This window comes from Triticum aestivum, chromosome 3B (assembly GCF_018294505.1).
Source record: "Triticum aestivum cultivar Chinese Spring chromosome 3B, IWGSC CS RefSeq v2.1, whole genome shotgun sequence".
NCBI lineage: Eukaryota > Viridiplantae > Streptophyta > Magnoliopsida > Poales > Poaceae > Triticum > Triticum aestivum.
Window position 1 is genome coordinate 314,775,939 of NC_057801.1, and position 72,089 is coordinate 314,848,027.

General features: G+C 41.6%; 2 long non-coding RNA genes across 4 annotated transcripts; both read right to left on the bottom strand.

The window, feature by feature from the left end:
- Positions 1 to 2,407: 2,407 nt before the first annotated feature.
- On the bottom strand, positions 2,408 to 5,302 carry LOC123069794 (uncharacterized). Its single transcript, XR_006432982.1, has 3 exons — positions 4,820 to 5,302; positions 4,660 to 4,721; positions 2,408 to 4,004 (listed from the first exon to the last, which is right to left on the bottom strand). It is a non-coding gene; the product is annotated as an uncharacterized lncRNA (long non-coding RNA).
- Positions 5,303 to 48,639: 43,337 nt separating this feature from the next.
- On the bottom strand, positions 48,640 to 52,181 carry LOC123069795 (uncharacterized). Of its 3 annotated transcripts, none has more exons than XR_006432984.1 (6): positions 51,650 to 52,181; positions 51,476 to 51,582; positions 51,276 to 51,403; positions 50,686 to 50,758; positions 50,463 to 50,595; positions 48,640 to 49,100 (listed from the first exon to the last, which is right to left on the bottom strand). It is a non-coding gene; the product is annotated as an uncharacterized lncRNA (long non-coding RNA). The 3 variants fall into 3 exon arrangements; XR_006432985.1 differs by having other exon boundaries at positions 51,476 to 51,574; positions 51,650 to 52,180; XR_006432983.1 differs by having other exon boundaries at positions 51,476 to 52,179.
- Between the last annotated feature and the right edge of the window lie 19,908 nt (positions 52,182 to 72,089).

Consider the following 72,089-nt stretch of genomic DNA (forward strand, 5'->3'; position numbering starts at 1 on the left):
CACGCTAGTGCGACTTCCTCATGTCATGACTTACCAATTTATGATGAATATGATGATGAGCATGTTGAGTTGCCTAGTTGTGATGCTATGCTCCATAGGATATCATGTGAAAATTCTTTTGGTCACATCATGTTCGACAACCCATTAAACTTGTCATATGCTATGAGTGAGATCTCTCATATTGTTTCATCGCAAACTCAAACATAGTAACTATGCATGCCCCATTAAAATAAATCCTATTCGCACTTATGGCATAGATGACAAGGTCATGGTTATTGGAATGTGCTTCTCTTGTGATGATATTGCCATGCTCCCTTTACATGATTTGCGCAATTCATCTAGTATGCCATGCCATGATCACATAGAACCAAATATGCTTTGTTTTGGATGTTGTCAATATTCTCCATGTGATGTTTCTACAAATGCTCATGAGGAGACCCCCATAGTTTCCTCATACATATTAGGAGATTTTGATGCATTCCAAACTTTGCATGATTCCCATGATTGCGTGCACCATATGCATTCCATGAATAACAATGCTCTACATATTTCTTGTGATGCATTACACAATTTGAGTCTCCATTATGCTATACATAACAACAAATCATGATGGATGACATGTTTCTATATCATGCATCTCAGTTATTTGAGCATTGGCTATTTTGTGCTAATCAACACATACATGTGCGCATCATGATGGATGATGTGTACATATACCATGCACACACAATTTTCTCTTTGTCTCTATTTTGTATAGGTACTCATGTATACTCGTCAACCTCTCAATCCCAAGAGTTGACGAAACGAGCTCTTGAGAGCAATGATGCATTGGGATCCCGTGGACTATCCTTACCATCGTTCTCTTCGCGCAACGACTACGCGCTTCAATTCTACTTGGCTCTCACACGGCTATGGCCTATTTACCACTTGTCACCTTATGCCCATACTATTGTGTTCACTTTGCATTTTATGCCTACTAGTTGACCCGTTGCGCCAAATGGCGCAAAGACCCGCTAAACTCATGTTCGTGATGAAAATAGTTACATAGGTAAGGACAGACGATGTATATACTCTTTGTAGTTTGCTAGTAGAAAGTCATATCTGAAATTAAACTAAACCTACGTTTAGTCGGTTTAGCCGTGGCCCGCTGAATCCATATGGGCCTTGAAGAGAAAACATGGTTTAGTTGATTTGGTTGTGGGAAAGCACATATGGTAAGAAATTTAATCCCTTTTAATAAAATAAATTGTGTCTTACTGTCTACGATGAGATGTACATACACATTTCAATTGGGTAGTACAGACTCTCATTCAAAACCATGCTACGCTGAAAATGCGTGTATTTTCAGGCAATCTTGGCAATCTTTTGTTTGAGCTAAGAATTTAGATCACTATGTAAAAACAATACATAGAATATAAGTATACCTACCACCATGTATAAAACCATTTAAGAAGCCCCCTTTTTAAAAAATTAGTGTTTCTATTAAAAAAATGTGTTTGAAAAAAAGACTATTTATGTGCCACTTAGACTTATATCTATTTGAAAGTGGTCATATGGAACTCAGTCCGGCCCATTAAGCGTTTTCTTCGCCTGACCTGCTTGGAGCAGAATATGAAGCGGATGGGCATCGAATGGCGCCACTGGCATAGTGTCCCATTTCAAACCAAGTGTAACTGAAAATAAATGCTTGGCAATTTGACAATACCAATGATCCCTTTAATAATGAAAATTGAAGGTTCAAACTGTGCAATAGAGTTTTCAAAATGAGACCATAAATTCTCTCTATACAATTTTCTGTGTTAGCTCGAGTTAAAAAGGCGTTTAGATATATATGCAATGGGCACATTTTAACCAACGTGTTAAAAAAGTTTTCCATGCTAGTTTAACTTCTGTGGCTTTTAGTGGATGGCCAACACAAGATCCCATTTCAAACCAACATTTCAATCAACGTGTCAAGTTTTTTCATACGGGCTTAACTGTTGTGGCTTTTATTGGATGGCCAGTGCAAGGTCCTATGTGGGGCTATAGCTTTCAGCTTTTACATTTCTTCTACAAAAAGACATATACATTCACATAATCATGAAAATGTATGTTGATCAACAAATCTGCATGACGTCATACTTGTCACTCTTGTAACTGAATACCTGTTTGAATGGTTATCCTGCAACATACTAACACATGTAGTCTATCAAGCATATGTGATTGACATTCTCGTTATCAAGTAACATGGTTGAGCTCATGTAACTATGATACATTGTCATCGACAGTGTGAATATTACATGAGTAACTACAACATTTTTTTATAAGGATGGGCAACAGCAACCTTGATACCCTGTTAATGTTCATCTCATTCTTCCAAAAAAAACATCTCATTCCTCGCTGCTCTGCTCATACCTTGATAATATGGATGCACCAAAGAAATAAGCACTTTGTGCATATATAAATATAGTAGACATGAAGGAAAATATGGAAGTCAACACGAAGAAGGTAGGCTACAATCTTACGTGAACCATTAACCTGCAAGGCACTGAAGATAAACTAAACATAATGACTTGACCCCAATGATGCTAGCTTATGGTAGTCATAGCCTAGCTGATAGACAATGAAAGTGATCAGAAGACCAACAACAATTTTGAGTCCAGAAGAGGGTATTTCTTACTATTAGAAAGGTATTTCTTATAATTACAGATAACACTATCATTTCTAAGTTCCATGGACCATAGAAGCTCTGATAAGCAATGCTTTTATTAGAAAGATGCACTCACATATATTTTTCTAAAATCCCAAATGGGTTGATCCATTCCAGGTAAATATAAAATTCATACCCAAAAAACCCAAAACATAGATGGGGACAGTCTTTAAGGCAAAGCAAGTATTTGACTACTTCACACGGAAGCTTTAAACATTCCACTTTTCTGGAGTAAACATGGCGATGGCACACGATGGCAAGGGAACAAATTGGAAGTTTAACAGCTCTATGTGATTTGAGTACAGTTCAAACAGAACCTATACATAGGTAGCCATATGGAGTTTTAAAGCAAGATAGAGGCCACCCCAGGCGGAACTATGAATAGTGACAAAGGAACATCAAAGTGACACTAAAGAGAGAAAATAGCGAAGATGTAGGAAGCATGTGCAAATATAAAAAAATCGATGGCTTCTGAAACACCGGTCAAGAAGCATCAAAATCGGTACTACGAATAACCTATAGGGATTTGTTAGGACCTCCGGTATAGAACATTAATCTATTATTTCAAAAACAAGAGGGTAATATACTTTAAGAAAATCAATAGTGAGACCATGCGGGCACAGATTAAAAAAGGGTAATATATTATGTGGGACAAAAAATGAAAAACTCAAAGACAAAGTTGCATAATTAGCACAAACAATATTTGGGTTTAATCCAAGTAATGAAGTTAGCGTTATAGAAATGCTAGATTTTTTGCACTTCCCTTCCGGTTGTTATTAGATGGGCATACTCTTAGATAGAACTAGCCACTACAATACAGGTTTCCCACAACATCAACTCATTTAAGGCCTTTCAATAATATAGCTATTTTCATATTAACCAAATCACATCTGATCTGGAGATAATAAACCTTAGTGGAAATTCCACCAAAAAATCATTGGAATATATACTGCGAGTTTTCAGTTAACATGATATTGGTACAAAAAAGAATGTATTTAGAGAAACATAACTAAGCAAGCACACTGCACACATATCTTTAGAGCATCGGACAAAGAAGCTGGATTGATGCATGTACCAAAAGCTATGTATCAGCTAGAAACAAAAAGGGTGGAAATACATAGTAATTACATGAATATTATAACTTTGATGCATCCCACTGTCAAACGTACCATCCTGTCATAATTGCCAATCTAGGAATACGTCCTGATCTTTTCGAGGTGCTTCTCTAACCACATGCCTGTAGACTTGCCTATCTGACACCTCTTCAATGTTGACAGGAGTTGTATTCATAATATCATCATCCACAACGTCTTTCCTGAAGGACAAATTAAGTGCAGTCATGTTTGGTATCTGTTAAGAAAAGGTAAATATATCCTACCGCAAGATACCACCACATTGCTTTTGTTTTCGTTGCTATCATACTCATGTGACAGCAATATAGAACATCATCAGAATGTTTACAGTATATATACTGAATTAATATATGTATGGCTCTTTCAAACCAAAGATCCCTAGGTAGCTGCTTTATCACAATATGCTGAACTGTTATCTTTTCAATTCAAGTGTTCAACGGGAAACTTACTACTTATTGTGGAGTTCCCATCTCTACTTAGTAGAAAATAATTCCCTTGAAAAAGGCGGGGAATCCATAAAGCAAAGAGGAATTCATTTATAGATTCGGAATTAACCAATGAACTAAAAATCAACAGTGGCTGTACATGAGCACTAAATTGGCAGCCTGCACACTTGTGTTTCTCTAAATTTTATTTCTATTATTCTGAATACAGAAACAACTACGGATTTAGCTTCGCCTATAAAAAAGACGATTCTAGACCCCATGGAACAAAAGGTAACCATGGTAAACAGATTCTGATGACGTTCTTAGGAAAGAACGACAACAAAATTAACACTGTCAGCACAAGACAATTCATCGAACATCTTATAGGCAAGCACAAGGAGAGACATCAAACCTTCAATGCGAAAGGGAGAATGCTCCGATGACGTACGAAGGAAAGACGGCAACAAAATTAACCTACAAATGAAGGGGGCGAAGCCAAGAACTCAAGATATTAGACGGCTATAAGAAACAAAACTGTAAAGAGCAATGGCAGAAAACGGATGGGGGCGAACCTCAACCAGCTATACCCATCCATCGGAAAAGCATCATTGCAAAAAACCTGAGAAAAGAGCGTAGGCCACTTCCTTCTCTCGGCCATCCATGGCTCGGGGCACAAAATCTGGGAGTGAATCCCCCGTCCATCCCCTTCCCCGTTGTTCCCCTACCTCCCTTCCTCCTCTCCACCACTCATGGCTTTCCACCACCAGTCATGGGAGACGAGGCCAGGACAGGAGAGAGGATAAGCAGTAGCGGCGGCCGACGAGGGACGGAGGATGGATGCGGTCCCAGACTCGCCACGGCCTTCTGTGCCCGCCCCAACTCGGGAGGTTCGTGCGGCGGTGGCTGGCGAAAGAAGGAGGAGGCAGCGGACCGGGGCTGTGGTGACGATGGAGGGAAGAGGAAGAGAAAAAGAGTTGAGGCGGCGGTGCTGTGGTTGTGGTGATCTAGGAAGGAGCAGCAACGGAAAGATGAAAGGAGGAAAGGGAAGTGCGCGGTCTCTCTCCACACCGGTCAACAAATGCAGCTCGGGAACAGACCCACTAGTGCGGCGAAGGCACGTGTACCAAGAGACCGACTGAACCCACCGTACATCGACCCACGGGAGAGAGCCGGCCTGCACAGAGTAAAATCACTATTCTGACCCTTTCAACGAAGTTTGTCACAAGATGAACTCGATGTGAAAGTATTTCACGATCTGACCCTTTTAGCAACGCCACAGCCTCCGGCGTTTCTGCTCAACATAGAAACGCCGATGTAGCTAGCGTTTCTGATCAAGAAGAAACGCCGAGGCAGCTAGCGTTGCGGACCAGGTAAGAAACGCCAAGGGCGCTGGTGGTGCTGCCCATCATTGAAACGCCAATGGACCATGGCGTTGCTACCCTCTTTGATCATAATTAATTAGCCTTATTAGTTAAGCTGTTCATCCACATTTCACATGCACATGGAAAAGGGAAGCAACGCCATGGACCCTTGGCGTTTCAATGATGTTCAGCAACGCCAGCGCCTTTGGCGTTTCTTACCTGGTCCGCAATGCTAGCTGCCTCGGCGTTTCTTCTTGGTCAGAAACGCTAGCTACCTCAGCGTTTCTATGTTGGGCGGAAACGCCGCGGGCTGTGGCGTTGCTAAAAGGGTCAGATCGTGAAATACTTTCACGTTGAGTTCATTTTGTGACAAAGTTTGTTGAAAGGGTCAGAATAGTGAAAAAGCCCGCCTGCACAAGACATAGATGAGCACGCCCTCCAAGGACGCGCAGGCTCGGCGCACGCCTCGCATGGGGGGGCATGGCGTGGTGCTCGCACGTCTCCCCACGACGCACGACGCGGGCAGCGTGTGAGGAATGACGCGACCGAAGTAGTTGACCCGAGGAAATCGCCATGAGATGCCCAGGCAGCGCTGCCGCTACAACTGACGGGTGGGACCAGCAGCAGTATGGGGCCACCTGTCATCGCAAAAGCGGGAGTGTGAACCAGTCGGGGTGCACATGCGCCTTTCCACCCTGCGCTGGCCCTCCAGGACGCACGACACACCGCGGCCCCTCCGTGACGCACGCCACATGACCTTCCCGTCCAACCCATCCCGTGAGGAGTCTAGCTACGGCAGTCGACGAGCGGGGCCAGTAGCAGCACGGGACCATATGTCATCGCGTGTAGAGCGTCCAAAGCGGGTGCGCATGCGTCATCAAACCACCCTCCGTGGCTTCCCAAGATGCACGACGCGAGTAGCGGGTCCCAGGATGCATGTCGCGAGCAGCGGATCGAACGCGCGACGCGCGAGGACAGGCTCGTTCTCACCCGCCAGCGTTTCACCCAACCAATAGTGCGGCCACAAGAGCCCACCAGTCATGGACGTGGAAAAATTCAACCACGGGATGAAAGCTGTAGTCAACGAGCAGACAGCATAGAACGGCTAAATGGACACGGTTGACCAAAAAGAGCTCGATCGAAGGGCCAACGAAAAGCGAAATCGAGCGACCCCCTGGGAGGCCCCGGCCACCTTATATGTTTAAATTACTATGCTTTTGCCATGCAATTGTGACCCTTGCTTGCATCTACCCATGATTCATCATTATGCTACTCCTATGTGTATTTGCATGCTTGGTGGAGATCCTTGTTGCTATTGCCATGTTTACCATGTGCTCCATGCTATTGTTGATTCTTGTGTTGGGAGAGTCATGATGTTTCATTACTATCTACATAGGACTTCTTGCCAATACATTGACGATACTTTCCTCATATCTTGCTTTCATGCTTGTGCTATGTCATGTGAATTATTCATGCCCACTATTTGCACACATGACACGATTGCCATGATTACCTCTAGTACGTTGCATATTTGCACTACTAGCTTGCTTGACTTGATCACTATGATTGTTTGCTTTGTCACATCACCCATGTTCCACTCTTACTCGCTTTCTTGGGTTGATGACATATATGTTGATGCCTCTCACTTGATTTTTCATGATCATTGTCTCTTGTCTCCATTAGTTGCATCTTCATATAACCTTATTGAGTGCCAACTTTCTATGCTTATTGATCTTGGAGACTTGGACACTTTACTTGTGATGCATGCTTTTTTGATTGAGCCTCTTGTATTTGGTTGTTCTTGCATCATATGCCTCCATACTATGAAATGCTCCCTTGTACTTCCTTATGATGAGCATGGTGCATACACTTGTTGGGTATATTACCACACGAATGATAGGTTTTGCACTTCCGCTAACCTCATTTGTTTTTCCGAGTGTTTTCCATGTTCTTTCATTTTGAAGGATTCACAAGGCATTACTGTCACGAGACATATTGGGTATGTGAAGGCATACATAATGTGCAACTCCAACATGTTCGGGAACATTCATGAGGTGAACTCCTTCCCTTTGAGCCATCCTCAAGTACGCATATTGGATGGGTCACTCTTTCATTATTGTTTCCTTCTTGTTGTCTACATGATACATCTCACGAACGGAGGAGCGACATTGGAGATTTGCTCTATGGACCTTCACATTGAGGAGCGCTCGCACTTATTGGATGCACCTTCGGAACTCCACTCATGCCATGACATCGAGCTTTGGTACATCAACACTCCTTTGAATTTTTGTACCACAACCTCCATATTTGTTGATGTGCTCACACATGTCATGCCCGATGGACATATCATAGTCACCGCAAGTTTGCACCCCATGCATGGATTGACTCACATAATGATTGCCTTGTTGCATCTTGTATTCCCATGTCATCCACGATATATGAGCTTGTGCATTTCCTTAGCAAACTTGTTGTGATCTGCCTTGATGGCATATTCATACATCATGATCATATTTGCCACCATCAATTGCATGATAACATACACATATTGAGCACCCATTGCCATGTTCATGCTCTTGATAAACCATCACTCTATGACATCATTTTGCACAATGATAGAATTTGTAGCTTTGTGCACCATGACAACTACCACAACTTTGTGTGCATGACAAATGAATTTGCTCTTATGAATGCTTTACATATCATTTTACATCTTTTGGATAAGCATCATGTGTCTTGCGACGCACAATCTTGCCGCACGGACTCATACTTACTTGATGGACACTTTGTGTGGCTAACCATTGTATTTCCGAGTGTCGTTTGTGTTTGCTCTTTTTGCATGTATACCACTCCGGCGACACCTTGGAGTACTTGGATTGCACAATGTCTTCAACTCCATCCAACTACAAGTCTGTCCACGACAACCGTTTCCATGGTGATGAGGATCACGATCCGAGGTCGGATATTTTCCAAGGGGGGGGGGGATGATGCAGAGCATCCCACGTTCATCCCCATGTACACTCTGACTACTCTCCAAGCCCCAAGAGGACATATGACGAGACCTTGAACATACGCCATTGGACACAAGGTGAACTCACTCCTCTTCGAACCGTCACTTTCCACATGTGAGACATGGCTACTACCTCATGCAAGGACCTTGCATATACCCAGGTACATCTGAGATGACCATGGAGAATCAAAGGACCAAGGCCAAGCATGGAAGAGGAGAAGCAGGAAGAAGAATGGAGCAAGACAGGACTTGCCCGGATCATCCGGACCCCCAGTCGGACAATCCGGACCAAGCCTGGACGATCCGGACCCCCTCCTGGACGATCTCTGTAATGTGCCCGAAGACACCCGAAGCCTTCTCGGCGATGTCGGATCATCTAGACGGCCACCTGGATCATCTGGGACCCCATCCGGATCATCCGGACCATGCCTGCGTGCGTGACTTGGGCCGAGGCCCGTGTACCCCTTCGCCCCTCACTTACCCCTTCGTGGCTTAGACTATATATACTCCTCCCCCTCCTCCATTTGAGGGCTAGCATTGTGATAGCTCATATTTGAGATAGAGCTTTGCTCATCCATACGGATCTCCTCCTCGTGAGAGACCGCTGCCTCTTCAGAGAAGATCCATCTTGGATTCAAGACCCCATTCAAGGGATGACCCTCAAGGCCTCCTCACAGAGATGAACTAGCTACTTGTATCTTCCTTTATTGGATTTGAATCGTGTATCTCTTTGTGTTTCGAGGATCTAGCACATGTGTGACCGGATCTTGTTGGTTTGAGTGATTCTCTCGTGTTTCCCCTCGTGATTTCTCCTCGTGTTCTTCGTGTTCTTCGTAGGACTCCCTCCAATCGTGAAAGATCGGGCATCTAGGGTTCTACCCTACATCAGACACTATGCCAAGTTTCATTATTTTCTGGTGAGTTTTGGATTTACGGAGATTTAAAACCCGAGATTCGCAATGTTTGTGGAAGAGCCAGGACGCCGAGACGGTTGAATTCATCCCCATTCCTTCCATGGGACCTAAACATGCACCCAAGGACACATATGTTTTTTCTAGCCATTTTGGTGCACTCGAGCATATATTTGTTGTCCAGATTTGAATTATGGACATTAAATGCCTAGAAAACTCAACTAATGAATAAAAAAGGTCAAATGAACCCTGAATAATTTCAAAGTTCAACGCGAATCTTCCATTGTTCCATGTTGCGTGTAGAAGAAAATACAAGGCTAGAAGAGGGAGCGGTTATCGTTTCGCCCACTAGGGGACACGTTTCCCTATCAAAACCACGAGGGTTCTTGCAACAGGCTCCGGTTTGTAAGAGGTTTGTAATAAAGCTTGGCTGAAATTGGACATGTTTTTACCATGACATATATGTGCCATGACGTGACACCATGCCAACTTTCATGACTTTCTGGTGAGTTTTGGATTTATGGGGATTTAAAAACCGAGATTCCAAATGTTTGAGGACGAGCAAGGACACCGGTACGGTTGTAATTCATTCACATTCCTTGCATGGGACCTAAACATGCACCCAAAGACACATGTATGACTTTTCTAGCCATTTTGGTGAACTAGAGCATGTATTTGTAGTTCAGATTTGAATTATGGACATTAAATGCCAAGGAAACTCAGTTAATGTATAAAAAGGCCAAACGAGCCCCTCCGACAGAGTGCCGAAAAGGGCCTCTAGATTGGATCTAATAGTTTTGGAACTTGCGGCGGCTGGAATTGTGTTCCCAGAGCTCCCCCAGGGTTTCTGGAATATTTAGGTATTTATAGAGCCGAGAGGTGGTGGAGGAGACCTCCATGGGCCCCACCACCCATTAGGGTGCACGAGGGGCCTCTAGCGCTCAAGTGGGTGGTGGGCCCCATGGGCCTCCCCTCTGGTGCTTCCTTGGCTCCCAAGTTGTCTTCAGGTCCAAAAAAATCTCAAAAAGTTTCGCTGCGTTTGGACTCCGTTTGACATGGATATTCTGCAAAGTAAAAAACAAGCAAAAAACAGCAACTGACACTTGGCACCATGTCAATAGGTTAGTCCCAAAAAATGATATAAATTTGCTATAAAATGAAGGTAAAACATCCAAGAATGATAATATAATAGCATGGAACGATAAAAAGTTATAGATATGTTGGAGATGTATCATATTCCAAAGGAAAACGGAGTCGGGAAAGCTCATGAGGGGCCCACGAGCCACCAGGGCGTGCCTAGGGGGGTGGGCACGCCCTGGTGCCTCGTGTGCACCTCGTGGGTCCCCTCGACTGTTTCTTATTTTTGTATTGTTTTATAATATTTGATAACTGACAGAAAGTATTTTTTATGGAAATTTTGGAGTCGGGTTACTTACCTTATCACATACCTATCCTTTTCAGGGTTCTGGAGAATTCTGGAAGGTCTCTCTTATGTGTTCCTCCGGTGTCATAGTTTGAATAATGTTAGTTTCGACATAAATAGGTATACCTGAGATATAATGCTAATTCTTCGTCCATTGACCACCCTCGCATTAGTGCCTTCGGAATTATTAATCTTAATAGCTCCAGAACGATAGACTTCTTCGATGATATACGGTCCTTCCCATTTAGAGAGAACTTTTCCTGCAAAGAATCTTAAACGAGAATTGTACAATAGAACATACTCACCCACTTTGAATTCCCGTGTTTGAATTCTTTTATCATGCCATATTTTAACTTTTTCTTTAAACAACTTGGCATTTTCATAAGATGGGGTTCTCCATTCATCTAACGAGCTAATATCAAATAACCTCTTTTCACCGGCAAATTTAAAATCATAGTTGAGTTCTTTAATTGCCCGATATGCTTTCTATTCTAACTTAAGAGGAATGGCATGTTGTTCCATAAACCATTTTATACGGAGACATGTCCATAGGATTTTTGTAAGCAGTTCTATAAGCCCACAATGCATCATCAAGTTTCTTAGACCAATTCTTCCAAGATCTATTGGTGGTCTTTTGCAAAATTTGCTTTATTTCTCTATTGCTCAACTCAACTTGACCACCACTAGATTGAGGATGCCAAGGAGATGCAATTCTATGGTTGACATCATATTCAGTGAGTAGTTTTCGGAATCTACCATGAATAAAATGTGAACCACCATCGGTCATTAAATATCTAGGGACTTCTTTCACGACCCGGATTTGGTAAAATCCAAGTCTCTGTACTTACTGTGCTATCCCTCGATCATAGCTAGCACACACAGTAACAAGAATGAATATCAGTAAAACATACATCATTTTACTACAATGGTACATCCAGAATTAAACAAATACATACCATTGGCACCGCTCAATGCTGGCACATAATACATCGGAATAATACGTAGTCGCTAAGTTAGGGCTCCATCAACGCCACCGAGCTCGTTGAGTGTAGACCATAACCCCATCGTCTCTTAATCTGTTGAGATCCGCACATGACAGGTGCAGGTGAGTACGTGGAATGTACTCGCAAGTTGCAAAGGATAATTTAACAGAATATATATATGCAGGGTAGTATTGGTGGAGGTTCCCTTTGCATAAAGCCAATTTTCTCCTATACTAAATTTTTGTAAACTTCTTTTGAGATAGAAATAGTTTTTAGTATAAAAGGTAGGAATGAGACACATGGATATGCGCACCAGTGCTCATTCTCCAAATTTTGGTAAAACATAAATATGGTTGAAGTGAAACACATTCACTGTGCTCATTCCTCAACTTTCCCTTCCCTTAAAACAGACTTTTAGAAAAGAGAGGGGAGATTCTTGTTCAGTCCAAGTCTCCAGTTGCTCAAAATTGCCCGTAACCTAGGGCACGGCTAATCGATTAGGTTTAAACCTCTGCAGAGGTCGTACACGTTTCCCACATGACACAACCAACCCCGTTTACTGTTACACACTTGGATGTACGATTAAGAGGAGATTGTGACGAAGCCTTTCCGTAACAACCCCCTATACCTGACCAAGCCACCCGCAACTTAGGCAATGAAAGCCCCTCTCCAATGGCGGTCCTGAGGTAAGGGTTTCCCATTAGTACTAAGCTAAGCCAGAGCCCATAGTAGCATGTGGGTGTGCTGGAAGCTACATCAAACTGTACTTGGAAGATCGCATTCCCTTGGATGGCAGTCCCCACCAAAAACCTTTCTGCAAGACCCCAGTCGGCCGCATTCACTAAAAGACCCCGATGGGCGCAATCACTTGTAGACGCTCCCGTCAAGGCCATTCCGTCCAGGGAGTAGAAGATAAAATAATATATAGTTTTGTTTTTCAATAGTTTTCACAAAACGTTGCCCCAAAAGAGGGCAAGTTTATTTGTTCAAAACTTGCTTGATTTTCATCCCACCCATTTGTGCAAGCGCGGCCAAACATGGTGGTGAGTCTTTATGGCTCTAGATAAAAAAATAATGCTTTGCAAAAACTTTTATAAAACATGCATAGTGTTAAAATTTAAGGAGATATGCATCATATGAAAATATAGGTCGAAGTATGATCAATTTGCAACTTGCCTGAGTTCTCGAAGAGGAAATATTCTACTCTGGGTTGTCTCTCCTTCTCGTTATGATATATCTAATGATAAAAGTAAAATACTTCAACACACAACAAAATCCAAATACTGATCCAAATAAAGATTAAAATAAAATACAAGTTATATGACTGCTAATGTTACAATGACAATTAGTATTAGGTCATAGTTGGGGTTGAGATAGTAAAGTTTCGAGGATCAAATTTGTATAAAGAAATTATTTAGAACAAGTGGGCTCATGGTCCACTTTATGTTACTTCTAGAAATCACAAGTGGTTAGGGTTTGACCCCAAGGTTCCAAGTCCATGGTTGGAATGTTTGAGAAGCCCATCTAAAGGTGTCATATAATGATTCCCTACATGAGTTTCAAACTAGTGGATCAAGTACCAAAGTGAGTTATAGAAATTCACTAGGTACGTGTTTTTTAAGAGAGTTAAATCCTAAGTTGTGAACCTAAAGAAGTAATGAACATGTCGAAAAGTGTAACATAAAGATTCTAATATGATCAAATGAACCTGAGATCCAAGTTCGTAGAAGGAAATAATTTGACTGAATTGTGGAATAATTGATATGACAATTTCGGTTGAATTCCTAGTTTCAAGTCAAAAGAGTGACAAAAATTGAATGGGAAAATGTGACAAGTGTTCCAACAGATAGATATGATTCCGAAAACCAATTTTTACATAATAAACTTTTTCATATGAATTATAGATTAAAAGATATGGCAAAAATATTCAATTTGCCATTTAAATCAAAACTAAATTTTAGATTGCCCAAAAGTGAAATTTTATAATTTTATAAAAAAGTACAGGTTTCAATGAATCGTGCGATATCTTATTTTTCGAAATCGGACATACGGTTTGGGAGATACGAATTTCCAAAGTTTGGATATTTTTCTGAAAAAAGAATTACGTGATTTAGGGAGAGCTCACCGGAGTTGGTCGCCGGAGTTGGGGAAGAAGGTCGCCGGAGTAGAAGCTCCCTGACATCAAGTAGAAGGAGGACGGTGAAGAGGTCGACGAGGGAAGTCCGTTGGGCAATGTCCCGGGCTCGTCCTCGTCCCGTGGCGGTGTGGAGCGGCCGCCAGAGCTGCAGAATTCCGACGAGCAATTGATCGAGATGGGGAGGGAGATAGCTCCCGAAAGGAGAGGGCTTCGGACGATGGCTGAGAGGGGCTCGCGGGGTGCTTTTTATAGGGCTCGGGGAGGTCAGTATTCGAGCAGAAGATGGAGTTTAATGGTGGCTGTTCCGCTCCCTTGTAATGGCCACTATGGGAGTATCCAAGGCGCACTGAGGGACGGGAGGGGTCGAGGGAGGCAAGGTGGTTTCGTTCAGGTGGTCAGTGGGTGCGGGGAATGGGAGAGGACGGAAGGAAGAGGTACAGGCATCCATGAAGTTCTCCTTCTGTACGTGTACGTGATCGTCAGGTGGAAGAAGACCGTGAGGAAGGCTGGGCCTCGCTCTTGTTATTTTGGTGGGCTCAGCCCAGTAAACTAGGACCAGTTTTTTTTTAATTTGGGATTTTGGTGATTAAAAAGTTTAACTAAAATAATTGTGAAAATGTTGATAATTACGAGAATAATATTTGTACGGCTATTATATAGTTTTACCCTAGCAATAATTTTTATTATTCATATAATTAGTTTAAATGATCTATGGACCCATTTTATTCTATTCAAATATAAATTTTTAGGCCATGTCACTAATACTGTTTTGTTTTAAGCAATTAACCATCAAATTAAAACATGAAAATGATAATCGTGCTAAATTAAATATTTCCATTTTTTTGGAGAAGTCACATTATCTCCTCTCATTGAGTTTATTAAGTAATTTGGAAATATTTAAATGGCACTAAAACTCCGATTAAGATCCAAGTTCAGATGGAACTAAAAATTCAAAGAACTTCACATAAAATATTCTTCCATCACATTTTGAGAAAGTCATTTTATTCTCACTCCATTTTTATTTGTGGTTTCAAATATTTTGTAGCTGTCCAAAAGAAAAGCAATTGGATGAAATATTTGAAACAAGAATCAAAAGGTTTTAATTTCCCATGAAAATCAAAGCAATTCACTCAATAATATCTTATTATTAACATTCTAAAATTTGAAAATTTTGGGGATGTTACAAACTACCACCCTTAAAAGAAATATCGTCCTCGAGATTTGCATAGGCTAGCAAGAAATAGGATAGGGTTTGGGTTTCTTGGGTTACTTCCCCGGGGTTTGGTCATAACATATATAGGTTTGCAGTTTATCCTTTTTCCTCTAGTCTTGAGAGAATGTTTTCAGCATGCCTATATTCGAGGCTTTTGTCACCATTCTGGATCTTTGATGATTTCTTGTGTGACCCAATTATCATTCTAGGGTGTTTGGGGTGCTACCACCCTTAAGAACAAACTTGAGGGGATTTCCACAATTTCTTCATTCCTTGTTGGTTCTTCATAAAGATTCTATGTTCTGAACCGAGCTTTCCCTCAAAAGAAAGTCTTTCTCAAAATCCATAAAAAAACTACCTATTGAAACTCTCATGGCAGTCGATAGCTTCTGATGCAATTCTTTGAAGATCTTCGTATTTATTTCTCACCGTTCAGTCTACATTAGGCATAGTTGCCTACCTATAAGGGTAATACATCTTACCATTCTATGGTTATAGGCTTGTCGCAACGACACTCTACTAGAGTTTCAAGTCTCTCTGACTTACCAATCAACATATGAAAGCATATAATAAGAGTCTCCGGTATGGGGGCCAATCCATCCCGTACTCAAATCATTTCCTCATATGCAGATAAGTAAATCGCGTGTTCTAACACTCGGTCTTTCTCACTCCTCCTTAAGACGTCTTCACCTACAACACTAATAAAGCGCTTTTGGGTGACTTTGTTCCTACACATGTTGTGTTATAACTTACATGCGAGAAATAGCGTAACTTTTGTGCGCCAAAGTTGCATTCTCCTTACGAATAGATTCCTTATTACATCCTTTAACCACTCGTACAACTTCGAGTTCAAAATAGCTTATTACAAGTGCCGCCATCCACATGGATTGGTATGGTCAAGCACGTAAACCCAACATTATTCCTTACTCCTTCGTAAGAAGTTTAGTCCAGCTGAAAATGTGCGATGTAGTCCTTGAATTCATTAATCCTATGCTCCTTCACGGCGGCCATGAACTTCATGTCCATCAGCTCAGCATATACTTCCCGCAAGTACTCTTGGGCATGACGGAGTCTGGCTTCAAGGATTTCCCCAATCTGACGTATGGCTTCCATGGCAGCTTCACGAACAGAGTCGAAGAAGGTGGTTCGAGGTACTCGGGAAATGAAAAAGTATTGCCCAGTAGTCTTTGGACAAACTCCTTTTTCACGGAAGAGGTGTACTTTCACGTACCAAAGTTCCACTCCATTTTCAATGAAAGGATAACCCTTGTAGATAGCATCTCCTTTAAGGTGAATATGTCCCATCATATCCTTCAGGATCTTTGGAAAATCATGGTCACTAGTCAAAGTCATGATCATTTCTGGACCCTTGTGGAATGACTCGTAAAGGGTTGCCATCAGCAGGTGAAAAGGAAGGGTAGAGTTCAAAACAACAAGGCATGTATCTCCTTCGAAGAAATGTGGTTGTTTCCATGAGGAAACGTTTAGTGGTTGGTTCGTCCATGGTTCAAGGTTTTGGTCTAGGTGAGATAGAGCTTAGGAAGGAAAAGAGATGTACACACACACACACGCCACAATCAACAACCAACTCATATCTCAATGTTCTTAGCGTTTATAATAGGCTCGTTTACTATGGTTTCGTCCTGAAGTCTTCAATCCTTCAGTTATTGGAAGTCTTCAGTGTGTGATGCTTCACCCGTTTGAAGGTATCCTGTTAATCATCCGTAACTTGCACCTCTCAAGGTTCAATAAATAATACCAACCTATGGAGTTCTTATCCTAATAACACAAAATCTTAAAATCATACAATTCAAATGACAACAACATCAAATCAATGGCAAAGAACTCCAATAAACTCCAAATTCACTCATAGATTTCAAACAAACAATTCCTATGGTACCTTCATCCACATGAGTTGGCATGGTCGGGCACACTAATCGCACTCTTTCATTTATTTCACAACTCTCATGGTGGGCTTGGATTCAAGTAGGATATTCCTTGGTAGTGGTAATCTTTAGCTTCTTCATATCCAACTTAGTCTTGAGTGTCCTGAGTTCTTCTTCAACCTCTTGGATGTACACTCCAGTACCGAAGACTCCTTCGCTTAGCATCAATTCCATGTAGTAACCTTTAGGATCTTGAAAATCCATACCAAATATCATTGTCAAAGTCACTGGAGTCTTGGAGATTGGTCATCTAAGTTTTTTGAGAGCAGACGAGAGCTTAGTAAAGAAAAGAAGAGGATACGAGAATACTTGTCAGTGCTATTGAAAATATAAGTTGTTCCTATCAAGGTTTTCCTATTTCTTAACCATTTTCTAGGGTCACGTCCTACAGTCAACGTATGCTCTGATATCATTTAGTCACGACCCGGATTTGGTAAAATCCAAGTCTCTGTGCTTACTGTGCTATCCCTGGATCATAGCTAATACACACAGTAACAAGAATGAATATCAGTAAAACACACATCATTTTACTACAACGGTACATCCATAATTAAACAAACACATACCATTGGCACAGCTCAATGCTGGCACATAATACAGCGGAATAATACATAGTCGCTAAGTTAGGGCTCCATCAACGCCACTGGGCTCGTTGAGTGTAGACCATAACCGTATTGTCTCTTAATCTGTTGAGATCTGCACATGACAGGTGCAGGTGAGTACGTGGATGTACTCGCAAGTTGCAAAGGAAAATTTAACAGAATATATATATGCAGGGTAGTATTGGTGGAGGTTCCCTTTGCACAAAGCCAATTTTCTCCTATACTAAAATTTTTGTGAACTTATTTTGAGATAAAAATAGTTTTTAGTATAGAAGGTAGGAGTGAGACACATGGATATGTGCACCAGTGCTCATTCTCCAAATTTTGGTAAAACATAAATATGGTTGAAGTGAAACACATTCACTGTGCTCATTCCTCAACTTTCCCTTCCCTTAAAACAGACTTTTAGAAAAGAGAGGGGAGATTCTTCTTCAGTCCAAGTCTTCAGTTGCTCAAAATTGCCCGTAACTGGTGGCACGGCTAATCAATTAGGTTTAACCCTCTACAGAGGTTGTACACGTTCCCCACATGACACAACCAACCCCGTTTACCGTTACACACTTGGGTGTACGACTAGGAGGAGATTGTGATGAAGCCTTTCCGTAACAGCCCCCTATACCTAACCAAGCCGCCCGCAACTTAGGCAATGAGAGCCCCTCTCCGATGGCGGTCCTGAGGTAAGGGTTTCCCATTAGTACTAAGCTAAGCTAGAGCCCATAGTAGCATGTGGCTGTATTGGAACCTACATCAAACTGTACTTGCAAGATCTCATTCCCCTGGATGGCAGTCCCCACCAAGAACCTGTGTGCAAGACCCCAGTCGGGCGCATTCACTTCAAGACCCCGATGGGCGCAATCACTTGTAGACGCTCCCGTCAATACCATTCCGTCCAGGGAGTAGAAGTAAAATAATATATAGTTTTGTTTTTCAATAGTTTTCACAAAACGTTGCCCCAAAAGAGGGCAAGTTTATTTGTTCAAAACTTGCTTGATTTTCAACCCACCCATTTGTGCAAGCGCGGCCAAGCATGGTGGTGCGTCTTTATGGCTCTAGATAAAAAATAATACTTTGCAAAAACTTTTATAAAACATGCATAGTGTTAAAATTTATAGAGATATGCATCATATGAAAATATAGGTCGAAGTATGATCAATTTACAACTTGCCTGAGTTCTCGAAGAGGAAATATTCTACTCTGAGTTGTCTCTCCTTCTCGTTATGATATATCTAACGATAAAAGTAAAATACTTCAACACACAACAAAATCCAAATACTGTTCCAAATAAAGATTCAAATAAAATACAAGTTATATGACTGCCAATGTTACAATGACAATTAGTATCAGGTCATAGTTGGGGTTGAGATAGTAAAGTTTCGAGGATCAAATTTGTATAAAGAAATTATTTAGAACAAGTGGGCTCATGGTCCACTTTATGTTGCTTCTAGAAATCACAAGTGGTTAGGGTTTGACCCCAAGATTCCAAGTCCATGGTTGGAATGTTTGAGAAGCCCATCTAAAGGTGTCATATAATGATTCCCTACATGAGTTTCAAACTAGTGGATCAAGTACCAAAGTGAGTTATAGAAATTCACTAGGTACGTGTTTTTTAAGAGAGTTAAATCCTAAGTTGTGAACCTAAAGAAGTAATGAACATGTCGAAAAGTGTAACATAAAGATTCTAATATGATCAAATGAACCTGAGATCCAAGTTCGTAGAAGGAAATAATTTGACTGAATTGTGGAATAATTGATATGACAATTTCGGTTGAATTCCTAGTTTCAAGTCAAAAGAGTGACTAAAATTGAATGGGAAAATGTGACAAGTGCTCCAACAGATAGATATGGTTCCGACAACAAATTTTTACATAAGAAACTTTTTCATATGAATTATGGACTAAAAGATATGGCAAAAATATTCAATTTACCATTTAAATCAACTAAATTTTAGATTACCCAAAAGTGATATTTTATAATTTCATAAAAAAGTACATGTTTCAGCGAATGGGGGCATATCTTATTTGTCGAAATCGGACATAAGGTTTGGGAGATACGAATTTCCAAAGTTTGGATATTTTTCTGAAAAAAGAATTACGTGATTTAGGGAGAGCTCACCGGAGTTGGTCGCCGGAGTTGGGGAAGAAGGTCGCCAGAGTAGAAGCTCCCTGACGTCAAGTAGAAGGAGGACGGCGAAGAGGTCGACGAGGGAAGTCCGTTGGGCAATGTCCCGGGCTCGTCCTCGTCCCGTGGCGGTGTGGAGCGGCCACCGGAGCTGCAGAATTCCGACGAGCAATTGATCGGGATGGGGAGGGAGATAGCTCCCGAAAGGAGAGGGCTTCGGATGAGGGCTGAGAGGGGCTCGCGGGGTGCTTTTTATAGGGCTCAGGGAGGTCAGTATTCGAGCAGAAGATGGAGTTTAATGGTGGTTGTTCCGCTGCCTCGTAATGGCCACTATGGGAGTATCCAGGGCGCACTGAGGGATGGGAGGGGTCGAGGGAGGCGAGGTGGTTTCGTTCAGGTGGTCAGTGGGTGCGGGGAATGGGAGAGGACGGAAGGAAGAGGTACAGGCATCCATGATAGGGCTGGAAGAAAAGCTCGAAGCTCGCGTGCTAAACAAGTAGCTCGTGACTCGGCTCGAATCGACTCGAACTCGAAGAATAACGAGTCGAGTTGAGCTTTAGTTTAAGATTGTTTATAGACCAAGTTAAACGAGCCAATCTCACGAGTACTCGTGTAACTCGTTAGGCTCGATACATTAGATCAGTCAATCCCAATACAAAGAAAGATCAGCCATTAAACAACCTACATCCCAGGCGCACAACCCAAGGCCCAAGCGTTGAATGACTAGCCTCCTAGGAGACTCATGCGTTACAAGGAAATTACAATTGTATAGTGATATATATGTTTAATATATACATAATCATTTTTATCATATTTGAGGGCTTTATGTTTATATCTTTAATGAGCCTAACAAGCTAAACGAGCCAGCTCGCGAGTTATACAAGTCGAGCCAATCTTGGGTTTGAGCTCGTTATAGTAACGAGTCAAGTCGAGCTAGCTCGTTAACGAAACGAGCTCTAGCGAGTCGAGCCGAGCTAGCTCGACTCGGCTCGAATTCCAGCCCTAATCCATGAAGTTCTCCTTCTGTACGTGTACGTGATCGTCAGGTGGAAGAAGACCGTGAGGAAGGCTGGGCCTCGCTCTTGTTATTTTGGTGGGCTCAACCTAGTAAACTATGACCAGTTTTTTTTAATTTAGGATTTTGGTGATTAAAAAGTTTAACTAAAATAATTGTGAAACTGTTGATAATTACGAGAATAATATTTGTACGGCTATTATATAGTTTTACCCTAGCAATATTTTTTATTATTCATATAATTAGTTTAAATGCTCTATGGACCCATTTTATTCTATTCAAATATAAATTTTTAGGCCATGTCACTAATATAGTTTTGTTTTAAGCAATTAACCATCAAATTAAAACGTGAAAATGATAATCGTGCTAAATTAAATATTTCCATTTTTTTTGGACAAGTCACATTATCTCCTCTCATTGAGTTTATTTAGTAATTTGGAAATAATTAATTGGCACTAAAACTCCAATTAAGATCCAAGTTCAGATGGAACTAAAAATTCAAAGAACTTCACATAAAATATTCTTCCATCACATTTTGAGAAAGTCATTTTATTCTCACTCCATTTTTATTTGTGGTTTCAAAATATTTCGTAGGTGTCCGAAAGAAAAGTAATTGGATGAAATATTTGAAACAAGAATCAAAAGGTTTTAATTTCCCATGAAAATCATAGCAATTCACTCAATAATATCTTATTATTAACATTCCAAAATTTGGAAAATTTTGGGATGTTACAACTTCAAACCTCGAGAAAATAACTTCTTTAAGCATTTTAATAGAAGTGTTATGATCAGCACTACTAGTTGGAATAGCTTATACCCACTTAGTAACATAATCAACAACAACTAAAATATGTATATACCCATTAGAGGAAGGAAAATGTCCCATATAATCAAATCCCAAACATCAATGGTTCAATAACAAGTGAATGATTCATAGGCATTTCCTGACGTCTACCAATATTACCAATTGTTTGACATTCATCACAAGATAAGACAAACTTACAAGCATCCTTGAAAAGAGTAGGCCAACAAAATCCAGATTGTAATACCTTATGTGCGGTTCTATCTCTAGCATGGTGTCCTCCACCAGCCTCGGAATGACACTTCCGTAGGACTTGTTCTTGTTCATACACAGGTATACAACGTCTAGTAATACCATATACTCCTTCTTTATAAAGATGTGGGTCATCCCAAAAGTAATGTCTTAAATCAAATAAGAACCTTTTATTTTATTGGTCTGTGAAACTCTATGGCATAAATTTAGCAACGATGTAATTAGCATAGTCTGCATACCAGGGAGTATTATGAGAAGTGTTTAAAAAAACAATTGTTCATCAGGAAAACTGTCATAATAGGCAGTAGGCCAGCAAGAATAATTTCCAATCTGGATAGATTATCACCTACGGGATTCTCAGCCCCTTCCTATCAATAATATGCAAATCAAATTTTCGTAACAAAAGAACGCACCTAATGAGCCTAGGTTTAGCATCTTTCTTTTCCATAAGGTATTTAATAGCAGCATGATTGGTGTGAACAATTACTTTAGAATCAACTATGTAAGATCTGAATTTATTACATGCAAACACAACTGTTAAATATTCTTTCTCAATAGTAGCATAATTTCTTCGGGCACTGTCTAGAGTTTTACTAGCATAATGGATAACATTTAATTTTTTATCAACTCTTTGTCCTAGAACAGCACCAACAACATAATCACTAGCATCACACATAATTTCAAAAGGCAAGTTCCAATTAGGTGGTTGAACATTAGGTGCAGAAGTTAAGGCTTTCTTAAGTGTTTCAAAGGCTTCTATAAAATCATCATCAAAAACAAATGGAACATCTTTTCCCAAGAGATTAGTAAGAGGCCTAGAAATATTATAGAAGTCTTAAAGAAACCTTCTATAGAAACTAGCATGACCAAGAAAACTTATTATACCTTTAATATCTTTAGGACACGGCATTTTCTCAATTGCATCAACTTTTAGCTTTGTCTACTTCAATACCTCTTTCAGAGATTTTATGACCTAAGACAATACCTTCATTCACAATAAAGTGGCACTTCTCCCAATTCATGACAATATTAGTTTCTTCGCATCTCTGCAAAACTCGATCAAGGTTACTTAAGGAATCATCAACAGGAGTCCATAAACGGAGAAATCATCCATGAAAAACTCAATAATATTTTCACAAAAATCAGAGAATATAACAGTTATTCATCTTTGACAGGTAGCAGGTCCATTACACAAACCAAAAGGCATACGTCTATAAGCATAAGTTCCAAACAGACAAGTAAAAGTAGTTTTCTCTTAATCTTCCGGCGATGTAGGTATTTCAGAGAAACTAGAATATCCATGAAGAAGGCAAAAGTGTGTGTGCTTAGATATTCTTTCTAACATTTGATATATAAAAGGCAAGGGGTAATGATCTTTTCTAGTATCTTTGTTTATTTTTCTAAAATGAATTACCATCCTATTAGCAGTTACAATTCTTTGTGGAATGAATTCATTTTTATCATTAGGAACAACGGTAATGCCTCCTTTCTTAGGAACACAATGAACGGGACTTACCCACCTACTATCAGCTATGGGATAAATTATAACTGCTTCCAGAAGCTTTAATATTTCAGTTCTTACCACACCCTTCATCTTAGGATTTAATCGTCGTTAGTGATCAACAACTGGTTTAGCATCAGGTTCCATATTAATCTTATGCTGACATAGAGTGGGACTAATGCCCTTAAGATCATCAAGATTATATCCAATAGCGTCACGGTGCTTCATCGGAGTCTTTAGTAATATCTTTTATCCATGCTCTCAGAGGTTAGCACTAATTATAACTGGATATATCTTCTTTTAATCAAGATAAGCATATTTCAATGTATCAAGCAATTGTTTTATTTCAAAGACAGGATCACCTTTGGGTGGAGGAGGAGCTCCAACAGTTTCAACCAACAAATTATGTTTAAGGAGAGGTGGTTGATCAAAGAACATATTATCTATTTCGTTTCTTTCATTCATGTGCATATCATTTTCATGGTCTTGCAAATATTGTTCTAACGGATCGATAGGAGGTACGACAATAGAAGCAAGACCAATAATTTCATATTTAGGAAATTCTTTATCATGAGGTTGTCTACGAAATTTAGAGAATTAAACTTATGAGATACATCACCAAAGTTAACACTGACAGTTTCTTTAGTGCAATCAATCTTAGCGTTAACGGTGTTCAAGAAAGGTCTACTAAATATAATGGAACAAAAATCATCTTGTGGAGAACCAAGGACTAGAAAACCAGCAGGTTATTTTATTTTTCCACACAAGACTTCAACATCTCTAACAATCACAAGTGGTGAAATAGTATCTCTATTCACCAGCTTAATAGTAACATCAATGTCTTTTATCTCAACAGGTGCAATATCATTCATAATTTCTTGATATATGGTAAATGGGATAGCACTCACACTATCACCCAAATCACATAAGCCATAGTAACAATGATCTCCTATTTTAGTTGAGATAACAACATGCGAACAATAGGTTTATTCTTATCTTTAGTATCAGGCTTAGCAATTCTAGCGGCTTCACCACAAAAGTAAATAACATGCCCATCGATATTATCGACCAAGAGATCTTTAACCATAGCACCATTAGGTTCAACTTTAATTTGTTCAGAGGGTCTAGGTGCTCTAATATTACTTTTGTTAACCACGGTTGAAACTTTAGCATGTTCCTTTATCCTAACAGGAAAAGGTGGTTTCTCAATATAAGTGATAGGCACAACTGGATCAACATCGTAAATGATAGTTTCATCTCTAACTATAGCAGGTTCCAATCTTTTGTTTAATAGGGGGGTGATACTTAAACCACTTCTCCTTAGGGAGATCAACATGAGTAGCAAATGATTCACAAAAGGAAGCTACTATCTTAGAGTCAAGTCCATATTTAGTGCTAAACTTATGACATGCATTAGTATCCAAAAAAGATTTAACACAATCAAACTCTCAAGTATTATAATTGACTCATTACCTTCTTCGATTTCCTAATATTTAGAGTTGCGTTTAGTTCTTTCTAGAAGATCCCATCTGAATTCGATACTTTTCTTCATAAAGGAACCAGTTGAAGAAGAACTGAACATGGTTTGATCATTATTAGAAAGTCGAGCATAAAAAATCCGTAAGATAATTTCTCTTGAGAGCTCATGATTGGGGCATGTGTACATCATGTACTTAAGCCTCCCCAATATTGAGTGATACTTTCTCCTTCACAAGGCAAAAAATTATATATATAATTTCGATCATGATGAATCAGATGCATAGGATAAAACTTTTGATGAAATTCCAATCTCAATCGGTCCAATCCCATGTTCCAATATAATCACATAGCCTATACCATTTCAATGCCTTTCCCTTAAAATATAAAGGGAAAACCTTATTCTTAACTTCATATCTGGGTAGACCTGCAAGCTCAAATAATCCAAAAGCTTCATCCACATAGATTAGATGCATATCAGGATGCATTGTTCCATCTCCTGCATAAGGATTAGCTAGTAGTTTCTCTATCATACCGGAAGGAATATCATAATAAATATTTTCAGTAGGTGCAGTAGGTTGAGGAGCAACTCTTTGTGCTTTCGGTCGAGGTGAATATATCCCAAACAAACCCCTCAAAGGATTGTTTTCCATAGTAAGAAGTGATAGTAAATTTCAGCATGTAATATAAATGTTTCCTTACCAAGTTCCACTCACCAAAGGCGCTTCACTCCCTAGCAATAGTGCCAAAAAAGTTTCTTGATGACCCAAAAGTATAGGGGATCAATAGTGGTCCTTTAGATAAGTAAGGGAGTTGAACCCAACGAGGAGCAGAAGGAAATGACAAGCGGTTTCAGCAAGGTATTTTCTGCAAGCACTAAAATTATCGGTGACGAGTAGTTTGATACCAAGATAATTTGTAACAAGTGGCAATAGCAATAGTAACTAAGGTGCAACAAGGTATCCCAATCCTTTTTGTAGCAAAGAACAGACCGGAACGGTCTCTTATAATAAGAAAAACATTGTTGAGGACACACGGGAATTTCATCTAGTCAATTTCATCATGTTAGTTTGATTCACGTTCGCTACTTTGATAATTTCATATATGGGTGGACCATTGCTTGGGTGCTGTTCTTACTTAAACAAAACCTCCTACTTATGATCAACCCCTCACAACTATGAAAGAAGAATTAAGATAAATCTAACCATAGCATGAAACATATGGATCCAAATCAACCCCTTACAGAATAGCTCATAAACTAGGATTTAAGCTTCTGTCATTGTAGCAACCCATTATATAATAAATACTCCACAATGCATTCCCTTAGGCCAAAATATGGTGAAGTGTCATGTAGTCGATGTTCACATGACACCACTAAGGGAAACAACAACATACATATCATTAAAATATCGACCGAATACAAAATTCACATGATTACTTATTACATGACTTCTCCCAGGTCCTCGAGAACAAAAGTAACTACTCACAAATCATATTCATGTCCAAGATAAGAGGGGTATTGAATAGCATAATGGATCTGAACATATAATCTTCCGCCTAATAAACCAACTAGCATCAACTACAAAATGTAATCAACACTACTAGCAACCCACACGTACCAATCTGAGGTTTTGATACAAAGATTGAATATAAGAGATGGACTAGGGTTTGAGATGAGATGGTGCTAGTGAAGATGTTGATGAAGATTGGTCCTCCCACGACGAGAGGGTTGTTGGTGATGACGATGGCTTCGATTTTCCCTTCCCAGAGGGAAGTATCCCCGACGAAATCGCTCCGCCGTAGAGAAGAAGTGCTCCTACCCAAGTTCCACCTCGAGACGGTGGAGCTCCATCCCGAAAGTACTATCCTTATTTTTTTTCTAGGGCAAATGGGCTTATATATCAGAAGATGGTCACCAGAAGCTGGTCAGGGGCCCTACCAGCCACCAGGGCGCGCCTAGGGGGGTGGGCATGCCCTGGTGCCTTTTGGGCACTTGGGTTGCCCCCTCTGGTATTTCTTTCTTCCAGTATTTTTTATTTATTCCAAAATAATTCTTCATGAAATTCATCTCATTTGGAGATGTGTAGAATAGGTATCTCTGACATAGCTTTTTCAGGTCCAGAATTCTAACTGCCAGCAATCTCCCTCTTCATGTAAATCTTGCAAATTAAGAGATAAAAGGCATTAGAATTGCTCCAACAAGTGTTATATTGATTACAACCACTATAAATAACAGTAGGAAACGATGATGCAAAATGGGCGTATAAGACCACAATCTGCATATGCTCCTGGACTACCTCCCAAGCTCCACGTCGGTGCCTCATTGCGGAAGGACCCGAAGCTTCTTTATTTAGCACTACTATCACCACAGCCAAAGCCAAGATGATGAATAACCTAAAATCCTAAGGTACTAGAGCCTAAAACCTAAAGCTACACGATCCACACGCGTGGATCCAGTGACCTATTAGAAATATGCCCTAGAGGCACTAATATTGTATTATGATATTTCCATTTTCATAACTAAGAGTTTATATTTCATGCTATAACTGCCATGATCTTAGAATATGCGATCCAGTGGAAAACTCATATGCATGTGTGGAATGATAAACTGTAAATTATAGGATCCCGGTCTTGCCTCTAAGACTGGTTAAAGTGTTGTTCGTGATCATCTTTTCCAGATCTTAGGATATCGTTAAGTGTAACGATAATCCTAACACGACATTGAGTGTATGACATTATAAGAACGGTCATATTGAATCGACCCAATCTTGTTTGTTATACTTTGAGATAATATCGTCTGAGATCAATTATTATAACACAGAGTATTAAGATGTGTTTTAGTTCCTTAGACCATGCGAGTATCGTAGTCACTTCCTATTGTATGGTGAACTTTGGGGTTGCTCAAACGTCCTCAGTAACATGGTGATCATAAGGATAACTTACAGGTTCATCAAAAAGCTTGAGAAGGGACTAGATAGTTCAAGAGTGCGATTTTCTCCTCCGATGTTGGAGATATATTCTTAGGGCCCTCTCATTGCGATGACATCCGTCATTGTCTGCCCAGACATAGGTGACTATGTCACATGGATGCCGGACCACTTCAACGAGAAAGAAGAGCAAAAATCGGCAACGAGATCAATGGTATAGTGAGCATGTGCATGACTCAGGAGAATACCAATGCACCTCAGGTTTTGTAAAGTATCACAAAGCAAAGGGAACATCACATGATAACTGAAGGTCCACTCGAATGTCATTCAAGTAATGATAGGGATCGATATGGACATCCATGGTTTCGCTATCGGTCATTGAACGAATGGTTTTCGTTCATGTATATGATTTACCAACCTATGGGGTCACACGCTTAAGGTAATCACAATCTGCTGGGTTTTAGTAGGAAAAGATTATTGAGGATTTATTTGTGGAGTTGTTTCATTAATATTCAGAATAGTTTCGAGAGGAACCATAAGCGTTTCGGGGTCACCGGAAGGGTTCCATAGTTTATCTGGTAATACCAGGTATTCCTGATAATTAATATATAGGTGGAAAATGTTTTCAGTGATGTTAAATTACATATAAAAGACTCTAGTAGTTGTTAGAGGGCTTTTATATTTATTAAATATCAACAGGCCTTAAAAGGCCTAGTGGTGGAAGGCAACTTGCGCCACAAGGGCCCAAGTGGAGGTGGTGCACCCCCCCTTTCCTAAGGGGGGGGCGAATTGGACTAGAGGGGAGTTGGACTCCCCCCCTTGGCCGGTGCCCCAAGGAGGGACTTTCCCTCCTTGGTGGTGTCCCTCCTATCCCCCTCTAACCTATATATACTTGAGGTATTGGCACTATTTTCTACACAAGTTTTGGAGCCTCCTCTAGTTCATCTAGTTCTAGTTCTAGTTGGTCTTTATTGACTAATAACAGCTAGACCTAGTTCCTCTAATCATCATAATTAGAATCCCGGTGTGGTTCTAATCTCCTCCATCTAATTCTCCAATGATAATTAGCTCTGGATGGCGAAGCACTGCCTGATCATGAAGATCGTACACATGCAACCAATTAGAGAGGTCATGCTTTCGGTGTTCTGTTTGAGGGATCGTTGAAGGGCAGTTTGCGGGATCATCATCAATGGTTTGAGGGACCTGAAGTATGATCTACACCGACACATCTACTTTCACTGCACTCTACAGTCAGTAACGATCATTCATCCAAACCCTATATGCATCTTCATAGTGTTCCTGGGTGATCATAGGGCGATTTTGTTTTCTTTTCTACCACATTTCCAATAGTGGCATCATGAGTGCTTCTTTGAGTAGATGCAGGTTTTGATTTAGATCGCATGTGGATGTGAGGGTTTGATGTTCTTGCTATGCTTCCCTCAAGTGTTTCTTCGGTTCAGTTCATTGATGACACGATGTCACTTTTACAAGGTTCCAACAATCTTTCGGCTTGATGATTTCCTAAGAATTCCTTGGGCTTCATCATAGTCAAGAATAGTGAATTGTCGCGTACACAAGAGGGCGATGAAGATGAACGATATTCTAGGCGGCCACGTGTATCTGACGAAGTGAGCCGAAACATGAGATTTGTTCTCATAAGTGAAAAGAATGAGTATGTGCTGGATCAACCCCTAGGTGATCCTCCTACAAAGATGCACCAAAAGAAGTTGCAAATGCTTTCACTACTTGTAGTGATGACTATGAGTCAGTCCAGTGCCTCATGCTAACTTGCATGGATCCTGAAATACAAGAACATTTTGAATATTATACCACTCAATTCATTATTGGGTCTCTGGAAGTTCTATACAAGAAGCAGGCAATGACCAAATATTTTAAACAACCAAGGCCTTGATTGAATGTAGGATGGCAGAGGGTTCCTCAATGGGTGAGTGCTACTTATGAGCTGCATTGGGATTTTCCCTGAAGAGGAAGGTTGAAGCAATATAGTAGTGGATAAGTATTTCCCTCAGTGAGAACCAAGGTTATCGAACCAACAGAAGAACCACACGAATCCCAGTGAATAGTACCTGCACGCACAAGAGCAAATACTTGCACCCAACATGGGCAAGAGGGTATTAAATCCCCTTGAACTTGTTACCTGCAAGGATCAAATCTAGTAGTGGTGGATATATAAATTGAAAAGTAAAATAAAAGTAAATAAATTGCAGCAAGGTATTTTTGGTTTTTATAATATGATAAAAGTACACCTCGGGGCCATAGTTTTCACTAGAGGTTTTTCTCTCGAATAAATAACATGCAATGGGTAGACAAATTACTGTTGGGAAATTGATAGAAAAGCATATAGTTATGATGTTATTAATGGCAATTATCATGTACATATGCATTACGTCCATGATAAGTAGACCGACTCCTGCATGCATCTACTACCATTTCTCCACTTCGATAATGCTTATATGCTTGCCTCTCTGCGTATTCAGTTCATGACAAACAGAGTAATGCATGAAGTATGATGACATAATGTAGACAGAATAAAACCAAGCAATATGATTGAACCCTGTTGTTTTACCCTTAATGGCATCAAAACAAATATGTGCCTACTACTTCTTGAGCTAGCGTTGATTTTTCCCTTTAAGAGGAAACAGTGATGCAGTAGAGTAGAGATAAGTATTTCCCTCAGTTAAAAACCAAGGTATCAATCCAGTAGGAGGAACACACAAGACCCCAATAGATGCACTTGCACAAACTAACAAACACTTGCACACAACGCAAAAAGGGGGTTGTCAATCCCTTCAGGGTCACTAGCAAGGGTGATATGTGATAGAGATTGATATAAAAGATAAGTAAAAGCGTAAAATAAATTAAAGATAAATAAATTGTAGCAAGGTATTTTTGGGTTTTTGGTTTTATAGATATGAAAATAATATGATAAAAATAGACCCATGGGCCATAGGTTTCACCAGAGGCTTCTCTCTTGAAAGAAACATATGATGGGTAAAGAAATTACTGTTGAGCAATTGATAGAAAAGCGCATAGTTATGACGATATCTAAGGCAATGATCATGAATAGAAACATCACGTCCATGACAAGTAGACCAACTTCTGCCTGCATCTACTACTATTACCCCACACATTGACCGTTATCCAGCATGCATATAGTGAATTAAGTTAACAAGAATGGAGTAATGCCTTAAGCAAGATGACATGATGTAGAGGGATAGATCCAAGCAATATGGTAAAAAAAACCATCTTTTTATCCTTAATGGCAACAATACAAAAACGTGCGTTGCTACCCCTACTGTAATTGGGTGAGGACATCGCAAGATTGAACCCATCACAAAGCACCTCTCCGATTTCAAGAAAGATCAATCTAGTTGGCCACAATAGATGAGAGAGAAATACGAAGCTATATTAATCATGCATAAAAGAGTTCTGAGAAGACTCAAATAATATTCATAGATAATCTGGTTATAAATCCACAATTCACCGGATATCAAGGAGAACATTGTACCGCAAAAGAAGATTACATCGAATAGATCTCCCAGAATATCAAGGAGAACATTGTAATTAAGATCAAAGAGAGAAAATAGGTTGCCTAGCTACTAGCTATGGATTTGTAGGTCTTTGGTAAACTACTCACACATCTCCGGAAGGGCAGCAAGGTTGATGTAGAGGCCCTCCATGATCGAATCGCCCTTCAGCGTAGTGCCAGAAAAGGCCCCAAGATGGGATCTCACGAGAACAGAAGCTTGCGGTGGCGGAAAAGTATTTTTGGTGCGCCCCCTCGTATATGGGGAATGTTTGGGTATTTATGGAGCTGGAATTAGGGTTAGGGGAGTCCCAAGGGGCCCACAAGCCTGGGGGCGCGCCCTCCCTAGGGCGTGCCTCTAGGGCTTGTGGCCCTCTCATGGCTCCTCTGGCCTCCTCCCGAAGCTTCGTGGTTGTCTTCCGGGCCAACAAAAATCCTCAAAAAGTTTTGTTCCATTTGGACTCATTTGGTATTGATGTTTTGTAAAGGACAAAACCAAGGAAAAAACATCAACTGGCACTGGGCACTAGGTTAATAGGTTAATTCCAAGAAATGATAGAAAATAGCATATTAATGCATATAAAACATCCAAGATGGATAATATAATAGCATGGAACAATAAAAAAATAGACGTATCAAGCATCCCCAAGCTTACTTCTTGCTCGTCCTCAAGTAGGTAAATGATAGAAACAAAAGTTTTGATGTGGAATGCTACCTAACATGTTAACAAGTGATCTTTCTTATTGCGGTATGAATATTCAGACCCATAAGATTCAAAACAAAAGTTTAATATTGACATAAAAAATAATACTTCAAGCAGACTAATAAAGCAATCGTGGCCTTTCAAAATATCATGTCTAAAGAAATTTATCCCTACAAAATCATATAGTCTTGTCGTTTTCTATCTTCATCACACAAAGTATTTATCATGCACAACCCTAATGACAAGCCAAGCCATTGTTTCATACTTTTAATGTTCTAAAGCTTTTTCAACTTTCACGCAATACATTAGCATCAGCCATGGATATAGCACTATGGGTCGAATAGAAGGTGGTAGTAGACAAAAATGAGAAAGAAATACTCACACCAACTAGGAATATTAATAGGCTATGGAGATGCCCATCAATTGATATTGGTGCAAGTGAGTAGGGATTGCCATGAAATGGATGCACTAGAGCTATAAGTGTATGAAAGCTCAAAAGAAAACTAAGTGGTTGTGCATCCAAATCGCTTGCTCGCGAAGACCTAGGGCAATTGGAGGAAGCCCATCATTGGAATATGCAATTCTATAATGAAAATTTCTCACTAGTAATATATGAAAGTGACAACATAGGAGACCCTCTATCATGAAGAACATGGTTCTATTTTGAAGCACAAGTGTGAAAAAAGGATAGTAATATTGTCCCTTCTCTCGTTTTCTCTCATTTTTTTATTTTTTTCTTTCTTTCTTTTTGGGCTCTATGGCCTCTTTTTTTATTTTGGGCTCTTTGGCCTCTTTTTATTGTAAGTTTGGAGTCTCATCCCGACTTGTGAGGGAATCATAGCCTCCATCATCCTTTCCTCACATGGGACAATGCTCTAATAATAATGATCATCACACTTTTATTTACTTACAACTCAAGAATTACAACTTGATACTTGAACAAGGATATGACTCTATATGAATACCTCCGGTGGTGTACCGGGATGTGCAATGATCTAGTGTGACATGTATGAAAAGTATGAATGGTGGACAAGCCACAAATACTATGTCAACTATATGATCATGCAAAGTAATATGGCAATGATGGTATGTGTCATAATAAACAGAACGATGGAAGTTGCATGCCAATATATCTCAGAATGGCTATGGAAATGCCATAATAGGTAGATATGGTGGCTGTTTTGAGGAAAGGTATAAGGTGGTTTAATGCACCGGCGAAAGTTCGACGGTACTAGAGTGGCTAGCAAAGGTGGAAAGGTGATAGTGCGTATAATCCATGGACTCAACATTAATCATAAAGAACTCACATATTTATTGCAAAAATTTATTAGCCCTGAAACAAAGTACTAATACACATGCTCCTACGGGATAGATTGGTAGGAAAATACCATGGCTCATCCCCAACCGCCACTCATAAGGAAGACAATCAAAAATAAATCATGCTCCAACTTCATCGCATAACTAGAGACCATACGTGCATGCTTAGGGAATCACAAACCTTGACACAAATATTTCTATTAACCCACAATTACCAACTAGCATGACTCTAATATCACCATTCTTTATATCTAAAAACATTTGCAAGGAATCAAACTTCTCATGTATTCAATGATCTTCATGAAAGTTTTTATTATATCCCTCTTGAATACCCATCATATTAGGATCAAATTCATAACCTAAAAATTGCCATACTATTTTTAAGACTCTCAAAATAAATTCGAATATCGTGAAGCACATAGAGTATTCTAATAAATTCACGATTAATGTGTGTCCCTCCCAAAAGGTGTGTACAGCAAGGATGATTGCGGTAAACTAAAAATCAAAGACTCATATAATACAAGATGCTCCAAGCAAAACACATATCGTGTGGTGAATAAAAATATAGCCTTTTTACCGATGGATTGAAGACAAAAGATGGGATGCCATCTGGGGTATCCCCAAGCTTAGATGGTTGATTGTCCTTGAATATTACCTTGGGGTGCCTTCGGCATACCCAAGCTTAGGCTCTTGCTACTCCTTATTCCGTAATCCATCAAAATTTTACTCAAAACCTGAAAACTTCACAACACAAAACTCAATAGAAAACTGTGAGATCCATTAGTGAAACAAAGCAAATAACCACTTTTAGGTACTATTGTAAACAAATTCCAATTTTATATTGGTGTTATATCTACTGTATTATAACTTCTCCATGGTTCATACCCCCCCCCCCCCCGATACTACCCATGGATTTATCAAAATAAGCAAACAACACAATGAAAACAGAATCTGTCAAAAACAGAACAACCTGTAGTAATCTGGACTTTAGCCAAACTTCTGTGACTCTAAAAATTCTTAAAAATTAGGACAACGTAGGAAATTTGTATATCAATATTGTGTAAAACTTTTGAAGAATTTATCACTGTTCCAGCATATCAGATCAACTCTGTTACTTGGTGCAAAGTTTCTGTTTTCTCACAGAATCAAATCAACTATCACCCAAATCATCCCAAAGGACTTACTTGGCACAAACACTAACTAAAACACTAAAACACAATTATTACAGAAGTAATATTGCATATATCATAAAAACATAAAATATTGGGCTGTCTCCCAACAAGTGCTTTCCTTTAAAGCCTTTTAGCTAGGCGTTGATAATTTTAATGATGCTCACATGAAAGACGAAAAATTGAAGCACAAAAAGATCATCATATAGCACGTGAAAACCAAGTTTAAGTCTAACATACTTCCTATGCATAGGCATTTTATAGGGAAAAGATTTATCAAGGCAAGGAAAAACTAGCATATGCAAGGAAGAAGGAATAAACAATAGCAATCTCAACATAACGAGAGGTAATTTGGTAACATGAAAATTTCTACAACCATATTTTCCTATCTCATAATAATTACATGAAATATCATAATCAAATTCAACAATATAGCTATCATATAAAATTTTCTCTTCATGATCCACATGCATAAAAGTTTTATAATCTTCCAAGATAGTGGGATTAACATCAACAAAAGTCATGACCTCTTCAAACCCACTTTTATCAAAAAATTCATAAGATTGAACACCCTCCAAATATGTAGGTTTATTTTTAGCTAAATTTGACACTTTTACAAACCCAATTTCAATATTATCGCAAACAAATTCATCATGAATCTTAAATAAATATTCAAGATCATAAGAAGCATTATCACCCCAATCGTGATGATTGCAATAAGTAGTGGACATAGCAAAATTAGCATCCCCAAGCTTGGGGTTTTGCATATTATTAGCACAATTGACATTAATTTGTAATAACATCATTGCAATCATGATTTTCATTCAATGAGCTATCATGAATCACTTTATAAATTTCATTGTAATTTTCAAATTCACGAATTTCAAGCAAAATTTCATAAAGACAATCTAGTGCACTCAACTCACTAGGAATTGGTTCATCATAATTGGATCTTTTAAAAATATTAGCAAGTGGATGAGGATCCATAAACCTTTTGCTTTCTGATTTGGAATAAACATACAATTATACCAAGCGAACGAGCAAACAAACCAAGTAAGACATAAAGGCAAATAGAAAGGGCAAATAAAAAGGCAAATATTTTCGGGTTTTTTTCTGAAAATGTTTTAGAAGTGGGGGAGAGGAAAACGAGAGACAAATGGTTAATAAAGTAAATGCAGGAAATGAGAGTTTATGATGGGTACTTGGTAGGCTTGACGTAGAACCTCCCCGGCAAAGGCGACAAAAATTCTTCCTATTACCTTTTGAGCTTGCGTTGATTTTCCCTTGAAGAGGAAAGGGTGATGCATCAAAGTAGAGATACATATTTCCCTCAGTTAAGAACCGCGGTATCAATCCAGTAGGAGGAACACACAAGTCCCCAATAGATGCACCTGCACAAACTAACAAACATTTGGACACAACACGAAAAAGGGGTTGTCAATCCCTTCATGGTCACTAGCATGGGTGAGATCTGATAGAGATTGATATAAAAGAGAAGTGAAAGTGTAAAATAAAGTAAAGATATATAAATTGCAGCAAGATATTTTTGGGTTTTTGGTTTTATATATCTGACAATAATATGATAAAAATAGACCCGGGGGCCATATGTTTCACTAGAGGCTTCTCTCTTGAAAGAAACATATGATGGGTAAACAAATTGCTGTTGAGGAATTGATAGAAAAGTGCATAGTTATGACCATATCTAAGGCAATAATCATGAATATAAGCATCACATCCGTGACAAGTAGACTGAAATGGTTCTGCATCTACTACTATTACTCCACACATCGACCACTATCCAACATGCATCTGGTGAATTAAGTTAACAAGAACGGAGTAACGCCTTAAGCAAGATGACATGATGTAGAGGGATAGATCCAAGCAATATGGTAAAACCCCCATCTTTTTATCCTTAATGGCAATAGTACAAATACGTGCCTCGCTACCCCTATTGTCACTAGGTGAGGACACCACAAGATTGAACCCATCACAAAGCACCTCTCCCATTGCAAGAACGATCAATCTAGTTGGCTAAACCAAATCAATAGATCAGAGAGAAAGACAAATATATATTAATCATGCATAAAAGAGTTCAGAGAAGACTCAAATAATATTCATAGATAATTCGATCACAAATCCACAATTCATCGGATCTCAACAAACGCACCGCAAAAGAAGATTACATCGAATAGATCTCCAAGAACATCGAGGAGAACATTGTATTTAAGATCAAAGATAGAAAAGAAGCCATCTAGCTACTAGCTACGGACCCCTAGGTCTGTGGTAAACTACTCACACATCATCGGTGTAACATCCCAATTTTCAATTCGGATGTTATACATAGATCATCATATGCATTTCATATTTTGTTGCATTTTGGTTGTGATCTGCAAAATTTTAAGCAACTCAAGGACCCACAGAGAGAGTTGGAGGTTTCATTTAATTATCAGATTTGAATTTATTTCAAATTTGAAAAGAGGATCAATTTGACTTTCAATAGTTTCTCTCCAATTATTTCCAACAATAAAAATAATGAGTGAAGATAAAATGACTTCTTCAGAATAGAGGAGAAATATTGGAGAAGAAATTTTGAAATAAAATTATTATTTTATTTGAATTTTATTTGCATTTTATTTGAATTAGAGAAAAACATGAATTTTTAAAAATTGCACTTAGTCGAGAAAAATGTTCATCTTGTCCCAAGTATGAGGTTTGGATGGTGAAAATTGTTTCTGGAATTTTTTGATTTTTATTTATATTTATTAGGATTTTCTTCGTGGAAATCGTTTAAGAAAAACTTCCTGGGCCGGCCTAGCCGAGCCAGGCCAGGCCCTGCCTCGCGCCGTGCTACGTCTTGAGCTTGCATTGGTTTTCCTTGAAGAGGAAAGGGTGATGCAGCAATAGTAGCGTAAATATTTCCCTCAATTTTTGAGAACCAAGGTATCAATCTAGTAGGAGGCTACTCAAAAGTCCCACGCACCTACACAAACAAACAAACAACTCACAACCAACGCAATAAAGGGGTTGTCAATCCCTTCACGGCCACTTGCGAAAGTGAGATCTGATAGAGATAGTATGATAAAATAAATATATTTTTGGTATTTTATGATATAGATTGGAACAGTAAAGATGCAAATAAAAGTAGATTGAAAGCTTATATGTTAAAAGATAGACCCGGGGGCCATAGGTTTCACTAGTGGCTTCTCTCAAGATAGCATAAGTATTACGGTGGGTGAACAAATTATTGTCGAGCAATTGATAGAAAAGCGAATAATTATGAGATTATCTAGGCATGATCATGTATATAGGCATCACGTCTGCAACAAGTAGACTGACTCCTGCCTGCATCTACTACTATTACTCCACACATCGACCGCTATCCAGCATGCATCTAGAGTATTAAGTTCATAAGAACAGAGTAACACATTAAGAAAGATGACATGATGTAGAGGGATAAACTCATGCAATATGATATAAACCCCATCTTTTTATCCTCGATGGCAACAATACAATACGTGCCTTGCTACCCCTATTGTCACTGGGTAAGGTCACTGCAAGATTGAACCCAAAGCTAAGCACTTCTCCCATTGCAAGAAAGATCAATCTAGTAGGCCAAACCAAACTGATAATTCGAAGAGACTTGCAAAGATAACTCAATCATACATAAAAGAATTCAGAGGAGATTCAAATATTTCTCATAGATAAACTTGATCATAAACCCACAATTCATCGGATCTCGACAAACACACCGCAAAAAGAGTTACATCGACTAGATATCCAAGAAGATCGAGGAGAACATGGTATTGAGATCCAAAAAGAGAGAAGAAGCCATCTAGCTAATAACTATGGACCCGAAGGTCTATGGTAAACTACTCACAACTCATCACAGGGGCTATGGTGTTGATGTAGAAGCCCTCCATGGTCGATTCCTCCTCCGGCGGAGCGCCGGCGAAGGCGACAAGATGGGATCTCGCGGATACAGAAGGTTACGACGATGGAAATTGTTTTTCATTGGCTCCCTGGATGTTTTCGGGGTACGTGGGTATATATAGGAGGAAGAAGTAGGTCGGTGGCCGCCCGAGGGGCCCACGAGATAGGGGGGCCCGCCCTGTAGGGGTGGGCGTGCCCTCCACTCTCGTGGTCGCCTCGGCTGCTTCTTGACTTGCACTCCAAGTCATCTGGATCACGTTAGTTCCAAAAATCACGCTCCCGAAGGTTTCATTCCGTTTGGACTCCGTTTGATATTCCTTTTCTTCGAAATACTGAAATAGGCAAAAAAAACAGCAATACTGGCTGGGCCTCCGGTTGGTAGGTTAGTCCCAAAAATGATATAAATGTGTAAAATAAAGCCCATAAACATCCAAAAGGGGTAATATAATACCATGGAACAATCAAAAGTTACAGATACGTTGGAGATGTATCAAGCATCCCCAAGCTTAATTCCTGGTCGTCCTCGAGTAGGTAAATGATAAAAACAGAATTTTTGATGTGGAATGCTACCTAGCATAATTCTCAATGTAATTTTCTTTATTGTGGCATGAATGTTTAGATCCAAATGATTCAAAATAAAAGTTCATATTGACATAAGAAATAGTAATACTTCAAGCATACTAATCAAAGCAATCATGTCTTCTCAAAATAACATGGCTAAAGAAAGTTCATCCCTACAAAATCATATAGTTAGGCTATGCTTCATTTTTGTCACACAAAAATGTTCCCAAATTCTACACCCTCAATGACAAGCCAAGCAATTGTTTCGTACTTAAATAAACTCAAACTTTTTCAACCTTCATTCAATACATGAGCGTGAGCCATGGATATAGCACTATGGGTGGAATAGAATATGATGATGGGGATTGTGTGGGGAAGACAAAAAAATAGAAAGTCTCATATTGACGAGGATAATCAACGGGCTATGGAGATGCCCATCAATTGATGTCAACATGAGGAGTAGGGATTGTCATGCAACGGATGCACTAGACCTATAAATGTATGCAGGCTCAACAAAAGAAAACTAGTGGGTGTGCATCCAACTTGCTTGCTCACAAAGACCTAGGGAATTTTGAGGAAGCCCATCGTAGGAATATACAAGCCAAGTTCTATAATGAAAAATTCCCACTAGTATATGAAAGTGACAACATATGAGACTCACTATATGAAGAACATGGTGCTACTTTCAAGCACAAGTGTGGAAAAGAGATAGTAACATTGCCCCCTTTTTATTTTATTTTATTTCCTTTTTCTTTTTTTGGCCTTTCTTTTTTTTGGCCTTTCTTTTTTTTGTTTTATTTTCTTTGGGGACAATGCTCTAATAATGATGATCATCACACTTTTATTAATTTACAACACATGAATTACAACTCAAAACTAGAACAAGATATGACTCTATATGAATGCCTCCGGCGGTGTACCGGGATGGGCAATGAATCAAGAGTGACATGTATGAAAAATTATGCAAGGTGTCCTTGCCACAAATACGATGTCAACTACATGATCATGCAATGGCAATATGACAATAGTAATGCGTGTCATGATGATAAACGGAATGGTGGAAAGTTGCATGGAAATATATCTCAGAATGGCTATGGAAATGCCATAATAGGTAGGTATGGTGGCTGTTTTGAGGAAGATATAATGAGGTTTATGTGTGATAGAGCGTATCATGTCACATGGTTTGGATGCACCGGCGAAGTTTGCACAAACTCTCAAGGTGAGAAAGGGAAATGCACGGTATCGAAGAGGCTAGCAATGATGGAAAGGTAAAAGTGCGTATAATCCATGGACTCAACATTAGTCAAAAGAACTCATATACTTATTGCAAAAATCTACAAGTCATCAAAAACCAAGCACTACGCGCATGCTCCTAGGGGATAGATTGGTAGGAAAAGACCATCGCTCGTCCCCGACCGCCACTCATAAGGATGCACAATCCAAGGACACTTCATGTTTCAAATTTGTTACACAACTTTAACCATACGTGCATGCTACGGGACTTGCTAACTTCAACACAAGCATTCTTTAAATTCATAATCACCCAACTAGCATGACTTTAATATCACTACATCCATATCTCAAAACAATTATCAAGTATCAAATTGATCATAGCATCCAATTCACTTCCTATGATAGTTTTTATTATACCCAACTTGGATGCCTACCATTCTAGGACCAATTTTATAACCATAGCAAATACCATGCTGTTCTAAGAGACTCTCAAAATAATATAAGTGAAGCATGAGAGACTAGCAATTTCTACAAAATTAAGCCACCGCCGTGCTCTAAAAGATATAAGTGAAGTACTAGAGCAAAACTATCTAGCTCAAAAGATATAAGTGAAGCACATAGAGTATTCTAATAAATTCCAATCAAGTGGTCTTCTCCCAAAAGGTGTGTACAGCAAGGATGATTGTGGAAAACTAAAAATCAAATACTAATATCATACACGACGCTCCAAGCAAAACACATATCATGTGGCGAATAAAAATATAGCTCCAAGTAAAGTTACCAATGAACGAAGACGAAAGAGGGGATGCCTTCCGGGGGCATCCCCAAGCTTAGGCTTTTGGCTATTCTTGAATATCTTGGGGTGCCATGGTCATCCCAAGCTTAGGCTCTTTCCACTCCTTATTCCATAGTCCATCAAATCTTTACCCAACACTTGAAAACTTCACAACACAAAACTCAACAGGAAATCTCATAAGCTCCGTTAGTGAAAGAAAGCAAAACCACCACATAAGGTACTGTAATGAACTCATTCTTTATTTATATTGGTGTTAAACCTACTGTATTCCAAGTTCTCTATGGTTCATACCACTTAATACTAGCCATAGATGCATCAAAATAAGCAAACAACACACGAAAAACAGAATCTGTCAAAAACAGAACAGTCTGTAGCAATCTGTAACCCACGAATACTTCTGGAACTCTAAAAATCCTACCAAAATAGGAAGTCCTGGGAAATTTGTCTATTGATCTACAGAAAAAGAATCAACGCAAAATCACGTTTCTGTGATTTAACAAAACTAATTTCGTGCGCGCAAAGTTTCTGTTTTTCAGCAGAATCAAATTAACTATCACCATAGGTTATCCTATAGGTTCTACTTGGCACAAACACTAATTAAAACATAAAAACACATCTAAACAGAAGGTAGATGCAAAATTTATTACTAAATAGAAACAAAAACAAAAAACACAAATAAAATAGGGTTGCCTCCCAACTAGAGCTATCGTTTAACGCCCCTAGCTAGGCATAAAAGCGAAGATAGATCTAAGTAGTGCCATCTTTGGCACTCAATTCATAAGTAGCTCGCATGATAGATTCATAAGGTAATTTAATTTTCTTTCTTGGAAAGTGCTCCATGCCTTTCCTTAATGGAAACTGGAATCTAATATTCCCTTCCTTCATATCAATAATCGCACCAATCGTTCTAAGGAAAGGTCTACCAAGAATAATAGGGCAAGAAAGATTGCAATCTATATCAAGAACGATAAAATCTACGGGCACCAAATTTCTATTTGCAACAATGAGAACATCATTGATCCTTCCCATTGGCTTTTTAATGGTGGAATCCGCAAGGTGCAAATTTAAAGAGCAATCATCAAGATCATGGAAACCTAGAATATCACATAAATTTTTCGGAATCGTGGAAACACTAGCACCCAAATCACATAAAACATAACACTCACGATATTTTATTTTAATCTTATAGTAGGTTCCCACTCATCATTAAGTTTTCTAGGTATAGAAACTTCCAAATTAAGTTTTTCATCAAAAGATTGCATCAAGGCATCAACAATATGTTTGGTAAAAGCTTTATTTTGACTATAAGCATGAGGAGAATTCACAATGGATTGCAACAAGGAAATACAACCTTCTAAAGAACAATTATCATAATCAAATTCCTTGAAATCCAAGATAGTGGGTTCAATGCTATTTAAAGTCATGACCTCTCCAATCCCACTTTTACCAAATTTAGCATCAAGATCTAAAAACTCCGAATTATTGGGACGCCTTTTAACTAAAGTTGATTCATCTCCAGTCCCATCATTATCAAGATTCATATTGCAAAACAAAGATCTAATAGGGGACACATAACTTTAAGGTCTTCATCATTATTATCATGGAAACTAGAAGAACACGCCTTTACAAAGCAATCTTTCTTAGCACGCAATCTAGCGGTTCTTTGTTTGCACTCATCAATGGACACTCTCATTGCTTTGAGAGACTGATTGATACCATGCTTTGGAGAAGTAGATCTAAGTTTCAAAGAATCAACATCAAGCGAGAGTCTATCAATGTTCCTAGCCAAATCATCAACTTTGAGCAATTTTTCTTCAAGCAAGGCATTAAGTTCTTTTGAGAGATCATAAATTCTTTCGCACTATTCTCAAAATCAGACGGCATCTTATTAAAATTACCAGAAGAATTATTGTAGGAATTTCCATAATTATTAGAGGAATTACTAGGGAACGGTCTAGGATTAAAGTTTCCTCTATAAGCATTGTTTCCAAAACTATTCCTACCAACAAAATTCACATCCATAGATTCATTATTATTCTCAATCAAAGTAGACAAAGGCATATCATTGGGATCAAGAGGAGTATTCTTAGTAGCAAACAACTTCATAAGTTCATCCATCTTTCCACTCAAAACATTAATTTCTTCTATAGCATGCACTTTTTTACTAGTAGATCTTTCGGTGTGCCATTGGGAATAATTAGCCATAATATTATCAAGGAGTTTTTTAGCATCTCCTAAAGTGATATCCATAAACGTGCCTCCCGCGGCCGAATCTAAAAGATTTCTAGAAGCAAAGTTCAATCCGGCATAAAATTTTTGTATGATCATCCATAAATTCAAACCATGAGTAGGGCAATTGCGAATCATCAATTTCATTATTTGCCAAGATTGGGCAACATGCTCATGATCAAGTTGTTTAAAATTAATAATACCGTTCTTAAGAGTGATGATCTTAGTGGGAGGAAAATATTTAGAGATAAAAGCATCTTTGCACTTGTTCCAAGAATCAATACTATTTTTTGGCAAAGACGAAAACCAAACTTTAGCATGATCTCTAAGGGAAAACGGAAATAACTTCAATTTAACAATATCATTATCCGTATCTTTCTTCTTTTGCATATCACACAAATCAATAAAGTTGTTTAGATGGGTAGCGGCATCTTCACTAGGAAGGCCGGCGAATTGATCTTTCATAACAAGATTCAGCAAAGCTGTATTGATTTCACAAGACTCAACATCATTAAGAGGAGCAATCGGAGTACTAAGGAAATCATTATTATTCGTATTGGAGAAATCACACAATTTGGTATTATCTTGCGCCATGGCGACAAGTAATCCAACACACAAGCAAACAGAAAAAGGCAAGAGAAAAAGAGAGGAGAAGATTGGGAAAGAGAGGGCGAATAAAACGGCAAGGGTGAAGTGGGGGAGAGGAAAACGAGAGGCAAATGGCAAATAATGTAAATGCGAGGGAGATGAGTTTGTGATGGGTACTTGGTATGTCTTGACTTGAGCGAAGACCTCCCCGGCAACGGCGCCAGAAATCCTTCTTGCTACGTCTTGAGCTTGCGTTGGTTTTCCTTGAAGAGGAAAGGGTGATGCAACAATAGTAGCGTAAGTATTTCCCTCAGTTTTTGAGAACCAAGGTATCAATCCAGTAGGAGGCTCCTCAAAAGTCCCACGCACCTACACAAACAAACAAAGAACTCGCAACCAACGCAATAAAGGGGTTGTCAATCCCTTCACGGCCACTTGCGAAAGTGAGATCTGATAGAGATAGTATGATAAGATAAATATATTTTTGGTATTTTATGATATAGATTGGAAAAGTAAAGATGCAAATAAAAGTAGATTGAAAGCTTATATGATAAAAGATAGACCCGGGGGCCATAGGTTTCACTAGTGGCTTCTCTCAAGATAGCATAAGTATTACGGTGGGTGAACAAATTACTGTCGAGCAATTGATAGAAAAGCGAATAATTATGAGATTATCTAGGCATGATCATGTATATAGGCATCACGTTCGCGACAAGTAGACCGACTCCTGCCTGCATCTACTACTATTACTCCACACATCGACCACTATCCAGCATGCATCTAGAGTATTAAGTCCATAAGAACAGAGTAACGCATTAAGAAAGATGACATGATGTAGAGGGATAAACTCATGCAATATGATATAAACCCCATCTTTTTATCCTCGATGGCAACAATACAATACGTGCCTTGCTACCCCTATTGTCACTGGGTAAGGTCACTGCAAGATTGAACCCAAAGCTAAGCACTTCTCCCATTGCAAGAAAGATCAATCTAGTAGGCCAAACCAAACTGATAATTCGAAGAGACTTGCAAAGATAACTCAATTATACATAAAAGAATTCAGAGGAGATTCAAATATTTCTCATAGATAAACTTGATCATAAACCCACAATTCATCGGATCTCGACAAACACACCGCAAAAAGAGTTACATCGAATAGATCTCCAAGAAGATCGAGGAGAACATCGTATTGAGATCCAAAAAGAGAGAAGAAGCCATCTAGCTAATAACTATGGACCCGAAGGTCTGTGGTAAACTACTCACAACTCATCAGAGGGGCTATGGTGTTGATGTAGAAGCCCTCCATGGTCGATTCCCCCTCCGGCGGAGCACCGGCGAAGGCTCCAAGATGAGATCTCGTGGATACAGAAGGTTACGACGGTGGAAATTGTTTTTCGTTGGCTCCCTAGATGGTTTTGGGGTACGTGGGTATATATAGGTGGAAGAAGTAGGTCGGTGGCCGCCCGAGGGGCCCACGAGATAGGGGGCGCGCCCTGTAGGGGTGGGCGCGCCCTCCACTCTCGTGGTCGCCTCGGCTGCTTCTTGACTTGCACTCCAAGTCCTCTGGATCACGTTCGTTCCAAAAATCACGCCCCCGAAGGTTTCATTCCGTTTGGACTCCGTTTGATATTCCTTTTCTTCGAAATACTGAAATAGGCAAAAAAACAACAATATGGGCTAGGCCTCTGGTTAGTAGGTTAGTCCCAACAATGATATAAATGTGTAAAATAAAGCCCATAAACATTCAAAAGGGGTAATATAATAGAATGGAACAATCAAAAATTATAGATACGTTGGAGACGTATCACGCCGCCGCCTCCCTCCCGCTAGGGAGTCCCAACCCCGCCGCCATGGAGTCCGACATGGACTCCACCACCGCCCGACGCCGCCCCTCCCCCAAGAATCCCCCGCCCCCCTTTATAAGGAGCCGACCCCCCCCCTCCACCACATCGCCACCACCGCCACAGCGCCACACGACCGCCTACGCCACCGGACCTGCACCCCACCGCCGCCGCTGCTGCTGCTGTGCTGCGCCACGCCGACGCCGCTCGCCGCCGCGGAGCCCGCTGCCGATGCCGGAGCCGCCGCCCGCCTCGCCCGCTGCCGCCGTTGCTGATCCGCCTCGACGATCTGGATAACCGGTATAAAACCGATCCGGTTTTCTCGGTTTAGTTTCGTTTTTTTAAGTTCGGTTTATTAGGTTTAGATCGGTTTTATATTTAGTTCATTATTTGACGAACATTCACCCGTTAGTTTCTGTTAATGAACGAATTCGTTCGTTACGATCTGTTAGCGAACGTCCGTTCTGTAGATTTTTATTTTTAGTTTTATTTTCGGCCAGGGACCTATCTGCAAATAGTTTTCTCGCGATTTAGCCCCTGATCTTAAAACTAGCGTAACTTTTTGCTCGCTTATCCAAATTAGATGAAACCAATGCCTAAACCTTAGTAACGATCTATTCTTTCTAGTAAGCCAGTTTGAACATGATTTTGACAAATTAAAATTTGAGTTTAGTTCAGATTAGTTTTTGATCTTGTTTCGTTTGTATCTTGAGTTTCGTAACTCCGTTTAAGTTGATCCTTTTTGGGAATCGTAGCTAATCACATGTACCTACTGTTAAGATCTAATCCACATGAAAATAATGCTATTAGGTTTTGTTTTTTGTTTAGTTTAGTCATTTGCTTGTTTTGAGTTTTATTTAGATCTTTTCTTGATTTCTCTTTGTTTTGTTTGAGTAATTGCTTATGTATGCTACTATTTGTCTACGCTAGATTATCCAGAGTGCGAAGCTTGTTACTACGAATCTCTAGAGTTTGCAGATCGTCGGCAAGGCAAGTTACACTTTGATCATACTTTTCTATACCCAGTTCTTACTATGCATTAGTAGGTGTACCGGTCTGCCCGGAGTAGAGACTTAATGCTTCAGAAAGACTATGTCTCTATCTTCCGATCATGGATGCCGTCGAGTCTTGTGGGGAAAAGTGCGCAACCTCTGCAGAGTGTATAAACTAATCAGGGTTAGCCGTGTCCCCGGTTATGGACATCTTGAATATCTGGAATTGGATATTATTGTTGATCTCATCACTTTTAGTTAATTGAATTGTGTTTAATTGATGATACTTCTTTAATTGGGATTTGAGTTGGAGGAACCTTCTCAAATAATGGTACAACTTGGGAGTAGTAAATGAATTTATTCCTTTGTTGTAGGCAAAAACTAGCTTTATGCAAAATCTTAAACTTAGAGCCTCCACTAGCCAAATATTGCATGTAGATATAGTTCTTGCATTCATTGCTTTTACTAGTGGACCCATTGCACCAAATGGCGCAGAGACCTGCTGATTTCATGTTAGCGATGAAAAGAAATCCATGGTTTAGTTGATTTAGTTTCGGGCAAAGCACATATGGCGAAAAATTTAACGAAACATGTAATAAATAAATATAACACATATGTCTGCTTGAACTTCAAATACTACATATCATCGATAACACTATTTAATTAAAATAGAAAGAAATGATACCTACACCATCTCATTATTGGAAGGAGATAACACAAATGCAATATAACTTAATATAACATTGCTATATCTTTTCTATATGCTGATAAGACCTTGTTGTATTCTTAAAAACAACCTAGCTATTAATTTATACATGGATGTGACCTTTTCGCACCATTTGCATTTTTAATATGGCTCTAGTTATACGCATGAAACCATGTTTTCGGTGGAAATGACGCGCTACAATCTGGTCTTAAAGTAATAACTGAACCTGTTTCAAAAGTGTGAGCCAAAGCTCACCTTGCTCGAATTTCTTTCATTAATTTGACCTACTCTTTTCTCCTTGAAAGAATAGACTAACCTAAGTATTATCAAACAAATTTTCTGAATTTTGTATATGACATCATGCACTAATCTCCCCACTGAAGGAATGCATACATATACTATGTACTACACAAAACCACACACATGTCACTTATAAATACACCGGGAAAAGCAACAGTTCAGTTATAGCACCAAAATTCGTCATACTGATAACACCAATGGTCTAAAGCAGTTCCAGATATGTAACTTATATAACCTCCGCTGCTTTGTCACAGACTCAGGACATGTTCTAGTGCAGAAGTCCTTTTGGGGTCAGCCACAAACAAGACATGTTTGGCACTGTGCCTAGGGCATGGCGATTTGCTAGAATAGAAAACGGACACATCAAACGCAAGCAAGCGGTCTAAGTATAAATCACCGTTCAATTGCAGTAGCAGTGCAGCTGGAAGGAGACCATCACTGATTTTTGAAGTGTAGTGCGTGCATGTATACAGAAATGCAATCAGGGAGAAATGAAGCAATAAATTAGCTGGCAGATCAAATAGATATCATAATACAGAGCAAATAAATTCAAGTGCACACCTCGCCTGCTAGTGCTTGGTAACATACAACAAGCCTTCCTGAGGAGCAGTCAGCTTTTATCCGACTGGACTATCCTCTAAAGATTTTTAAGGATCGACTAGAGATGCTCTTACATCCACTAACCAATTGGCTGAAAGTTGACATCCTAAATATTGTGGAATACTCCCTCCATAAAGAAATATAAGAGTGTTTCGCTCTTATATTTCTTTACAGAGGGAGAATAACTTAACTACTCCAAAATATAAGCACCACAGCAATGCAGAGTCAGCTGCTACCTTCTACATTGGAAAGAATATGGTATGTAACATATACTGAAACTGTTCAACAAAATCATCTTTGCCCACTGAGGGATGACGGTCATTTTCAGACATCGAAAGAGCGTGCATGTACATCCATACATATTTACAAAAAAGTAGGAAATATAATACAACAGAGGATAACCGGATCATTTCTGATGGACACATCGTCGCCAAGTGTTAACCAGTAATGACAAAACTTTCAGTCATCATCCTTGAACTCCCTGGTTAGTCAACGAAATTAAGAAACCATCATCCTGCAGGCCATGCGCGAACCGGCACCGGCCCCCGTAGGAGCAGGCGCCGCCCTCCCACTTGTTGCACAGCTCTGTCTTCTGGGTGCCCTGCCTGTACGCCTCTAGCTCGACCACTTCTCCATCCCCCTTCGCCTCGTCCTCCCCTGCCTGCTGCAATCACCATTCCCCATTACAAGATCAGTCATACTGATATGAATTCCCAATGAAATTTCTCGAATTGAGTGTTTAGTTTCGTGAGTTAGCCAAATCAATACCCTATCTCTTCGCTAATGACGACTTTGTAACATGAAATTGCCAACAAGTAGCCAATTCAATACTATTTCTGAAGAAAAATCAAGCAAGTTCAATACAGTTTCTTCCTGCAATTCAATCCCAAGCAAGCCATGACGTGATAAGAATTTGTGTGGTTCCAACTTAACATAGGAAATTCCTAATCAAGTTGCAGCATAAATTAAAAATATCGAGTTGTAAGTTTGGCTTCATCAAGCAACTGCCAACACTATGTAGGTTCAAAGCTACAATTGTCAAGTACAAAATTATGAACACAACCTGATACTGAATGCAATTGGCAAATCGTTTATAGAACGTAATATTGCCAGAGTTTCGTCTGATTTTTCAGGTTTAAACTTTCCTGCTAACCATATAATTGCGTCACAAGCCTAATTTCTCCTCGATTAAGCGACTTCGACTCACTGCATCAGACATCTCCTTTGTTTGAGATACATCCATTTATTTGGAATATTGCCACTTAGCCAAAATGTTTGAGAAGAAGAAACAGGTATATTCAATACTTCTATTATCAAGAAGAAGCATAAAAGGCAAGGTCCCCGCAGGACAGGTTCCTATACAATGTGAGATACACTTAGGAGCATGAGGCTGAACAAAACATGATGCCCCGCTAAATCCGGAATATTAAGACGAGCGGCGAACCAAACACCAAGACAGTACACGCAGAGAGGAAAATATGGTATTTCTAGCTAGAAAGGAAGTGAGAAAACCCCGAGAAGCAGAACATCATGAACCAAATGTAAAAAGCCTTTTAGAAGATCCTCTAATAAATGGCTCTCCTAATATGTAATTTGCCTGAAGAATGAAGAAATCACATGGGATTTAGGACCACTGACCAATACATGAAATAGAAAATGCACAAAATATAAAATGTAAACAAAATTCCCCATAGAATGAACATCACAATCAGTGGGCATTAACTAAACATGAGGCACACCTAGTGCCCCTCCTGCTGGGCGGCAAGGAAGAGGTAGCGGTGGCCTTTTAACCTCTTGCTTAGCTAGGGAGGAGATGGTGGCTGGGCGCAGAGGCACATGAGATTCAAACCTACAGATGTAGCAAAGCCCCAATAATACAATCGCCAAGATGAGAAATGCTGGTTTGCTTAGAGCACTAAGGCCGACGCGTGAACCACCAACGGAAGTGAAACATGAAACAACTGTGACCAGATGCAAACAACCATGGCTAGAGAAGATTTGGTGGAAGGGAGGAACATGCACTTACATCGGTGTGAAGAGAAAACCAATAGAGAAGCTGGAAGAAGGCGCAGCGAAGACATAGAACATTAGGAGGCTCAGCAGGAACAGTAGGACAACAATTTAACCTGAACCACACTGAGAAAACATTCTCCAAGATCCTGAAAAAATCCATGTTCAAATATTAGTTGTCCCACAAATGTTATTTGTTAAGCTAATACAGATTAAATGAAAACAATAAACTAAAGTACCAAATTGGAGTAACATTCCTTCACTCATGGCCGTACTGAATCCATATCCTCTTTGATTACACTTGGTTTGTATCTGCAAAAAACAAATGGCAGCTTGGTGAAGATTTACAATATAATGCTTCGAAAAAAATACTGCATGCATGTTCTTAAATATTGATTTCTAACTATCGAGAATTGAGATGATCTTTAACATGATCGTCTCCCAGATCCCAATCTAATAAGTAGTTTTCAAATAAAAAGGAAACATAGTTTGAACATTTGGTTGCTTGGAGATAAAAAACTTAGTAGTATAAGAGAGGCTTCTCATAGCTCACAAATATCCCGACTAACACCACCTCTTCTCTACTAACACTGCTGCTTCTTGCGTCCAGTAAGAGGAAAAAGTAGATGTAAGATCAATCACTTTCTAGTGAGTTGCACCTAAAATGGATTTATCATCACATCAACTGAAACAGTGCCACCTTGGTTGGCTTATAGATTATCCATAGGCTGTAGCTCCACGTTTCAGTATGTTTTTGAAGTTTATCATACCAAAACATATGCCAACATCACCACATGTGGAATCATCATGCTTCATATAAGAGTATTACCCTGCACTTCCTCGATGGCTATGTCAAACCCCAAGTTCTTCGAAGGCCCCTATCCGCCGCGGCTCGAAGAGACAAATGACAAGCTTCTTCTCAAGCGGCAGTCCACTAATCGAGCATGGTGTTCACTCCTTTGGACAATGATACAAGCAATCAATTTTTGAAATCTAAATGCTCTTTGAACTAGAGAGAGTAATCTTTACCTCTACAATTGCTTGTGTCATCACACACATCAAATATTCTTGGCAAGGGCACATCACACAACATAGAGTACCAAATCAATCTAGATTCCAAAACACCACCTGAAAAACTTGAAAAATTTGCAGGTCGTCATGGAAAGATGAGAAAAGGGGTTAGAAAAACAGGAAGAAACACACCTGTCACATAGTCTCCTCCACAAACTGGGAGCTTTCTCCTCCTAGCGGCTTGTCCATGGCTCCCTTGACGCCTACGGTGACATGCTCCCCGCCGGCTTCCTTCTCGGACGCCCGCCGAGGGCGTCGCCCTCCTTTCCCTGCAGATCCATGGCACTCCTCCTACTTATCCCTATCATCGGCCTGTCCTTAACCCCATGATGCGTCCACCACCTGGGTCCTCCACTCCCAGCACTGGCTTCTTGGCCCTCCCCTGCTCCTCTACCCCTGGTTTGAAGACATGGCCATCCCTGCGAAGGCCCCTTGTCCGAGGACGAGGGCGATGGGAGCCAGCGGGAAGGAGGAAGGAGGAGGAAGGGGGAGAAGGGATGCGGCGGCCGGCGGCTATCTGCCCGAGAAGGAGGAGGGGAGGGGGTGTAGCGCCTATGGTGTCAAGCGAGGGAGGAAGGAGAGGTTTGGCGGCTAGGGTTGGGGCGGGTGTGGGCTCTGGTGCAGCAACCCCGCGAGGAGGATTGGAAGCGGAGCACACGCGGGGATTGGGCAAAAGCCAGTGCCTTTGTGAAGCAAAGGCACAGAGCGCCTTAGCCTAGCATATCAGCCACTCGTTTTTCATCCGACGCACATGATAGGCTGAAGGCAAAACACACTCAGACTTGATGTTTTTAGGAGAGACAGAGGAATGACAGCAGCGATGCACTAACGCTCTCCAGCCTGAATATTTGCACACAAAATATTTGATGCTAAAGATCATTCGGCTGTCAGTTAGTTCGCTGATGTTTCAAAAATCTGACAATAGGCACTGGAAAAACTGACATTCAGTGTACCAAGTTGACTTTATATCAAAGAAATTTGTACAATCTGTATCACTTAACATGTAAAATCTGAAGCAATCAGAGAAGAAAATACAAACAAGGTAACATCATAATTTCCAAGCACTTGATAATCAATAGTTCTGTAGCATAGCACTGCAATTTTCAAGCACATGACATTGAAAGTCTGAAGCATTGTGAATCACATTTTGTAGCAATAAATACTACTGATGATCAAAGTCTGTTACATAATAGGCCATTTCACTTGTACACTTAGGCCAAAAAAGACTATAGTTATCCCCCAAATATTTTCAAAAAACTATAGTTAACCCCCAAAGTACCATGTAACCAACATCTAGACATTAGAAGAAATTTGCACCATAAAGACTGTCATCACCATCACCATCACCACAAGTAGGGGGAGCAGTTAGGAGCTGAGTAAAGCTCTCAATGGCAATGTACTTTGCATTCTCTGCATTTGGGCTTCTCTTGCTGCCATCATTCTCCACGTCTACTTTGGGCTGCACATCATCCTTTTTCTTTTTTTGCTGCCAATGAAAGTTCCACTAATTAGTGTATTAATAGATGAAAACAATTTTTTGTTATGTCCAGATTAGAATATACCTTTGCTCCCTTTTTGGTTGAAGCAGGAGGTTTAGTTGCCTTGCGCTTGCCCTTGTGCAACTTATCAAGCCAATTATTCTTTCTTTTTGAATTTTTGGATTGAACCTCCTTTTTCTTCAGTCATGCTGCTCTTAGCAAGTCATCTCCTTGCTGCATATTTGGGTCATCATTTTCCTGGGCCTTACTAGGTTCATTCATGTCACTAGTAGATGCATTGAGTTTTTCCTCCAGAATCATCCGCTGCTTCGATTTCAAAAGATTGAAATTCTGAAATTTTCCTTTGGGACGCCATCAAGTGGCGGGTTTGTGGCAAGTGAAGGAGGTGATTATGCTCAAGAACTACATCAGTGACTTCCAAGTTTTCGGACTCTCGATCCAATGTAAGACTCATCCGAGCTTTACAATCAGTTCTTGTTTCAGCTCTAAAGCACTTCTGAACGGATTCCCTTTGCCCTTTTTTCCGATGGCCTTCATTGGCACAAACAAATCTGCAAGAGGTTATCTTACCATCAAATTTGCTCACATTGTTGTACCTTTTCCTCACATCAAAGCCAGCACGACCACCATATGCTCTCCAAAATAGCCAAGCCTCCTCTGAACTTTTAAATAACATGCCAACTTGAGGCATCCCCTTATCAGACTGTGCCATTGCACACAACCCAACCATACATGTATAATCAGATGATCAAATTGCACAACAATAACAGATTTTGTAGATGGAAAGTTGAAAGAATTACTACTGCACAGCCTTGTGCTGTGTACTATACTGCACAACCATGTATTGTATACTACACACTACTACAAGTTTTCTGAATTTATAGCTGCAATTGCTTGTGTGTGTGTGTGTGTGTGTGTGTGTATGTGTGTGTGTGTGATCAGAATGCATGAAATTTATAGAAATCATGGGCAATTTGTTCAGGTCATACACGCATGTGCAAGCAAATAAATATTGTTGCCTAAACTGAACCTGAACCTGTACACGCATGTACACGCATGGGCAATTTACAGTCGAACCTGAATCTGAACCTGAACATTTTAAAGTTAAACATGAACATTCAGTTAGCAGCGGACTAAACTGAACCTGGATTACCTACAGCGGCGGTGGCTGCAGATTCACAACGAAATCGCGGGGAAGATCAGGCGGACAACCATCCTCCACTGCCGCACGGCCATCATCCCTCGCCTCCGTGGTGGCGCGACCTTCGGCCCTCGCCACGGCCCCGCCTCGATCTCCAATGGATGCGGTGCGAGGCCCTCCTCCCTCTCCTCAGCGGCGGCGCGACTCTCTCTCTCTCACGGCGGCACGACGCCGCTCAACTCTCTCTCTCTCCTCGGTGAGCTCGCCCGTCAAACCCTCGCCTCCGTCGAGCGGCGCGGGAGAACTGTTTCAGCCCGCGCGCAAAAACGCCTCGCCCCGCCTCTGTCTCTCCTGAAAACAGCTAGGCTGGGGACGTTTTGCCTTCAGTCTATCCTGTGCGTCGGATGAAAAACGAGTGGCAGATATGATAGGCTAAGGCGCTCTGTGCCATCCCTGCGAAGGCCCCTTGTCCGAGGACGAGGGCGATGGGAGCTAGCGGGAAGGAGGAAGGAGGAGGAAGGGGGAGAAGGGATGCGGCGGCCGGCGGCTATCTGCCCGAGAAGGAGGAGGGGAGGGGGTGTAGCGGCTATGGTGTCAAGCGAGGGAGGAAGGAGAGGTTTGGCGGCTAGGGTTGGGGCAGGTGTGGGCTCTGGTGCAGCAACCCCGCGAGGAGGATTGGAAGCGGAGCACACGCGGGGATTGGGCAAAAGCCTCTTCCACGCGAGAACGATCGACCCAGCCAATAAACTCATAGCGCGAGCCCACCAGTCATTGGACGACAAAAATGACCGTGAGGTGAAATTGGGTTTGACAGCAAGTAAACATACAATGGCTCAAACGCTCTACATAACCAGATCCAATGGCCAACAAAGGCACAATTGGGGGAGCACCGTGGAGGCAAGTTGGCTAGGAGCCTTATATGTTTAAATAGTGTAACTCTACCAGCATATTCAATGTGCTGACCTACACGGCTGCAACGTCTCATGTTGCAGACTACTCAGACGACGAATAAGGTGCGACAGGTCGTTGTCGTGCACTCAGCTATGCCGTTGGAGTTGATGGACTCATTTACCTTCAAAGCTTCCGCAGTTATTTAGTTTAGATGGCCTTAGGCCATTTTATTTTGTGTAATCATACTCTCTATGAGGACCTCGATGTAATAAGTGTGTGATTGAACTCTACTATAATTCCTTGAGTATTGTGCGTGTCAGCATTACCAATCCAGGGATGACACTTAAGCATGGAGACTTCGGTCCATTGGGATCGTGGTCGCACAAGATGGTATCAGAGCACATGCTGACAGTAGGACACGACCACTAGGATAAGCCACAGGATTAGTCTTCTCTGCTCATTTCTATTTCTCCTCTATTTCTACTCTATAGATGGAGGACCCTAGGAACAAGTTCACTCAACCCGATGACGACACCCCATTCGGACGACACTTGAAGGAAGTCACTAAGTACCTGAACATCAGACTACCAAGCTTCATTGGGATTTTCTCTGCAACTTTACCGGGAGAGGAGCACTGGAAGATCAAAGTTTGGGTACCTGGGAGGACGTTTGCGTCAACAACGGAGCCTATTGATTTCTACTTAGATGCACCAAGTTGGAGTTTGGGAAAGAGCATGGCAGCCCACATCATTTTTGAACGCATATGTGAAGTATACCACAAGGAGCTTGAAACCACCGTCTATCAAATATGTGGACGCCAAGACGAGGAATGGGAGATGATTCGTACCAGGAAGGATGGATCAATTGCAGCATACATTCAGGAGATGGGTGACCACATTCGCCGATATGAGAATCAGCTGTGCTTCAACATGAAGAAGATGAAGAAGGTGATAAAGAAGAATATCGAATTAGAATAGGAACTCCACGCGATGGATATGAGGAAAAAATTGTTGTACTAGTGGAGAAGCATGAAGACCTGAAGAGGAAGCGAGGACTACCCATGGAGGACCATAAGCGAGAACCTGAAAAGGAGATCCGTTCGGAGGACTACATCATTTTGGATGACACCGACACGGACAATGATGCAAATGATGACAGTGATGATGACTACGTAGATGAAGCTGGAGCATATATCATGGAGTCTTCCACCGATCAAAATTTCTAGAAGACCACTATGTTACTAGTAGTATTTCTTCCAAGTAGTTAGCCTCGATCGATTTGTAATCATAGTTAGATCGTTTGTGTGAATCTTGTTTGATATTGAATGAAGTGAACTGATTGTATTTGTCTCATGTGCATAGCTCCCGAGGACACATGGGAATTATAGTCAAGCTAGTTTTCATCACGTTCAAATGATTCGCGTTCGGTACTTTGATAATTTGATATGTGGGTGGACCGGTACTTGGGTATAGCCCTAACTTGGACAAGGATCCCACTTATGATTAACCCCTATTGCAAGTGTCCGCAACTACAAAAGAAGTATTAAGGTAAACCTAACCACAATATTAAACATATGGATCCATATCAGCCCCTAACGAAGCAACGCATAAACTAGGGTTTAAGCTTCTGTCACTCTAGCAACCCATCATCTACTTATTACTTCCCATGCATTCCTCTAGGCACAAATAATGGTGAAGTGTCATGTAGTCGACGTTCACATAACACCACTAGAGGAAAAGACAACATACATCTCATCAAAATATCGAACGAATACCAAATTCACATGACTACTAATAGCAAGACTTCACCCATGTCCTTAGGAACAAATATAACTACTCACAAAGCATATTCATGTTCATAATCAGAGGAGTAATAATATGCATAAAGGATCTGAACATATGATCTTCCACCAAGTAAACCAATTAGCATCAACTACAATGAATAATCAACACTACTAGCAACCCACAGGTACCAATTTGTGGTTTTGATACAAGATTGGATACAAGAGATGAACTAGGGTTTTGAGAGGAGATGGTGCTGATGAAGATGTTGATGGAGATTGACCCCCTCCCGATGAAAGGATCGTTGGTGATGACGTTGGTGATGATTTCCCCCTCCCAGAGGGAAGTGTCCCGGCGGAACAGCTCTGCCAGAGCCCTAGGTTGATTCCGCCAAGGTTCTGCCTCGTGGCGGTGGAGTTTCGTCCCGTAAGATTGCCCACGATTTTTTCCAGGGTAAAAGTGATGATATAGCAGAAGATGGACACCGGAGGCCCACCAGGGGGCCTAGGAGATAGGGGGCGCGCCCTATAGGGGGGGCGCCCCCTGTCTCCTGGACAGGGTGTGGGCCCCCTGGTGTATTTTTTCGCTTAGAAATTCTCATTAATTCCAAAAAGTTGTTTTGTGGAGTTTCAGGACTTTTGGAGTTGTGCAGAATAGGTTTCCAACGTTTGCTCCTTTTCCAGCCAGAATTCCAGCTGCCGGCATTCCCCCTTTTCATTGTAAACCTTGTAAAATAAGAGAGAATAGCCATAAGTATTGAGATACAATATGTAATAACAACCCATAATGCAATAAATATTGATATAAAAGCATGATGCAAAATGGACGTATCAACTCCCCCAAGCTTAGTACTCGCTTGTCCTCAAGCGGAAGCCAAAATCAAAAAATATGTTTACATGTTTAGAGATAGAGGTGTCGATAAAAATAAAATACGGACATGAGGGCATCATGATCATTCTTATAACAACAACATATATAGATTTTATCATATGATTTCTTATGCTCAAGTAAAAATCAATTCACAATGTCAAGTATGGTTCAAAAACTTCATTGGGAACTAACAAACTATAATCTCAGCCATTGAAGCAATTGCAATTTATCGTAACATTAGAAAGAGTCAACAATAGAGCTTTTCAGCAAGCTCACATACTCAACTATCTTGTAGTCTTCTACAATTGCTAACACTCACGCAGTACTTGTGGTTATAGAGTTTCAGCCGGACACTAAGAAAGATAGGGGCTTATTGTGTTGCCTCCCAACGTATTCACCTTTAGGTGATGTCAACAATAATAGCCCATGCTGACTTACATCCAATTGGATATATATATCATGATCTTTCAAACACGAGGAGCTTGCCAAAGGATAAAATGAAAAAGGGAAAGGTGAGGATCACCTTGACTCAAGCATAAAGTAAAAACATAAAGTAAAAGATAGGCCCTTCGCGTAGGGAAGCAGAGGCTGTCATGTGCGTTTAGGGTTGATGCAGAAAATCTTAATGCAAAAGAACGTCACTTTATATTGCCCCTTGTATGTGGACCTTTATTATGCAGTCCGTCGCTTTTATTACTTCCACACCAAGTTCGTACAAAGCTTATTTTCTCTGCACTAATAAGTCATACATATTTAGAGAGCAATTTTTATTGCTTGCAACATGACAACTTACTTGAAGGATCTTACTCAATCCATAGGTAGGTATGGTGGACTCTCATGGCAAAACTGGGTTTAAGGATATTTGGAAGCACAAGTAGTATCTCTACTTGGTGGAAAGAATTTGGCTAGCATGAGGGGGAAAGCAAGCTCAACATGTTTGGAAGGTCAATGACAATATACTTTAACTAAGATGTCGGAAAACATAAACCATTACGTTGTCTTCCTTGTCCAACGTCAACTCTTTTAGCATATCATACTTAATGAGTGCTCGCAATTATAAAAGGTGTCCAAGATAATATATTTATATGTGAACCCCTCTTTCCTTATCACTTCCTATTAATTGCAATGATGACCAAGGCTAAGTTTATCAACTCTCAACAATTTTTATGCCTCATACTTTCTATGTGTGAAGTCATCACTATCCATAAGATCAATATGAACTCTTTTATTCTTTCTACTTTCTCAAGATCATAACAACATAGCAAAGCCCTTCACTCAACACTAATCTTTATTATAGATAGCTCACGGACTCGATTACAAAAAGATATCACAATGCAAAACTCAAACTACTTGATATCAAAACTTCAATCTACTAGATCAAGATACTACTAAAAGGATTGAAGTAAATAAAACGGTAAAGATAAGAGTGTGATGGTGATACGATACCGGGGCACCTCCCCCAAGCTTGGTAGTTGCCAAGGGGAGTGCCCATACCCATGTGATTATTTCCTCGGAGGTGATGGAGGTGGTGATGATGACGGTGGAGTTGTTGCAATTTTTTCTCTAGCTTGCATCTGAGGCTAAAATTTTCCTCCCTCAGATCCTCATTCTCGAGCTCAAGTTTCATTATCTTTTTGCATAATGCCGCCTTGCTGTCCTGCAAAAAACGTGGTGGGATAGATTGGACCTTAGGGAGGCTTGACTTCTTGAACTATACATACATATCGCTAGGTTGAGGTAGTGGATCGTCTTCTTCATCGGAGCTTGCTTCCTCCTTCCCCTTTGGATCATAATCTTCTTCTTCCTTCGTGGTCCAGCCATAATGTTCCACATCCCCATATGCTTTTGGGTTTGCGAGAAAATCAGCCATATAGCTTTCTCCCTCTGAATCTTGGGACCACATCTTGCTTTATTCCGCAACAGGAACAGCTCGAAATGAAAATAGAGGATATTTGCGTGATACGGTGGTCAAAACCTTCGGGAGTATATATAATGATTTTTTACCGACCAAAATACGTAACGTGCAAGAAAACGGAGTCTGGGAGGCACACGAGGTGCCCACGAGACAGGGGGCGCGCCCTATAGGGGGGGCGCCCTCCTCTCTCGTGGGAGCCTCGTGTCCCTTTCGGACTACTTCTTTCTTCCGAAAATTCTTAAATATTCCAAAACTGATAAAATTGCCATTGGAGTTGTTTTGGAGTCGGTTTACTTACCGTACCTCATACCTATACCTTTTCGGAGTCTGGAACATTCTGGAAAGTGTCCCTTATGTATTCCTCAGGGGTTACGGTTTCAATAATATTAGTTTCAACATTGATAGGATTACCTCAAATGTAATGTTTAATTTTTTGACCGTTTACCACCCTTGGACTCGTGCCTTCGAAGTTGTTGATTTTTATAGCACCAGAATGATAGATCTCCTCGATAACGTAGGAACCTTCCCATTTTGAGAGAAGTTTTCCTGCAAAAAATCTTAAACGAGAGTTGAATAATAACACATAATCCCCTACATTAAACTCACGCTTATGTATCCTCTTATCATGCCAACGTTTGACTTTTTCTTTGAATAGCTTGGCATTCTCATACGCTTGGGTTCTCCATTCATCAAGTGAGCTAATATCAAATAACCTCTTGTCACTGGCAAGTTTGAAGTCATAGTTGAGCTCTTTAATAGCCCAATATGCCTTATGTTCAAGTTCAAGAGGTAAATGTCACACTTTTCCATAAACCATCTTATATGGAGACATACCCATAGGATTTTTGTATGCAGTTCTATATGCCCATAATGCATCATCAAGTTTTTTGGACCAATTATTTCTAGATCTATTCACAGTCTTTTGCAAAATTAATTTGAGCTCTCTATTGCTCAACTCTACTTGACCACTAGACTGCGGATGATAAGGAGATGCTATTCTATGATTGACATCATACTTAGCAAGCATCTTACAGAAAGAACCATGAATAAAATGTGAACCACCATCTGTTATAAGATATTTAGGGACTCCAAACCTTGGAAAAATCACTTCTTTAAGCATTTTAATAGGAGTGTTATGATTAGCACTACTAGTTGGAATAGCTTCTACCCACTTAGAAACGTAATCAACAACAACTAAAATATGTGTATAACCATTAGAAGCAGGAAAAGGTCCCATATAATCAAATCCCCAAACATCAAACGGTTCAATAACAAGAGAATAATTCATAGGCATTTCTTGACGTCTACTAATGTTACCTATTCTTTGACATTCATCACAAGATAAGACAAACTTACGAGCATCTTTGAAGAGAGTAGGCCAATAAAAACCAGATTGTAGTACCTTGTGTGCAGTTCTATCTCCAGCGTGGTGTCCTCCATAAGATTCAGAGTGACACTTACGTAGAATCTATTCCTGTTCATGCTCAGACACACAACGTCTAATAACACCATCTACTCCTTCTTTATAAAGGTGTGGATCATCCCAAAAGTAATGTCTTAAATCATAAAAGAACTTTTTCTTTTGCTGGTATGTGGAACTAGGCGGTACATATTTAGCAACAATGTAATTAGCATAATCAGCATACCAAGGAGCATTACGAGAAGCATTGACGACCGCTAATTGTTCATCAGGAAAGCTATCATTAATAGGCAGTGGGTCATCAAGAACATTCTCTAATCTGGACAAGTTATCTGCAACAGGGTTCTCAGCTCCCTTTTTATCAATAATATGCAAGCCAAATTCTTGGAGCAAGAGAACCCATCTAATGAGCCTAGGCTTAGCATCTTTATTTTCCATAAGATATTTAATAGCAGCATGATCAGTGTGAATAGTAACTTTGGAATCAACAACGTAAGGTCTAAACTTATCACATGCAAACACAACTGCTAAGAACTCTTTTTCAGTAGTGGCATAATTTCTCTGGGCAGTATCAAGAGTCTTACTAGCATACTTGATAACATTCAATTTCATATCGACTCTTTGCCCTAGAACAACACCTACAGCATAATCACTAGCATCGCACATAATTTCAAAAGGTAAATTCCAATCAGGTGGCTGAACAATAGGTGCAGTGATCAAAGCTTTCTTAAGTGTTTCAAATGCATCTACACAATCATCATCAAAGACAAAAGGAATATCTTTTTTCAATAAATTAGTCAAAGGCCTAGAGATTTTAGAAAAGTCCTTAATGACCCTCCTATAAAAACCGGCGTGACCAAGGAAACTTCTTATACCTTTTATGTCCTTGGGACATGGCATCTTTTCAATAGCATCAACTTCGGCTTTATCAACTTCAATACCTCTCTCGGAGATCTTGTGCCCCAAGACAATGCCTTCATTAACCATAAAGTGACACTTCTCCCAATTCAAGACGAGACTAGTGTCTTCGCATCTCTGCAAAACTCGATCAAGGTTGCTTAAACAATCATCAAAAGAGGATCCATAAACGGAAAAGTCATCCATGAATACCTCACAAATCTTTTCACAAAAATCAGAGAATATAGCCATCATGCATCTTTGAAAGGTAGCAGGTGCATTACATAAACCAAAAGGCATACATCTATAAGCAAAAGTACCAAAAGGGCAAGTAAAAGTAGTTTTAGATTGATCCTTCGCTGATACAGGTATTTGAGAGAAACCAGAATAACCATCTAGAAAGTAGAAATGTGTGTGTTTGGATAGTCTTTCTAGCATTTGATCAATAAAAGGTAAAGGGTAATGATCTTTCTTACTAGCTTTATTTAACTTACGGAAATCAATTACCATCCTATAACCTGTAATAATTCTTTGCGGGATCAATTCATCTTTATCATTAGGAACAACGGTAATACCTCCCTTTTTAGGAACACAATGAACAGGGCTTACGCATTCACTATCAGCAACGGGATAAATAATACCTGCCTCAAGGAGCTTTAGTATCTCCTTTCTTACCACTTCCTTCATCTTGGGATTTAATCGTCTTTGAGGATCTCTAACTGGTTTGGCATCTTTCTCCACTGTAATTTTGTGTTGGCATAATGTGGGACTAATGCCCTTAAGATCATCCAGAGTATATCCAATAGCTGCTCGGTGCTTCTTCAGAGTTTTCAATAATTTTTCTTCTTCTTTCTCGGAAAGGTTAGCACTAATAATAACAGGATATATTTCTTTTTCATCAAGATAAGCATACTTAAGATTATCAGGAAATGGTTTGAGTTCAAACACGGGATCACCCTTGGGTGGAGGGGGATCCCCAAGAATTTCAACGGGAAGGTTATGTTTCAGCACAGGTTCCTGTTTAAGGAACACTTCATCTATTTCCTCCCTTTCCTTCATAAGCATATCGTTTTCATGGTCTAGCAAATATTGTTCTAACAGATCAGTTGGAGGAACAACAATGGAAGCAAGACCAATAATTTCATCCTTGCTAGGTGGTTCCCTATCACGAGGTTGTCTACTAAACTTAGCAAAATTAAACTCATGAGACATACCATCTATGCCAATGGTGACATTATTCTTTTCACAATTAATCTTAGCACTAGCAGTATTCAAGAAGGGTCTACCAAAAAATAATGGGACAAAAATCATCTTGTGGGGAACCAAGAACAAGAAAGTTAGCAGGGTATTTAACCTTCCCACACAAAACTTCAACATCTCTAACAATCCCAAAGGGTTTAATGGTATCCCTATTAGCAAGCTTAACAGCAATGTCTTTTAATTCAATGGGTGCAATGTCATGCATAATTTCTTGATATAAAGTATAAGGTATTGCACTAGCACTAGCACCCATATCACATAAGCCGTGATAACAATGATCTCCTATTTTAACAGAAATAATAGGCATGGCTACGACAGGTCTACGTGTCTTAGTATCAGGTCTAGCAATATTGGCAGTCTCACCACCGAAAGAAATAACATGCCCATCTAAATCCTCATCCAAGAGATCTTTAACCATAGCAATACTAGGTTCAATATTAATTTGCTCAGGAGGTGTATAAGTCCTAGTATTACTCTTACGAACAACAGTCTAAGCTTTAGCATGATCCTTTGTCCTAACAGGAAAAGGAGGTTTTTCAACATAAGCAGTAGGAACAATAGGATCACTATAGGTAATAGTCTTTTCTTCGACTGTAATAGGTGCAACTACTTTCACTTCAATAGGAGGATTATATTTAAACCACTTCTCTTTAGGGAGATCAACGTGAGTAGCAAAAGATTCACAGAAAGTAGCTACTATCTCAGAGTCAAGTCCATACTTAGAGCTAAATCCACGGAAAGCATCGGTATCCATAAAAGATTTAACACTATCGAACTTAGGTGTCATACCTCACTCCTTACCATCGTCGAACCCCAATCTTCAGAGTTGCGTTTAATTCTTTCCAATAAGTCCCATTTGAAATCAATAGTCTTCAGCATATAAGAACCAACACAGGAAGTATCCAGCAGGTTGCGATTATCAAGAGAAAGTCGAGCATAAAAGTTCTGAATAATCATTTCCTGAGAGAGCTCATGATTGGGGCATGAATATAACATTGACTTAAGCCTCCCCCAAGCTTGAGCGATGCTTTCTTCTTCGCAAGGCCAGAAATTATATATGTAATTGCGATCACGATGAACAAGATGCATAGGATAGAACTTCTGGTGAAATTCCAACTTCAATCGCTTATAATTCCAAGATCCCGTATCATCACATAACCTATACCATGTCAATGCATCTCCCTACAAAGATAAAGGGAAGACCTTACTTTTGACAACATCATCGGGAATACCTGCAAGCTTAAATAATCCACAAACTTCATCCACAAAGATAAGGTGTAAATCGGGATGCAATGTTCCGTCTCCTGCAAATGGATTAGCTAGCAGTTTCTCTATCATACCCGAAGGAATCTCAAAGTAAATATTTTCATAAAGATCAGTAGGTTGAGGAGCAACTCTTTGCTCTTATGTTTGGGGTGAAGATACCCCAAACAAGCTCCTCAAAGGATTAGTTTCCATAGTGACAAGTAACAGAAAATTTCAGCACACTACATAAATGTTTCCTTACCAAGTTCCACTCACCAAAAGCGTTACACTCCCCGGAAACGGCGCCAGGAAAGAGTCTTGATGACCCACAAGTGTAGGGGATCAACCGTAGTCCTTTGGATAAGTAAGAGCGTCGAACTCAACGAGGAGCAGAAGGAAATGATAAGCGATTTTCAGTAAGGTTTTCTCTGCAAGCACTGAAATTGTAGGTGATAAATAGTTTTGTGATAAGATAAATAGCAACGAGTAACAAGTAAATAAAGTAAATAAAGTGCAGCAAGGTGGCCCAATCCTTTATGTAGCAAAGGATAAGTCTGGACAATTTCTAATAATGAGAAAGGAGCTCCCGAGGACACATGGGGATTATCGTCAAGCTAGTTTTCATCACGTTCATATGATTCGCGTTCGGTACTTTGATAATTTGATATGTGGGTGGACCGGTACTTGGGTACTACCCTTACTTGGACAAGCATCCCACTTATGATTAACCCCTATTGCAAGCGTCTGCAACTACAAAAGAAGTATTAAGGTAAACCTAACCACAACATTAAACATATGGATCCATATCAGCCCCTAACGAAGCAACGCATAAACTAGGGTTTAATCTTATGCCACTCTAGCAACCCATCATATACTTATTACTTCCCCATGCCTTCCTCTAGGCCCAAATAATGGTGAAGTGTCATGTAGTCGACGTTCACATAACACCACTAGAGGAAAAGACAACATACATCTCATCAAAATATCGAACGAATACCAAATTCACATGACTACTAATAGCAAGACTTCACCCATGTCCTCAGGAACAAACGTAACTACTCACAAAGCATATTCATGTTCATAATCAGAGGAGTAATAATATGCATAATGGATCTGAACATATGATCTTCCACCAAGTAAACCAATTAGCATCAACTACAACGAATAATCAACACTACTAGCAACCCACAGGTACCAATTTGTGGTTTTGATACAAGATTGGATACAAGAGATGAACTAGGGTTTTGAGAGGAGATGGTGCTGATGAAGATGTTGATGGAGATTGACCCCCTCCCGATGAGAGGATCGTTGGTGATGATTTCCCCCTCCCAGAGGGAAGTGTCCCTGGCAGAACAGCTCCGCTAGAGCCCTAGATTGATTCCGCCAATGTTCTGCCTTGTGGCGGTGGAGTTTCGTCCCGTAAGATTGCCCATGATTTTTTCCAGGGTAAAAGTGATGATATAGCAGAAGATGGACACCGGAGGCCCACCAGGGGGCCCAGGAGATAGGGGCGCGCCCCCTGTCTCCTGGACAAGGTGTGGGCCCCCTGGTGTATTTCTTTCGCTAAAAAGTTCTTATTAATTCCAAAAGGTTGTTTCGTGGAGTTTCAGGACTTTTGGAGTTGTGCAGAATAGGTTTCCAACATTTGCTCCTTTTCCAGCCAGAATTCCAGCTGTCGGCATTCCCCCTCTTCATGGTAAACCTTGTGAAATAAGAGAGAATAGCCATAAGTATTGAGATATAATATGTAATCAGCCCATAATGCAATAAATATTGATATAAAAGCATGGTGCAAAATGGACGTATCAGCCGGCCTGGGACTTCAGGAATGCGGGCGGCATCATGAGGCTCCGCCCCGGCCTGAAGCATAATTTCACGATGATGGGGCACGCCCATTTCTGTGAGAGGCTCTTTTAGCTTGATGTGTTCAGTGACGGCAGGGTGGAAAGGACCGGCAGGGCCGCGATGGCCGGCAAGGTCATCAAGGGGCCCCTGTTTGGGTTGCCGCTGGGTGTGTTCCCGCTGAGCAACAACTCGTGCCAGTCCGCCATCCTCAACATGATGCCGGTCTTCAACACGCACGGCCTCGACCCGTCCTGGGCCGAGCTCCCGGCACGCGAGGTGTAGGAGTTCTTCGACAACTTGTCGGAGGGATACGACCACGACGAGCCGCTGCTCATCAAGGACACCACCCAGGCGCAGATAGACTACATCGCTACCAGGGTGGCGGAGGCGGAGCTCGCCAAGGAGGCCTGCAGTGCTGGCGGCGTGGAGGACAAGGCCGACGCAGCCGCGGAGAGAGGGATCTCACCTAGTGGGTGGGGTCTGCCTGAGAGGCCAGCAACATCAACACCGAGGCCCTCCTTGTTGAAGATGTGGTCGAGGAGTCGACCGAGGAAGAGGCCGAGATCGACGACCCTCCGGACACGGGAAAGAAGCGTGTCTTGCGGAGGGCCAGCTCAGGTGATCCGGTCCGGCCCGGCAGGACCGAACTGCGGCAAGGGGCCTAGGGGGAGTCCGTGCGCCAGACGAGGGCCGCGACAGTGAAGAAGGCGGTGAAGACCGTGGTGGCGAAGAAGAAAGCAACCGCCTCTTCTTCGTCCAAGCATTGTCGGACTCCATCCCCTTCCCCTCCTCCCGCAGATGTCGACATGGAGGTCATCTTTGACTTCGGGTCTCTCAGCCAAGGAGAAAAAGGAAGGCAGCGGGAGAGGAGGCGGAGGACAAGTAAGTGTCAACCCTTCGTCACCTCCATTCTTTCAGACCAAACCACCTTTTCTTGATTTGTCTTCGTCTTCGCAGGGACAGGGAGACGCTGGCCCAGAGGGTGGCGGCCAGTGCATCTGCGGGTGACTAGACCCCAGTGGGCGCTTTGCGCAAGCCGGTGGTGGAGATCAGTCCGGACAACAGCCCCTGGCGCAGCCCCTGGCGCAGCCCCCGGCTCAGCCCCCAGCGTGCGTTCACCATTCACTTCTCATCAATGTGTGTCAGGGTACGATCTCTTGGCACTGACCTCACCGTGGCTACAGGTGGAGGACACCAGCAGGAGGAGCCGCTGAGGGCCACCCCCAACACGCTGCCCCCATCAACCACGCCGCCCCGAGGGGCGTCCCCGGCAAGGGCGCCAAGCACCGAGCCCATGCGCATGGAGGAGGAGGAGGAAGCAAGGTGCTGATGGCTCCGTCCCGGCGATGGATATTCGCGAGGAGGAGGCCACTTCTTCCCAGCCCGGCACGGGTAAGTCATTTGCTTTTTGTCCCTGCTTTTTTTTCTTGAACCTTGGTCTTGGCTTCGCCTCATTTTCCCTTCTCGGCATCCAGATCCTCCCTCAGCGGACCAGGTGGACATCGACGTCGTCATCACGGAGGTCGCCAAGGACGCCAAGGCCGAGGCTAACAAGATCACCACCTAGACCGCTGCAGAGGACACCGCCAAGGGGTCTGCCGGAGGGACCGGCGAGGCTGACGCCAAGGAGGCCGACAAGGGTGCCGCCGAGGAGGCCGGCAAGGGGCCTGCCGGGGAGGCCGGCATGGCTGCTGCCGAGGAGGAGGTGGTCGATGAGCAACCCTCCTCCTCTGCCGCCTCTGGCTCAGGGAAGTACTTGAAGGTGGGCGATGACCTGTTCGTCCACCTTCCCGGGACGGCAGGCACCAGGGCACCGGCCGAGGAGGAGGTGTTTGACGACGAGGTGTTTGTCTCCGCTGGGCTCGAGGTTGTCGACGAACCAAGCGCCGGTGGTGGCGGTTCCAAAGAGGAGCAGCTCCACCGCGCCCATCTCGACAAGGCAGAGTCCAGGGAGACGGGAGCGGGCAAGGCGGAGGCGGATCTCAAGGAGCGCATCGCCGAGGCGCAGGCTTGGTTCAGCCAGGCCCACGAAGAGCTGAAGGCTGCCCAAGATCAGCTCGCCCAGCATAAGCAGGAGCTCCTCTTGAAGCAGGCCGACATCGAGAAGGCCCAGGAGGCGGCGAGGGAACAGACCGCCAGGGCCGAGGCCGCCAGGCACCAGCACCAGGCCGAGCTTAACTCCCAGGAGGAGGACCTCGCCGCTCGTGAGGAGGCGCTCACCGCCACACTCCGCGGCAAGGATGAGGAGGTCGAGAAGCTCGTAGCGCAGCGGACCCAGGAGCTGAAGCAGAGGCACAAGGAGGCACTCGATGCTCAACCCCTGGCCCACGGCGACAAGGTGAAGGAGCTGGGTGGAGCGGGACGGCCTGAAGAATAGGATCCAGGAGTTAGCGAAGGAGAAGGATACGGTCAGCTGCGCCGTGACGGAGGCACAGGCCGCAGTCTTCGACAAGGCCGGGCTACTCACCCGCGCCAACGACTCCATCAAGTACCTGAAGCTGAAGTTGGAGGGTCTTGAGGGGACACTTTCGGAGGTCAAGGCCCGGGAGGAGACCCTGACCAAGAGTCTGGAGAAGGAGAGGCAGCTACGGAAGAATGACGTGGCCAACCATGAGGATTTTGTGAAGGGTGAAAACCTCTGGATCAGCCGCCTCGCCGATGTCGCCAACATGACCACCAAGAAGCTGGTTGCCATGGGGATGGCGAACATGAGGTACGCCCTGGAGCCAAACATGAGCCCCAACGCCAAGCTGACCCCGTTCTTCGAGGGTGTTCTTGGAGCCTTGGAGCAGTTTCGCTCTAATATAGCGACTCTCTGGCCAATGAGGCCCGGCAGCTTTGCCGGGGTGCCTTGACCAAGGTGGCATACTGGAACCCCAGCCTCGACTTCGACGCCACCCTGGAGAGCTTGCCAAAGGATGTGGACCTCGCGACGCTCGAGGAGCGCATCAAGCCCATCATCAGCCGCGTCGATGGAATCGAGAGGGTGGAGGGCCAGCGCCGAGACTAGGCACCCCGTTTCTCATCGCCGCTGCAGGTTCACAACCAAGACAATTTTTATCTTTAGTTAGAACTGCAACAACAATTGATGTAATATAACTCTGTAGTACTTTTGAAACAATGCATGTTATTTCCCAATTTGATCTCTCTCTGTATGTCCACCCTACGTTAATTAGGTAGGCTTGTCGGTGCATAAACCCAGGCCGCGGCGCCTTAAGGACGGATCCTTAGTAGCCTGCAGGTGTGCTTGCTGCCAGGTGAAGCACCTTACTGTTCTTAGCGCGGCCGCTCGAACTGTTGAGCGGACTCAAAACATAACGAGAGCATTGCCACTAGTGGAAGGCTACCCTGCCATTCATGACGCAGCCGCTCGAACTGTTGAGCGGACTTGAAACAGAACAAGGGCGTTGCCAATAGTGGAAGGGCCCCGTTGCATGCAGGTTTCTCATACAGGGGGAAAGATCTCCAAGGAGAATAATCGTATATAAAAAGAATTGCTCAGAGTTTCGCGTGACTTAGATTTTCTGTCGCCGTGCGGGTGTTCGCTGCATCCGCAGATGATGCCGCCCATTCGACCGCCTTCTTCGTTGGAAGCCATGGCGACCAAGGATTGCTAGACTAGCTGCTAGACCGGATTTTCACAACTACGCCCCCTGCGTGGCGCACCAAAGATGTTGGTGGGAACGACACCTATGGGATCACTGGAATCCCTACTACAGTCGGCGGGCGCGGGGTTGTGGAAAGAGCGGGTCTAAGAGCTAGCTCATAGATCGTTTACCCAGGTTCGGGCCGTGAGTATGCGTAATACCCTAGTCCTGCTTTGGTGTATATTGGGGTGTTCTTGAGCTAGCTATGGTGTGAGACTTGCTCGAAAGAGCCGAATCCCCCTCCAGTACGCCTCAGGCCTCCTTTTATAGGAAAAAGGGATGCCATAGTGGCACACAGGAGGTGCAAAGTGCATATGGTTGCTGAGTCTATCCTCTGGCAGCTTCGGACAAACACATTTAATGCGCTGCCGACGTGCACTTTTTGCTATCGCCGCTTTGTCTTGCTACGACACGCGTCAGGGCCAACGCGGTGTGCAGTGCCATGTAGGCTGGCAGGCTGCTGAGCTAGTGCGGTGGCAGTGTCTTCACGATGATCTGCATGCCACCATGCAGGTGCTTGCTGAGCTGGTCTAGAGGTCGCACGTCGTCACGCAGGTGCGCGTCTAGCTGGCTGGGCTGGCAGCTGCATGGGAACAGTGGTGGAGTCTTGGCAGGTGCGGGCCTGGCCGCGGCCCCGCCGATGTCCTTAGCAAGGGTCTTGCCGGGGCACCGTGGTCGTCCCCAGCAATTTATCTTGCCGGGGGTCTCGTGGATTTACTCGGCAAGGATCTTGCCGAGGATCGTCGTCTTCTGGTCCTCATCTGATCTTGCATGCTTATGATCTTCACGAAGATCTGCATGCCACCATGGAGGTGCCTCCCGAGCCTTGGTTCCAATGCGGTTGATGACGTTGGAACCCTTAGGCTCAAGGGTGGCGTGCTCTGCCGGCGTTGGGCCAGTTGCCCCGACAAGGCTCTTGCCAGGGCTACGGAGGCTGCTCCGGCAAGGGTCTTGCTGGGGGAGTCTGCCTCGCCCTCTTGCCCTTTACGCTTCTAGTCTTGGTGTTGCTTTGGTCGTCTTGTGGCTTTCAGCTTCCCTCCTCTGCCCTGCTTAGTGTGGCCGTGGGCGTGGCTCGGACTGCCCGTGCACAAGTAAAGGGGTACGAAGGAGAGCCCCTACTTTTGTACACCGACACTATCAGTGTACACGAACAGGGGTGTTTGTTTCCCCTTGACTTGTGCATAGACTTGTGTGGCCTCCGAGGTAGACTGACCTTGTCAGGCACGTCAAGCTCAAGAACAACAAGGCTAAGGTAGACAGAGGAGCCTTCAGGAGGGTTTCCCTTGCCGGGCAGGTGAGCCCAACAGGGTTGAGAGCATGCCTGTTGGAAAGGGCATGCCACCCCGGCAGGGTCTCCAGGGCCGATAAGGCCAAAGCAAGACTCCAAGACAAGGCTCCTAGGGCCATCAAGATCGAATCCCGACAGGCTCCATAGTGGTAGGCCTCTGACAAGATGCCACCGCTCCACCTCATCATACACAAGTCATTAATCAGTGCGGTGTCAAGCTCTCAAGTGGCTAGGTGGATCTTGTCAGGTATGGGGCAACCTACTGGAGAGGAGATGACCTTTATTGACACACGCCCAGATGGTGTGTCATGCTAATAAGGAGAAGATGGATAAGTGGCGCGACAGGCTTGCCTAGCTTGAACCTCAGCTTGACACCTAGCAGTACATTTAATGCACTTTGTCCAAATTGCTAGAGTTAGGTATGATGACACTGTTAGCTATCTAATCATACTAAAATGACTATCTTGCCACTTTGGTCGCACCTTAAGCTATAAAAGGAGGCCCAAGGCAACCTAGCAATGGGTTGGAACATTTTGACCCATCGACACTTGTACGTGCACATTCCTCTCCCCGAGGAATACTTGTCGGGCTTGAGCTTGGCGCGTCTTCGTGTTCCTCCATATCAATCCACTAGAGCAGGAGTAGCGTTTTACACTACAAAGCGGCCCAAACCTGGGTAAAAGAGAGTTGTCCATCACCATGCCGCCCTGCTGTTTTTGCTCTTTGTCCAATGTGATCACCCCCTTGCCGAACCACAAAGGGCCAGCCTTGCCCCATAGGTGATCGTGCTTCCACACCGACATCTTTGACGCGCCATATAGGGGGGCGTTGCTTGTGCGAACCTGAAGCAACGGCTAGCGCATCGGTCTTCAC